Genomic DNA, 72,089 nt, shown 5'->3' on the forward strand with positions numbered 1-72,089 from the left:
AATGTGTTCTAAGAACACTCGCAGTGTCCTGAAATGTTCGCAAATACACAAAATGGGGGTGTTCTGAAGACGTTGTCGAACACTCGCTGTGTCCTGAAATGTTCACAAATATGAATGGGGGTTGTGGCTGGCAAGTTGAATGTGTTCTAAGAACTCTCGCAGTGTCCTGAAATGTTCGCAAATAAACAAAATGGGTGTCCTGAGGACGCTGTCCGTATTGTTCTTTGTCAAGTTGAATGTGTTCTAAAAACACTTGCGGTGTCCTGAAATGTTCGCAAATAAACAAGATGGTGGTGTTCTGAAGACGCTTCTAAGAACACTCGTGGTGTCCTGAAATGTTCGCAAATGAACAAAATGGGGGTGTCCTGAGGACGCTGTCCGTATTGTTCTCTGTCAAGTTGAATGTGTTCTAAGAACACTCGCGGTGTCCTGAAATGTTGGCAAATAAACACAATGGGGGTGTTCTGAGGACGCTGTCCGTATTGTTCTCTGTCACGTTGAATGTGTTCTAAGAACACTTGCGGTGTCCTGAAATGTTCGCAAATAAACAAAATGGGGGTGTCCTGAGGACGCTGTCCTTATTGTTCTTTGTCAAGTTGAATGTGTTCTAAGAACACTCGCGGTGTCCTGAAATGTTCGCAAATAAACAAGATGGTGGTGTTCTGAAGACGCTTCTAAGAACACTTGCGGTGTCCCAGAATGTGCGTAGGTGGTGTCCTGAAGGAGTAGTCCATATTGTTTGCTCGCAAGTTGAATGTGTTCTAAGAACACTCGGGGTGTCCTGAAATGTTCGCAAATAAACAAAATGGGGGTGTCCTGAGGACGCTGTCCGTATTGTTCTCTGTCAAGTTGAATGTGTTCTAAGAACACTCGCGGTCTCCTGAAATGTTCGCAAATAAACAAAATGGGGGTGTTCTGAAGACGTTTCTAAGAACACTTGCGGTGTCCAGGGAATGTTCGTAGGGGGTGTCCTGAGGACGCTGTCCGTATTGTTCTCTGTCAAGTTGAATGTGTTCTAAGAACACTCGCAGTGTCCTGAAATGTTCGCAAATACACAAAATGGGGGTGTTCTGAAGACGTTGTCGAACACTCGCTGTGTCCTGAAATGTTCACAAATATGAATGGGGGTTGTGGCTGGCAAGTTGAATGTGTTCTAAGAACTCTCGCAGTGTCCTGAAATGTTCGCAAATAAACAAAATGGGTGTCCTGAGGACGCTGTCCGTATTGTTCTTTGTCAAGTTGAATGTGTTCTAAGAACACTTGCGGTGTCCTGAAATGTTCGCAAATAAACAAGATGGTGGTGTTCTGAAGACGCTTCTAAGAACACTCGTGGTGTCCTGAAATGTTCGCAAATGAACAAAATGGGGGTGTCCTGAGGACGCTGTCCGTATTGTTCTCTGTCAAGTTGAATGTGTTCTAAGAACACTCGCGGTGTCCTGAAATGATTGCAAATAAGCAAAATGGGGGTGTTCTGAAGACGTTTCTAAGAACACTCGCGGTGTCCTGGAATGTTCGTAGGGGGTGTCCTGAAGGCATAGTCCGTATTGTTCGCTGGCAAGTTGAATGTGTTCTAAGAACACGCGCGGTGTCCTGAAATGTTCGCAAATAAACAAAATGGGGGTGTCCTGAGGACGCTGTCCATATTGTTTGTTGTCAAGTTGAATGTGTTCTAAAAACACTCGCGGCATCCTGAAATGTTTGCAAATACACAAAATGGGGGTGTTCTGAAGACGTTGTCGAACACTCGCTGTGTCCTGAAATGTTCGCAATTATGAATGGGGGGTTGTGGGTGGCAAGTTGAATGTGTTCTAAGAACACTCGCGGTGTCCTGAAATGTTCGCAAAAATAAACAAAATTGGGGTGTTCTGAATACGCTTCTAAGAACACTCGTGGTGTCCGTGGAATGTTCGTAGGGGGTGTCCTGAGGACGCTGTCCGTATTGTTCTCTGTCAAGTTGAATGTGTTCTAAGAACACTCGCGGTGTCCTGAAATGTTTGCAAATAAGCAAAATGGGGGCGTTCTGAAGACGTTTCTAAGAACACTTGCGGTGTGCTGGAATGTTCGTAGGGGGTGTCCTGAAGGCGTAGTCCGTATTGTTCGCTGGCAAGTTGAATGTGTTCTAAGAACACTCGCGGTGTCTTGAAATGTTCGCAAATAAACAAAATGGGGGTGTTCTGAAGACGCTTCTAAGAACACTCGCAGTGTCCTGGGAAAGTTCGTAGGGGGTGTCCTAAGGATGCTGTCCATATTGTTTGTTATCAAGTTGAATGTGTTCTAAGAACACTCGCAGTGTCCTGAAATGTTTGCAAATACACAAAATGGGGGTGTTCTGAAGACGTTGTCGAACACTCGCTGTGTCCTGAAATGTTCGCAATCATGAATGGGGGGTTGTGGCTGGCAAGTTGAATGTGTTCTAAGAACACTTGTGGTGTCCTGAAATGTTGGCAAATAAACAAAATGGGGGTGTTCTGAGGACGCTGTCCGTATTGTTCTCTGTCACGTTGAATGTGTTCTAAGAACACTCGCGGTGTCCTGAAATGTTCGCAAATAAACAAAATGGGGTCGTTCTGCAAACGTTTCTAAGAACACTTGCGGTGTCCAGGGAATGTTCGTAGGGGGTGTCCTGAGGACGCTGCCCGTATTGTTCTCTGTCAAGTTTAATGTGTTCTAAGAACACTCGCGGTGTCCTGAAATGTTCGCAAATAAACAAAATGGGGTTGTTCTGCAAACGTTTCTAAGAACACTCGCGGTGTCCAGGGAATGTTCGTAGGGGGTGTCCTGAGGACTCTGCCCGTATTGTTCGCTGGCAAGTTGAATGTGTTCTAAGAACACTCGCGGTGTCCTGTAATGTTCGCAAATACACAAAATGGGGGTGCTCTGAAGACGTTGTCAAACACTCGCTGTGTCCTGAAATGTTCGCAAATATGAATGGGGGTTGTGGCTGGCAAGTTGAATGTGTTCTAAGAACTCTCGCGGTGTCCTGAAATGTTCGCAAATAAACAAAATGGGGGTGTCCTGAGGACGCTGTCCGTATTGTTCTTTGTCAAGTTGAATGTGTTCTAAGAACACTCGCGGTGTCCTGAAATGTTTGCAAATAAACAAGATGGTGGTGTTCTGAAGACGCTTCTAAGAACACTCGCGGTGTCCTGAAATGTTCGCAAATAAACAAAATGGGGGTGTCCTGAGGACGCTGTCCGTATTGTTCTGTCAAGTTGAATGTGTTCTAAGAACATTCGCAGTGTCCTGAAATGTTTGCAAATAAGCAAAATGGGGGTGTTCTGAAGACGTTTCTAAGAACACTCGCGGTGTCCTGGATTGTTCGTAGGGGGTGTCCTGAAGGCGTAGTCCGTATTGTTCGCTGGCAAGTTGAATGTGTTCTAAGAACACTCGCGGTGCCTTGAAATGTTCGCAAATAAACAAAATGGGGGTGTCCTGAGGACGCTGTCCGTATTGTTCTCTGTCAAGTTGAATGTGTTCTAAGAACACTCGCGGTGTCCTGAAATGTTTGCAAATAAGCAAAATGGGGGTGTTCTGAAGACGTTTCTAAGAACACTCGCGGTGTCCTGGAATGTTCATAGGGGTGTCCTGAAGGCGTAGTCCGTATTGTTCGGTGGCAAGTTGAATGTGTTCTAAGAACACTCGCGGTGTCCTGAAATGTACGCAAATAAACAAAATGGGGGTGTTCTGAAGACACTTCTAAGAACACTCGCAGTGTCCGGGGAATGTTCGTAGGGGGTGTTCTGAGGACGCTGTCTGTATTGTTCTTTGTCAAGTTGAATGTGTTCTAAGAACACTCGCAGTGTCCTGAAATGTTTGCAAATACACAAAATGACGGTGTTCTGAAGACGTTGTCGAACACTCGCTGTGTCCTGAAATGTTCGCAATTATGAATGGGGGGTTGTGGGTGGCAAGTTGAATGTGTTCTAAGAACACTTGCGGTGTCCTGGAATGTTCGTAGGGGGTGTCCTGAAGGCGTAGTCCGTATTGTTCGCTGGCAAGTTGAATGTGTTCTAAGAACACTCGCGGTGTCTTGAAATGTTCGCAAATAAACAAAATGGGGGTGTTCTGAAGACGCTTCTAAGAACACTCGCAGTGTCCTGGAATGTTTGCAAATACACAAAATGGGGGTGTTCTGAAGACGTTGTCGAACACTCGCTGTGTCCTGAAATGTTCGCAATTATGAATGGGGGGTTGTGGCTGGCAAGTTGAATGTGTTCTAAGAACACTTGCGGTGTCCTGAAATGTTGGCAAATAAACAAAATGGGGGTGTTCTGAGGACGCTGTCCGTATTGTTCTCTGTCACGTTGAATGTGTTCTAAGAACACTCGCGGTGTCCTGAAATGTTCGCAAATAAACAAAATGGGGTCGTTCTGCAAACGTTTCTAAGAACACTTGCGGTGTCCAGGGAATGTTCGTAGGGGGTGTCCTGAGGACGCTGCCCGTATTGTTCTCTGTCAAGTTTAATGTGTTCTAAGAACACTCGCGGTGTCCTGAAATGTTCGCAAAAATAAACAAAATTGGGGTGTTCTGAAGACGCTTCTAAGAACACTCGCGGTGTCCGTGGAATGTTCGTAGGGGGTGTCCTGAGGGCACTGTCCGTATTGTTCTCTGTCAAGTTGAATGTGTTCTAAGAACACTCGTGGTGTCCTGAAATGTTTGCAAATACACAAAATGGGGGTGTTCTGAAGACATTGTCGAACGCTCGCTGTGTCCTGAAATGTTCGCAAATATGAATGGGGTTTGTGGCAGGCAAGTTGAATGTGTTCTAAGAACACTCGCGGTGTCCTGAAATGTCCGCAAATAAACAAAATGGGGGTGTTCTGTGGACGCTTTCCGTATTGTTCTCTGTCACGTTGAATGTGTTCTAAGAACACTCGCGGTCTCCTGAAATGTTCGCAAATAAACAAAATGGGGGTGTTCTGAAGACGTTTCTAAGAACACTCGCGGTGTCCAGGGAATGTTCGTAGGGGGTGTCCTGAGGACGCTGTCCGTATTGTTCTCTGTCAAGTTGAATGTTTTCTAAGAACACTCGCGGTGTCCTGAAATGTTTGCAAATACACAAAATGGGGGTGTTCTGAAGACGTTGTCGAACATTCGCTGTGTCCTGAAATGTTCGCAAATATGAATGGGGGTTGTGGCTGGCAAGTTGAATGTGTTCTAAGAACACTCGCGGTGTCCTGAAATGTTGGCAAATAAACAAAATGGGGGTGTTCTGAGGACGCTGTCCGTATTGTTCTCTGTCACGTTGAATGTGTTCTAAGAACACTTGCGGTGTCCTGAAATGTTCGCAAATAAACAAAATGGGGGTGTCCTGAGGACGCTGTCCTTATTGTTCTTTGTCAAGTTGAATGTGTTCTAAGAACACTCGCGGTGTCCTGAAATGTTCGCAAATAAACAAGATGGTGGTGTTCTGAAGACGCTTCTAAGAACACTTGCGGTGTCCCAGAATGTGCGTTGGTGGTGTCCTGAAGGAGTAGTCCATATTGTTTGCTCGCAAGTTGAATGTGTTCTAAGAACACTCGGGGTGTCCTGAAATGTTCGCAAATAAACAAAATGGGGGTGTCCTGAGGACGCTGTCCGTATTGTTCTCTGTCAAGTTGAATGTGTTCTAAGAACACTCGCGGTCTCCTGAAATGTTCGCAAATAAACAAAATGGGGGTGTTCTGAAGACGTTTCTAAGAACACTTGCGGTGTCCAGGGAATGTTCGTAGGGGGTGTCCTGAGGACGCTGTCCGTATTGTTCTCTGTCAAGTTGAATGTGTTCTAAGAACACTCGCAGTGTCCTGAAATGTTCGCAAATACACAAAATGGGGGTGTTCTGAAGACGTTGTCGAACACTCGCTGTGTCCTGAAATGTTCACAAATATGAATGGGGGTTGTGGCTGGCAAGTTGAATGTGTTCTAAGAACTCTCGCAGTGTCCTGAAATGTTCGCAAATAAACAAAATGGGTGTCCTGAGGACGCTGTCCGTATTGTTCTTTGTCAAGTTGAATGTGTTCTAAGAACACTTGCGGTGTCCTGAAATGTTCGCAAATAAACAAGATGGTGGTGTTCTGAAGACGCTTCTAAGAACACTCGTGGTGTCCTGAAATGTTCGCAAATGAACAAAATGGGGGTGTCCTGAGGACGCTGTCCGTATTGTTCTCTGTCAAGTTGAATGTGTTCTAAGAACACTCGCGGTGTCCTGAAATGTTGGCAAATAAACAAAATGGGGGTGTTCTGAGGACGCTGTCCGTATTGTTCTCTGTCACGTTGAATGTGTTCTAAGAACACTTGCGGTGTCCTGAAATGTTCGCAAATAAACAAAATGGGGGTGTCCTGAGGACGCTGTCCTTATTGTTCTTTGTCAAGTTGAATGTGTTCTAAGAACACTCGCGGTGTCCTGAAATGTTCGCAAATAAACAAGATGGTGGTGTTCTGAAGACGCTTCTAAGAACACTTGCGGTGTCCCAGAATGTGCGTAGGTGGTGTCCTGAAGGAGTAGTCCATATTGTTTGCTCGCAAGTTGAATGTGTTCTAAGAACACTCGGGGTGTCCTGAAATGTTCGCAAATAAACAAAATGGGGGTGTCCTGAGGACGCTGTCCGTATTGTTCTCTGTCAAGTTGAATGTGTTCTAAGAACACTCGCGGTCTCCTGAAATGTTCGCAAATAAACAAAATGGGGGTGTTCTGAAGACGTTTCTAAGAACACTTGCGGTGTCCAGGGAATGTTCGTAGGGGGTGTCCTGAGGACGCTGTCCGTATTGTTCTCTGTCAAGTTGAATGTGTTCTAAGAACACTCGCAGTGTCCTGAAATGTTCGCAAATACACAAAATGGGGGTGTTCTGAAGACGTTGTCGAACACTCGCTGTGTCCTGAAATGTTCACAAATATGAATGGGGGTTGTGGCTGGCAAGTTGAATGTGTTCTAAGAACTCTCGCAGTGTCCTGAAATGTTCGCAAATAAACAAAATGGGTGTCCTGAGGACGCTGTCCGTATTGTTCTTTGTCAAGTTGAATGTGTTCTAAGAACACTTGCGGTGTCCTGAAATGTTCGCAAATAAACAAGATGGTGGTGTTCTGAAGACGCTTCTAAGAACACTCGTGGTGTCCTGAAATGTTCGCAAATGAACAAAATGGGGGTGTCCTGAGGACGCTGTCCGTATTGTTCTCTGTCAAGTTGAATGTGTTCTAAGAACACTCGCGGTGTCCTGAAATGATTGCAAATAAGCAAAATGGGGGTGTTCTGAAGACGTTTCTAAGAACACTCGCGGTGTCCTGGAATGTTCGTAGGGGGTGTCCTGAAGGCATAGTCCGTATTGTTCGCTGGCAAGTTGAATGTGTTCTAAGAACACGCGCGGTGTCCTGAAATGTTCGCAAATAAACAAAATGGGGGTGTCCTGAAGACGCTGTCGAACACTCGCTGTGTCCTGAAATGTTCGCAATTATGAATGGGGGGTTGTGGGTGGCAAGTTGAATGTGTTCTAAGAACACTCGCGGCATCCTGAAATGTTTGCAAATACACAAAATGGGGGTGTTCTGAAGACGTTGTCGAACACTCGCTGTGTCCTGAAATGTTCGCAATTATGAATGGGGGGTTGTGGGTGGCAAGTTGAATGTGTTCTAAGAACACTCGCGGTGTCCTGAAATGTTCGCAAAAATAAACAAAATTGGGGTGTTCTGAAGACGCTTCTAAGAACACTCGTGGTGTCCGTGGAATGTTCGTAGGGGGTGTCCTGAGGACGCTGTCCGTATTGTTCTCTGTCAAGTTGAATGTGTTCTAAGAACACTCGCGGTGTCCTGAAATGATTGCAAATAAGCAAAATGGGGGTGTTCTGAAGACGTTTCTAAGAACACTCGCGGTGTCCTGGAATGTTCGTAGGGGGTGTCCTGAAGGCATAGTCCGTATTGTTCGCTGGCAAGTTGAATGTGTTCTAAGAACACGCGCGGTGTCCTGAAATGTTCGCAAATAAACAAAATGGGGGTGTCCTGAGGACGCTGTCCATATTGTTTGTTGTCAAGTTGAATGTGTTCTAAAAACATTTAGCGGCATCCTGAAATGTTTGCAAATACACAAAATGGGGGTGTTCTGAAGACGTTGTCGAACACTCGCTGTGTCCTGAAATGTTCGCAATTATGAATGGGGGGTTGTGGGTGGCAAGTTGAATGTGTTCTAAGAACACTCGCGGTGTCCTGAAATGTTCGCAAAAATAAACAAAATTGGGGTGTTCTGAAGACGCTTCTAAGAACACTCGTGGTGTCCGTGGAATGTTCGTAGGGGGTGTCCTGAGGACGCTGTCCGTATTGTTCTCTGTCAAGTTGAATGTGTTCTAAGAACACTCGCGGTGTCCTGAAATGTTTGCAAATAAGCAAAATGGGGGTGTTCTGAAGACGTTTCTAAGAACACTTGCGGTGTGCTGGAATGTTCGTAGGGGGTGTCCTGAAGGCGTAGTCCGTATTGTTCGCTGGCAAGTTGAATGTGTTCTAAGAACACTCGCGGTGTCTTGAAATGTTCGCAAATAAACAAAATGGGGGTGTTCTGAAGACGCTTCTAAGAACACTCGCAGTGTCCTGGGAAAGTTCGTAGGGGGTGTCCTAAGGATGCTGTCCATATTGTTTGTTATCAAGTTGAATGTGTTCTAAGAACACTCGCAGTGTCCTGAAATGTTTGCAAATACACAAAATGGGGGTGTTCTGAAGACGTTGTCGAACACTCGCTGTGTCCTGAAATGTTCGCAATCATGAATGGGGGGTTGTGGCTGGCAAGTTGAATGTGTTCTAAGAACACTCGCGGTGTCCTGAAATGTTTGCAAATAAGCAAAATGGGGGTGTTCTGAAGACGTTTCTAAGAACACTTGCGGTGTCCTGGAATGTTCGTAGGGGGTGTCCTGAAGGCATAGTCCGTATTGTTCGCTGGCAAGTTGAATGTGTTCTAAGAACACTCGCGGTGTCCTGAAATGTTCGCAAATAAACAAAATGGGGGTGTCCTGAGGACACTGTCCGTATTGTTCTCTGTCAAGTTGAATGTGTTCTAAGAACACTCGCGGTGTTCTGAAATGTTTGCAAATAAGCAAAATGGGGGTGTTCTGAAGACGTTTCTAAGAACACTTGCGGTGTCCTGGAATGTTCGTAGGGGGTGTCCTGAAGGCGTAGTCCGTATTGTTCGCTGGCAAGTTGAATGTGTTCTAAGAACACTCGCGGTGTCTTGAAATGTTCGCAAATAAACAAAATGGGGGTGTTCTGAAGACGCTTCTAAGAACACTCGCAGTGTCCTGGAATGTTTGCAAATACACAAAATGGGGGTGTTCTGAAGACGTTGTCGAACACTCGCTGTGTCCTGAAATGTTCGCAATTATGAATGGGGGGTTGTGGCTGGCAAGTTGAATGTGTTCTAAGAACACTTGCGGTGTCCTGAAATGTTGGCAAATAAACAAAATGGGGGTGTTCTGAGGACGCTGTCCGTATTGTTCTCTGTCACGTTGAATGTGTTCTAAGAACACTCGCGGTGTCCTGAAATGTTCGCAAATAAACAAAATGGGGTCGTTCTGCAAACGTTTCTAAGAACACTTGCGGTGTCCAGGGAATGTTCGTAGGGGGTGTCCTGAGGACGCTGCCCGTATTGTTCTCTGTCAAGTTTAATGTGTTCTAAGAACACTCGCGGTGTCCTGAAATGTTCGCAAATAAACAAAATGGGGTTGTTCTGCAAACGTTTCTAAGAACACTCGCGGTGTCCAGGGAATGTTCGTAGGGGGTGTCCTGAGGACGCTGCCCGTATTGTTCGCTGGCAAGTTGAATGTGTTCTAAGAACACTCGCGGTGTCCTGTAATGTTCGCAAATACACAAAATGGGGGTGCTCTGAAGACGTTGTCGAACACTCGCTGTGTCCTGAAATGTTCGCAAATATGAATGGGGGTTGTGGCTGGCAAGTTGAATGTGTTCTAAGAACTCTTGCGGTGTCCTGAAATGTTCGCAAATAAACAAAATGGGGGTGTCCTGAGGACGCTGTCCGTATTGTTCTTTGTCAAATTGAATGTGTTCTAAGAACACTCGCGGTGTCCTGAAATGTTTGCAAATAAACAAGATGGTGGTGTTCTGAAGATGCTTCTAAGAACACTCGCGGTGTCCTGAAATGTTCGCAAATAAACAAAATGGGGGTGTCCTGAGGACGCTGTCCGTATTGTTCTCTGTCAAGTTGAATGTGTTCTAAGAACATTCGCAGTGTCCTGAAATGTTTGCAAATAAGCAAAATGGGGGTGTTCTGAAGACGTTTCTAAGAACACTCGCGCTGTCCTGGATTGTTCGTAGGGGGTGTCCTGAAGGCGTAGTCCGTATTGTTCGCTGGCAAGTTGAATGTGTTCTAAGAACACTCGCGGTGCCTTGAAATGTTCGCAAATAAACAAAATGGGGGTGTCCTGAGGACGCTGTCCGTATTGTTCTCTGTCAAGTTGAATGTGTTCTAAGAACACTCGCGGTGTCCTGAAATGTTTGCAAATAAGCAAAATGGGGGTGTTCTGAAGACGTTTCTAAGAACACTCGCGGTGTCCAGGAATGTTCATAGGGGTGTCCTGAAGGCGTAGTCCGTATTGTTCGGTGGCAAGTTGAATGTGTTCTAAGAACACTCGCGGTGTCCTGAAATGTTCGCAAATAAACAAAATGGGGGTGTTCTGAAGACACTTCTAAGAACACTCGCAGTGTCCGGGGAATGTTCGTAGGGGGTGTTCTGAGGACGCTGTCTGTATTGTTCTTTGTCAAGATGAATGTGTTCTAAGAACACTCGCAGTGTCCTGAAATGTTTGCAAATACACAAAATGACGGTGTTCTGAAGACGTTGTCGAACACTCGCTGTGTCCTGAAATGTTCGCAATTATGAATGGGGGGTTGTGGGTGGCAAGTTGAATGTGTTCTAAGAACTCTCGCGGTGTCCTGAAATGTTCGCAAATAAACAAAATGGGGGTGTCCTGAGGATGCTGTCCGTATTGTTCTCTGTCAAGTTGAATGTGTTCTAAGAACACTTGCGGTGTCCTGAAATGTTTGCAAATAAGCAAAATGGGGGCGTTCTGAAGACGTTTCTAAGAACACTCGAGGTGTCCTAGAATGTTCATAGGGGGTGTCCTGAAGGCGTAGTCCGTATTGTTCGCTGGCAAGTTGAATGTGTTCTAAGAACACTTGCGGTGTCCTGAAATGTTCGCAAATAAACAAAATGTGGGTGTTCTGAACACGCTTCTAAGAACACTCGCGGTGTCCAGGGAATGTTCATAGGGGGTGTCCTGAGGAAACTGTCCATATTGTTCGTTGTCAAGTTGAATGTGTTCTAAGAACATTTGCGGTGTCCTGAAATGTTTGCAAATACATAAAATGGGGGTGTTCTGAAGACGTTGTCGAACACTCGCTGTGTCCTGAAATGTTTGCAATTATGAATGGGGGGTTGTGGGTGGCAAGTTGAATGTGTTCTAAGAACACTCGCGGTGTCCTGAAATGTTTGCAAATAAACAAAATGGGGGTGTTCTGAGGACGCTGTCCGTATTGTTCTCTGTCACGTTGAATGTGTTCTAAGAACACTCGCGGTGTCCTGAAATGTTCGCAAAAATAAACAAAATTGGGGTGTTCTGAAGACGCTTCTAAGAACACTCGCGGTGTCCGTGGAATGTTCGTAGGGGGTGTCCTGAGGGCACTGTCCGTATTGTTCTCTGTCAAGTTGAATGTGTTCTAAGAACACTCGTGGTGTCCTGAAATGTTTGCAAATACACAAAATGGGGGTGTTCTGAAGACGTTGTCGAACACTCGCTGTGTCCTGAAATGTTCGCAAATATGAATGGGGTTTGTGGCAGGCAAGTTGAATGTGTTCTAAGAACACTCGCGGTGTCCTAAAATGTCTGCAAATAAACAAAATGGGGGTGTTCTGTGGACGCTTTCCGTATTGTTCTCTGTCACGTTGAATGTGTTCTAAGAACACTCGCGGTCTCCTGAAATGTTCGCAAATAAACAAAATGGGGGTGTTCTGAAGACGTTTCTAAGAACACTCGCGGTGTCCAGGGAATGTTCGTAGGGGGTGTCCTGAGGACGCTGTCCGTATTGTTCTCTGTCAAGTTGAATGTTTTCTAAGAACACTCGCGGTGTCCTGAAATGTTTGCAAATACACACAATGGGGGTGTTCTGAAGACGTTGTCGAACATTCGCTGTGTCCTGAAATGTTCGCAAATATGAATGGGGGTTGTGGCTGGCAAGTTGAATGTGTTCTAAGAACACTCGCGGTGTCCTGAAATGTTGGCAAATAAACAAAATGGGGGTGTTCTGAGGACGCTGTCCGTATTGTTCTCTGTCACGTTGAATGTGTTCTAAGAACACTTGCGGTGTCCTGAAATGTTCGCAAATACACAAAATGGGGGTGTTCTGAAGACGTTGTCGAACACTCGCTGTGTCCTGAAATGTTCGCAATTATGAATGGGGGGTTGTGGGTGGCAAGTTGAATGTGTTCTAAGAACACTCGCGGTGTCCTGAAATGTTCGCAAAAATAAACAAAATTGGGGTGTTCTGAAGACGCTTCTAAGAACACTCGTGGTGTCCGTGGAATGTTCGTAGGGGGTGTCCTGAGGACGCTGTCCGTATTGTTCTCTGTCAAGTTGAATGTGTTCTAAGAACACTCGCGGTGTCCTGAAATGATTGCAAATAAGCAAAATGGGGGTGTTCTGAAGACGTTTCTAAGAACACTCGCGGTGTCCTGGAATGTTCGTAGGGGGTGTCCTGAAGGCATAGTCCGTATTGTTCGCTGGCAAGTTGAATGTGTTCTAAGAACACGCGCGGTGTCCTGAAATGTTCGCAAATAAACAAAATGGGGGTGTCCTGAGGACGCTGTCCATATTGTTTGTTGTCAAGTTGAATGTGTTCTAAAAACACTTAGCGGCATCCTGAAATGTTTGCAAATACACAAAATGGGGGTGTTCTGAAGACGTTGTCGAACACTCGCTGTGTCCTGAAATGTTCGCAATTATGAATGGGGGGTTGTGGGTGGCAAGTTGAATGTGTTCTAAGAACACTCGCGGTGTCCTGAAATGTTCGCAAAAATAAACAAAATTGGGGTGTTCTGAAGACGCTTCTAAGAACACTCGTGGTGTCCGTGGAATGTTCGTAGGGGGTGTCCTGAGGACGCTGTCCGTATTGTTCTCTGTCAAGTTGAATGTGTTCTAAGAACACTCGCGGTGTCCTGAAATGTTTGCAAATAAGCAAAATGGGGGTGTTCTGAAGACGTTTCTAAGAACACTTGCGGTGTGCTGGAATGTTCGTAGGGGGTGTCCTGAAGGCGTAGTCCGTATTGTTCGCTGGCAAGTTGAATGTGTTCTAAGAACACTCGCGGTGTCTTGAAATGTTCGCAAATAAACAAAATGGGGGTGTTCTGAAGACGCTTCTAAGAACACTCGCAGTGTCCTGGGAAAGTTCGTAGGGGGTGTCCTAAGGATGCTGTCCATATTGTTTGTTATCAAGTTGAATGTGTTCTAAGAACACTCGCAGTGTCCTGAAATGTTTGCAAATACACAAAATGGGGGTGTTCTGAAGGCGTTGTCGAACACTCGCTGTGTCCTGAAATGTTCGCAATCATGAATGGGGGGTTGTGGCTGGCAAGTTGAATGTGTTCTAAGAACACTCGCGGTGTCCTGAAATGTTTGCAAATAAGCAAAATGGGGGTGTTCTGAAGACGTTTCTAAGAACACTTGCGGTGTCCTGGAATGTTCGTAGGGGGTGTCCTGAAGGCATAGTCCGTATTGTTCGCTGGCAAGTTGAATGTGTTCTAAGAACACTCGCGGTGTCCTGAAATGTTCGCAAATAAACAAAATGGGGGTGTCCTGAGGACACTGTCCGTATTGTTCTCTGTCAAGTTGAATGTGTTCTAAGAACACTCGCGGTGTTCTGAAATGTTTGCAAATAAGCAAAATGGGGGTGTTCTGAAGACGTTTCTAAGAACACTTGCGGTGTCCTGGAATGTTCGTAGGGGGTGTCCTGAAGGCGTAGTCCGTATTGTTCGCTGGCAAGTTGAATGTGTTCTAAGAACACTCGCGGTGTCTTGAAATGTTCGCAAATAAACAAAATGGGGGTGTTCTGAAGACGCTTCTAAGAACACTCGCAGTGTCCTGGAATGTTTGCAAATACACAAAATGGGGGTGTTCTGAAGACGTTGTCGAACACTCGCTGTGTCCTGAAATGTTCGCAATTATGAATGGGGGGTTGTGGCTGGCAAGTTGAATGTGTTCTAAGAACACTTGCGGTGTCCTGAAATGTTGGCAAATAAACAAAATGGGGGTGTTCTGAGGACGCTGTCCGTATTGTTCTCTGTCACGTTGAATGTGTTCTAAGAACACTCGCGGTGTCCTGAAATGTTCGCAAATAAACAAAATGGGGTCGTTCTGCAAACGTTTCTAAGAACACTTGCGGTGTCCAGGGAATGTTCGTAGGGGGTGTCCTGAGGACGCTGCCCGTATTGTTCTCTGTCAAGTTTAATGTGTTCTAAGAACACTCGCGGTGTCCTGAAATGTTCGCAAATAAACAAAATGGGGTTGTTCTGCAAACGTTTCTAAGAACACTCGCGGTGTCCAGGGAATGTTCGTAGGGGGTGTCCTGAGGACGCTGCCCGTATTGTTCGCTGGCAAGTTGAATGTGTTCTAAGAACACTCGCGGTGTCCTGTAATGTTCGCAAATACACAAAATGGGGGTGCTCTGAAGACGTTGTCGAACACTCGCTGTGTCCTGAAATGTTCGCAAATATGAATGGGGGTTGTGGCTGGCAAGTTGAATGTGTTCTAAGAACTCTTGCGGTGTCCTGAAATGTTCGCAAATAAACAAAATGGGGGTGTCCTGAGGACGCTGTCCGTATTGTTCTTTGTCAAATTGAATGTGTTCTAAGAACACTCGCGGTGTCCTGAAATGTTTGCAAATAAACAAGATGGTGGTGTTCTGAAGATGCTTCTAAGAACACTCGCGGTGTCCTGAAATGTTCGCAAATAAACAAAATGGGGGTGTCCTGAGGACGCTGTCCGTATTGTTCTCTGTCAAGTTGAATGTGTTCTAAGAACACTCGCGGTGTCCTGAAATGTTTGCAAATAAGCAAAATGGGGGTGTTCTGAAGACGTTTCTAAGAACACTTGCGGTGTGCTGGAATGTTCGTAGGGGGTGTCCTGAAGGCGTAGTCCGTATTGTTCGCTGGCAAGTTGAATGTGTTCTAAGAACACTCGCGGTGTCTTGAAATGTTCGCAAATAAACAAAATGGGGGTGTTCTGAAGACGCTTCTAAGAACACTCGCAGTGTCCTGGGAAAGTTCGTAGGGGGTGTCCTAAGGATGCTGTCCATATTGTTTGTTATCAAGTTGAATGTGTTCTAAGAACACTCGCAGTGTCCTGAAATGTTTGCAAATACACAAAATGGGGGTGTTCTGAAGACGTTGTCGAACACTCGCTGTGTCCTGAAATGTTCGCAATCATGAATGGGGGGTTGTGGCTGGCAAGTTGAATGTGTTCTAAGAACACTCGCGGTGTCCTGAAATGTTTGCAAATAAGCAAAATGGGGGTGTTCTGAAGACGTTTCTAAGAACACTTGCGGTGTCCTGGAATGTTCGTAGGGGGTGTCCTGAAGGCATAGTCCGTATTGTTCGCTGGCAAGTTGAATGTGTTCTAAGAACACTCGCGGTGTCCTGAAATGTTCGCAAATAAACAAAATGGGGGTGTCCTGAGGACACTGTCCGTATTGTTCTCTGTCAAGTTGAATGTGTTCTAAGAACACTCGCGGTGTTCTGAAATGTTTGCAAATAAGCAAAATGGGGGTGTTCTGAAGACGTTTCTAAGAACACTTGCGGTGTCCTGGAATGTTCGTAGGGGGTGTCCTGAAGGCGTAGTCCGTATTGTTCGCTGGCAAGTTGAATGTGTTCTAAGAACACTCGCGGTGTCTTGAAATGTTCGCAAATAAACAAAATGGGGGTGTTCTGAAGACGCTTCTAAGAACACTCGCAGTGTCCTGGAATGTTTGCAAATACACAAAATGGGGGTGTTCTGAAGACGTTGTCGAACACTCGCTGTGTCCTGAAATGTTCGCAATTATGAATGGGGGGTTGTGGCTGGCAAGTTGAATGTGTTCTAAGAACACTTGCGGTGTCCTGAAATGTTGGCAAATAAACAAAATGGGGGTGTTCTGAGGACGCTGTCCGTATTGTTCTCTGTCACGTTGAATGTGTTCTAAGAACACTCGCGGTGTCCTGAAATGTTCGCAAATAAACAAAATGGGGTCGTTCTGCAAACGTTTCTAAGAACACTTGCGGTGTCCAGGGAATGTTCGTAGGGGGTGTCCTGAGGACGCTGCCCGTATTGTTCTCTGTCAAGTTTAATGTGTTCTAAGAACACTCGCGGTGTCCTGAAATGTTCGCAAATAAACAAAATGGGGTTGTTCTGCAAACGTTTCTAAGAACACTCGCGGTGTCCAGGGAATGTTCGTAGGGGGTGTCCTGAGGACGCTGCCCGTATTGTTCGCTGGCAAGTTGAATGTGTTCTAAGAACACTCGCGGTGTCCTGTAATGTTCGCAAATACACAAAATGGGGGTGCTCTGAAGACGTTGTCGAACACTCGCTGTGTCCTGAAATGTTCGCAAATATGAATGGGGGTTGTGGCTGGCAAGTTGAATGTGTTCTAAGAACTCTTGCGGTGTCCTGAAATGTTCGCAAATAAACAAAATGGGGGTGTCCTGAGGACGCTGTCCGTATTGTTCTTTGTCAAATTGAATGTGTTCTAAGAACACTCGCGGTGTCCTGAAATGTTTGCAAATAAACAAGATGGTGGTGTTCTGAAGATGCTTCTAAGAACACTCGCGGTGTCCTGAAATGTTCGCAAATAAACAAAATGGGGGTGTCCTGAGGACGCTGTCCGTATTGTTCTGTCAAGTTGAATGTGTTCTAAGAACATTCGCAGTGTCCTGAAATGTTTGCAAATAAGCAAAATGGGGGTGTTCTGAAGACGTTTCTAAGAACACTCGCGGTGTCCTGGATTGTTCGTAGGGGGTGTCCTGAAGGCGTAGTCCGTATTGTTCGCTGGCAAGTTGAATGTGTTCTAAGAACACTCGCGGTGCCTTGAAATGTTCGCAAATAAACAAAATGGGGGTGTCCTGAGGACGCTGTCCGTATTGTTCTCTGTCAAGTTGAATGTGTTCTAAGAACACTCGCGGTGTCCTGAAATGTTTGCAAATAAGCAAAATGGGGGTGTTCTGAAGACGTTTCTAAGAACACTCGCGGTGTCCTGGAATGTTCATAGGGGTGTCCTGAAGGCGTAGTCCGTATTGTTCGGTGGCAAGTTGAATGTGTTCTAAGAACACTCGCGGTGTCCTGAAATGTACGCAAATAAACAAAATGGGGGTGTTCTGAAGACACTTCTAAGAACACTCGCAGTGTCCGGGGAATGTTCGTAGGGGGTGTTCTGAGGACGCTGTCTGTATTGTTCTTTGTCAAGTTGAATGTGTTCTAAGAACACTCGCAGTGTCCTGAAATGTTTGCAAATACACAAAATGACGGTGTTCTGAAGACGTTGTCGAACACTCGCTGTGTCCTGAAATGTTCGCAATTATGAATGGGGGGTTGTGGGTGGCAAGTTGAATGTGTTCTAAGAACACTTGCGGTGTCCTGGAATGTTCGTAGGGGGTGTCCTGAAGGCGTAGTCCGTATTGTTCGCTGGCAAGTTGAATGTGTTCTAAGAACACTCGCGGTGTCTTGAAATGTTCGCAAATAAACAAAATGGGGGTGTTCTGAAGACGCTTCTAAGAACACTCGCAGTGTCCTGGAATGTTTGCAAATACACAAAATGGGGGTGTTCTGAAGACGTTGTCGAACACTCGCTGTGTCCTGAAATGTTCGCAATTATGAATGGGGGGTTGTGGCTGGCAAGTTGAATGTGTTCTAAGAACACTTGCGGTGTCCTGAAATGTTGGCAAATAAACAAAATGGGGGTGTTCTGAGGACGCTGTCCGTATTGTTCTCTGTCACGTTGAATGTGTTCTAAGAACACTCGCGGTGTCCTGAAATGTTCGCAAATAAACAAAATGGGGTCGTTCTGCAAACGTTTCTAAGAACACTTGCGGTGTCCAGGGAATGTTCGTAGGGGGTGTCCTGAGGACGCTGCCCGTATTGTTCTCTGTCAAGTTTAATGTGTTCTAAGAACACTCGCGGTGTCCTGAAATGTTCGCAAAAATAAACAAAATTGGGGTGTTCTGAAGACGCTTCTAAGAACACTCGCGGTGTCCGTGGAATGTTCGTAGGGGGTGTCCTGAGGGCACTGTCCGTATTGTTCTCTGTCAAGTTGAATGTGTTCTAAGAACACTCGTGGTGTCCTGAAATGTTTGCAAATACACAAAATGGGGGTGTTCTGAAGACATTGTCGAACGCTCGCTGTGTCCTGAAATGTTCGCAAATATGAATGGGGTTTGTGGCAGGCAAGTTGAATGTGTTCTAAGAACACTCGCGGTGTCCTGAAATGTCCGCAAATAAACAAAATGGGGGTGTTCTGTGGACGCTTTCCGTATTGTTCTCTGTCACGTTGAATGTGTTCTAAGAACACTCGCGGTCTCCTGAAATGTTCGCAAATAAACAAAATGGGGGTGTTCTGAAGACGTTTCTAAGAACACTCGCGGTGTCCAGGGAATGTTCGTAGGGGGTGTCCTGAGGACGCTGTCCGTATTGTTCTCTGTCAAGTTGAATGTTTTCTAAGAACACTCGCGGTGTCCTGAAATGTTTGCAAATACACAAAATGGGGGTGTTCTGAAGACGTTGTCGAACATTCGCTGTGTCCTGAAATGTTCGCAAATATGAATGGGGGTTGTGGCTGGCAAGTTGAATGTGTTCTAAGAACACTCGCGGTGTCCTGAAATGTTGGCAAATAAACAAAATGGGGGTGTTCTGAGGACGCTGTCCGTATTGTTCTCTGTCACGTTGAATGTGTTCTAAGAACACTTGCGGTGTCCTGAAATGTTCGCAAATAAACAAAATGGGGGTGTCCTGAGGACGCTGTCCTTATTGTTCTTTGTCAAGTTGAATGTGTTCTAAGAACACTCGCGGTGTCCTGAAATGTTCGCAAATAAACAAGATGGTGGTGTTCTGAAGACGCTTCTAAGAACACTTGCGGTGTCCCAGAATGTGCGTTGGTGGTGTCCTGAAGGAGTAGTCCATATTGTTTGCTCGCAAGTTGAATGTGTTCTAAGAACACTCGGGGTGTCCTGAAATGTTCGCAAATAAACAAAATGGGGGTGTCCTGAGGACGCTGTCCGTATTGTTCTCTGTCAAGTTGAATGTGTTCTAAGAACACTCGCGGTCTCCTGAAATGTTCGCAAATAAACAAAATGGGGGTGTTCTGAAGACGTTTCTAAGAACACTTGCGGTGTCCAGGGAATGTTCGTAGGGGGTGTCCTGAGGACGCTGTCCGTATTGTTCTCTGTCAAGTTGAATGTGTTCTAAGAACACTCGCAGTGTCCTGAAATGTTCGCAAATACACAAAATGGGGGTGTTCTGAAGACGTTGTCGAACACTCGCTGTGTCCTGAAATGTTCACAAATATGAATGGGGGTTGTGGCTGGCAAGTTGAATGTGTTCTAAGAACTCTCGCAGTGTCCTGAAATGTTCGCAAATAAACAAAATGGGTGTCCTGAGGACGCTGTCCGTATTGTTCTTTGTCAAGTTGAATGTGTTCTAAGAACACTTGCGGTGTCCTGAAATGTTCGCAAATAAACAAGATGGTGGTGTTCTGAAGACGCTTCTAAGAACACTCGTGGTGTCCTGAAATGTTCGCAAATGAACAAAATGGGGGTGTCCTGAGGACGCTGTCCGTATTGTTCTCTGTCAAGTTGAATGTGTTCTAAGAACACTCGCGGTGTCCTGAAATGTTGGCAAATAAACAAAATGGGGGTGTTCTGAGGACGCTGTCCGTATTGTTCTCTGTCACGTTGAATGTGTTCTAAGAACACTTGCGGTGTCCTGAAATGTTCGCAAATAAACAAAATGGGGGTGTCCTGAGGACGCTGTCCTTATTGTTCTTTGTCAAGTTGAATGTGTTCTAAGAACACTCGCGGTGTCCTGAAATGTTCGCAAATAAACAAGATGGTGGTGTTCTGAAGACGCTTCTAAGAACACTTGCGGTGTCCCAGAATGTGCGTAGGTGGTGTCCTGAAGGAGTAGTCCATATTGTTTGCTCGCAAGTTGAATGTGTTCTAAGAACACTCGGGGTGTCCTGAAATGTTCGCAAATAAACAAAATGGGGGTGTCCTGAGGACGCTGTCCGTATTGTTCTCTGTCAAGTTGAATGTGTTCTAAGAACACTCGCGGTCTCCTGAAATGTTCGCAAATAAACAAAATGGGGGTGTTCTGAAGACGTTTCTAAGAACACTTGCGGTGTCCAGGGAATGTTCGTAGGGGGTGTCCTGAGGACGCTGTCCGTATTGTTCTCTGTCAAGTTGAATGTGTTCTAAGAACACTCGCAGTGTCCTGAAATGTTCGCAAATACACAAAATGGGGGTGTTCTGAAGACGTTGTCGAACACTCGCTGTGTCCTGAAATGTTCACAAATATGAATGGGGGTTGTGGCTGGCAAGTTGAATGTGTTCTAAGAACTCTCGCAGTGTCCTGAAATGTTCGCAAATAAACAAAATGGGTGTCCTGAGGACGCTGTCCGTATTGTTCTTTGTCAAGTTGAATGTGTTCTAAGAACACTTGCGGTGTCCTGAAATGTTCGCAAATAAACAAGATGGTGGTGTTCTGAAGACGCTTCTAAGAACACTCGTGGTGTCCTGAAATGTTCGCAAATGAACAAAATGGGGGTGTCCTGAGGACGCTGTCCGTATTGTTCTCTGTCAAGTTGAATGTGTTCTAAGAACACTCGCGGTGTCCTGAAATGATTGCAAATAAGCAAAATGGGGGTGTTCTGAAGACGTTTCTAAGAACACTCGCGGTGTCCTGGAATGTTCGTAGGGGGTGTCCTGAAGGCATAGTCCGTATTGTTCGCTGGCAAGTTGAATGTGTTCTAAGAACACGCGCGGTGTCCTGAAATGTTCGCAAATAAACAAAATGGGGGTGTCCTGAAGACGCTGTCGAACACTCGCTGTGTCCTGAAATGTTCGCAATTATGAATGGGGGGTTGTGGGTGGCAAGTTGAATGTGTTCTAAGAACACTCGCGGCATCCTGAAATGTTTGCAAATACACAAAATGGGGGTGTTCTGAAGACGTTGTCGAACACTCGCTGTGTCCTGAAATGTTCGCAATTATGAATGGGGGGTTGTGGGTGGCAAGTTGAATGTGTTCTAAGAACACTCGCGGTGTCCTGAAATGTTCGCAAAAATAAACAAAATTGGGGTGTTCTGAAGACGCTTCTAAGAACACTCGTGGTGTCCGTGGAATGTTCGTAGGGGGTGTCCTGAGGACGCTGTCCGTATTGTTCTCTGTCAAGTTGAATGTGTTCTAAGAACACTCGCGGTGTCCTGAAATGATTGCAAATAAGCAAAATGGGGGTGTTCTGAAGACGTTTCTAAGAACACTCGCGGTGTCCTGGAATGTTCGTAGGGGGTGTCCTGAAGGCATAGTCCGTATTGTTCGCTGGCAAGTTGAATGTGTTCTAAGAACACGCGCGGTGTCCTGAAATGTTCGCAAATAAACAAAATGGGGGTGTCCTGAGGACGCTGTCCATATTGTTTGTTGTCAAGTTGAATGTGTTCTAAAAACATTTAGCGGCATCCTGAAATGTTTGCAAATACACAAAATGGGGGTGTTCTGAAGACGTTGTCGAACACTCGCTGTGTCCTGAAATGTTCGCAATTATGAATGGGGGGTTGTGGGTGGCAAGTTGAATGTGTTCTAAGAACACTCGCGGTGTCCTGAAATGTTCGCAAAAATAAACAAAATTGGGGTGTTCTGAAGACGCTTCTAAGAACACTTGTGGTGTCCGTGGAATGTTCGTAGGGGGTGTCCTGAGGACGCTGTCCGTATTGTTCTCTGTCAAGTTGAATGTGTTCTAAGAACACTCGCGGTGTCCTGAAATGTTTGCAAATAAGCAAAATGGGGGTGTTCTGAAGACGTTTCTAAGAACACTTGCGGTGTGCTGGAATGTTCGTAGGGGGTGTCCTGAAGGCGTAGTCCGTATTGTTCGCTGGCAAGTTGAATGTGTTCTAAGAACACTCGCGGTGTCTTGAAATGTTCGCAAATAAACAAAATGGGGGTGTTCTGAAGACGCTTCTAAGAACACTCGCAGTGTCCTGGGAAAGTTCGTAGGGGGTGTCCTAAGGATGCTGTCCATATTGTTTGTTATCAAGTTGAATGTGTTCTAAGAACACTCGCAGTGTCCTGAAATGTTTGCAAATACACAAAATGGGGGTGTTCTGAAGACGTTGTCGAACACTCGCTGTGTCCTGAAATGTTCGCAATCATGAATGGGGGGTTGTGGCTGGCAAGTTGAATGTGTTCTAAGAACACTCGCGGTGTCCTGAAATGTTTGCAAATAAGCAAAATGGGGGTGTTCTGAAGACGTTTCTAAGAACACTTGCGGTGTCCTGGAATGTTCGTAGGGGGTGTCCTGAAGGCATAGTCCGTATTGTTCGCTGGCAAGTTGAATGTGTTCTAAGAACACTCGCGGTGTCCTGAAATGTTCGCAAATAAACAAAATGGGGGTGTCCTGAGGACACTGTCCGTATTGTTCTCTGTCAAGTTGAATGTGTTCTAAGAACACTCGCGGTGTTCTGAAATGTTTGCAAATAAGCAAAATGGGGGTGTTCTGAAGACGTTTCTAAGAACACTTGCGGTGTCCTGGAATGTTCGTAGGGGGTGTCCTGAAGGCGTAGTCCGTATTGTTCGCTGGCAAGTTGAATGTGTTCTAAGAACACTCGCGGTGTCTTGAAATGTTCGCAAATAAACAAAATGGGGGTGTTCTGAAGACGCTTCTAAGAACACTCGCAGTGTCCTGGAATGTTTGCAAATACACAAAATGGGGGTGTTCTGAAGACGTTGTCGAACACTCGCTGTGTCCTGAAATGTTCGCAATTATGAATGGGGGGTTGTGGCTGGCAAGTTGAATGTGTTCTAAGAACACTTGCGGTGTCCTGAAATGTTGGCAAATAAACAAAATGGGGGTGTTCTGAGGACGCTGTCCGTATTGTTCTCTGTCACGTTGAATGTGTTCTAAGAACACTCGCGGTGTCCTGAAATGTTCGCAAATAAACAAAATGGGGTCGTTCTGCAAACGTTTCTAAGAACACTTGCGGTGTCCAGGGAATGTTCGTAGGGGGTGTCCTGAGGACGCTGCCCGTATTGTTCTCTGTCAAGTTTAATGTGTTCTAAGAACACTCGCGGTGTCCTGAAATGTTCGCAAATAAACAAAATGGGGTTGTTCTGCAAACGTTTCTAAGAACACTCGCGGTGTCCAGGGAATGTTCGTAGGGGGTGTCCTGAGGACGCTGCCCGTATTGTTCGCTGGCAAGTTGAATGTGTTCTAAGAACACTCGCGGTGTCCTGTAATGTTCGCAAATACACAAAATGGGGGTGCTCTGAAGACGTTGTCGAACACTCGCTGTGTCCTGAAATGTTCGCAAATATGAATGGGGGTTGTGGCTGGCAAGTTGAATGTGTTCTAAGAACTCTTGCGGTGTCCTGAAATGTTCGCAAATAAACAAAATGGGGGTGTCCTGAGGACGCTGTCCGTATTGTTCTTTGTCAAATTGAATGTGTTCTAAGAACACTCGCGGTGTCCTGAAATGTTTGCAAATAAACAAGATGGTGGTGTTCTGAAGATGCTTCTAAGAACACTCGCGGTGTCCTGAAATGTTCGCAAATAAACAAAATGGGGGTGTCCTGAGGACGCTGTCCGTATTGTTCTCTGTCAAGTTGAATGTGTTCTAAGAACATTCGCAGTGTCCTGAAATGTTTGCAAATAAGCAAAATGGGGGTGTTCTGAAGACGTTTCTAAGAACACTCGCGCTGTCCTGGATTGTTCGTAGGGGGTGTCCTGAAGGCGTAGTCCGTATTGTTCGCTGGCAAGTTGAATGTGTTCTAAGAACACTCGCGGTGCCTTGAAATGTTCGCAAATAAACAAAATGGGGGTGTCCTGAGGACGCTGTCCGTATTGTTCTCTTTCAAGTTGAATGTGTTCTAAGAACACTCGCGGTGTCCTGAAATGTTTGCAAATAAGCAAAATGGGGGTGTTCTGAAGACGTTTCTAAGAACACTCGCGGTGTCCAGGAATGTTCATAGGGGTGTCCTGAAGGCGTAGTCCGTATTGTTCGGTGGCAAGTTGAATGTGTTCTAAGAACACTCGCGGTGTCCTGAAATGTTCGCAAATAAACAAAATGGGGGTGTTCTGAAGACACTTCTAAGAACACTCGCAGTGTCCGGGGAATGTTCGTAGGGGGTGTTCTGAGGACGCTGTCTGTATTGTTCTTTGTCAAGATGAATGTGTTCTAAGAACACTCGCAGTGTCCTGAAATGTTTGCAAATACACAAAATGACGGTGTTCTGAAGACGTTGTCGAACACTCGCTGTGTCCTGAAATGTTCGCAATTATGAATGGGGGGTTGTGGGTGGCAAGTTGAATGTGTTCTAAGAACTCTCGCGGTGTCCTGAAATGTTCGCAAATAAACAAAATGGGGGTGTCCTGAGGATGCTGTCCGTATTGTTCTCTGTCAAGTTGAATGTGTTCTAAGAACACTTGCGGTGTCCTGAAATGTTTGCAAATAAGCAAAATGGGGGCGTTCTGAAGACGTTTCTAAGAACACTCGAGGTGTCCTAGAATGTTCATAGGGGGTGTCCTGAAGGCGTAGTCCGTATTGTTCGCTGGCAAGTTGAATGTGTTCTAAGAACACTTGCGGTGTCCTGAAATGTTCGCAAATAAACAAAATGTGGGTGTTCTGAACACGCTTCTAAGAACACTCGCGGTGTCCAGGGAATGTTCATAGGGGGTGTCCTGAGGAAACTGTCCATATTGTTCGTTGTCAAGTTGAATGTGTTCTAAGAACATTTGCGGTGTCCTGAAATGTTTGCAAATACATAAAATGGGGGTGTTCTGAAGACGTTGTCGAACACTCGCTGTGTCCTGAAATGTTTGCAATTATGAATGGGGGGTTGTGGGTGGCAAGTTGAATGTGTTCTAAGAACACTCGCGGTGTCCTGAAATGTTTGCAAATAAACAAAATGGGGGTGTTCTGAGGACGCTGTCCGTATTGTTCTCTGTCACGTTGAATGTGTTCTAAGAACACTCGCGGTGTCCTGAAATGTTCGCAAAAATAAACAAAATTGGGGTGTTCTGAAGACGCTTCTAAGAACACTCGCGGTGTCCGTGGAATGTTCGTAGGGGGTGTCCTGAGGGCACTGTCCGTATTGTTCTCTGTCAAGTTGAATGTGTTCTAAGAACACTCGTGGTGTCCTGAAATGTTTGCAAATACACAAAATGGGGGTGTTCTGAAGACGTTGTCGAACACTCGCTGTGTCCTGAAATGTTCGCAAATATGAATGGGGTTTGTGGCAGGCAAGTTGAATGTGTTCTAAGAACACTCGCGGTGTCCTAAAATGTCTGCAAATAAACAAAATGGGGGTGTTCTGTGGACGCTTTCCGTATTGTTCTCTGTCACGTTGAATGTGTTCTAAGAACACTCGCGGTCTCCTGAAATGTTCGCAAATAAACAAAATGGGGGTGTTCTGAAGACGTTTCTAAGAACACTCGCGGTGTCCAGGGAATGTTCGTAGGGGGTGTCCTGAGGACGCTGTCCGTATTGTTCTCTGTCAAGTTGAATGTTTTCTAAGAACACTCGCGGTGTCCTGAAATGTTTGCAAATACACACAATGGGGGTGTTCTGAAGACGTTGTCGAACATTCGCTGTGTCCTGAAATGTTCGCAAATATGAATGGGGGTTGTGGCTGGCAAGTTGAATGTGTTCTAAGAACACTCGCGGTGTCCTGAAATGTTGGCAAATAAACAAAATGGGGGTGTTCTGAGGACGCTGTCCGTATTGTTCTCTGTCACGTTGAATGTGTTCTAAGAACACTTGCGGTGTCCTGAAATGTTCGCAAATAAACAAAATGGGGGTGTCCTGAGGACGCTGTCCGAATTGTTCTTTGTCAAGTTGAATGTGTTCTAAGAACACTCGCGGTGTCCTGAAATGTTCGCAAATAAACAAGATGGTGGTGTTCTGAAGACGCTTCTAAGAACACTTGCGGTGTCCCAGAATGTTCGTAGGTGGTGTCCTGAAGGAGTAGTCCATATTGTTTGCTCGCAAGTTGAATGTGTTCTAAGAACACTCGGGGTGTCCTGAAATGTTCGCAAATAAACAAAATGGGGGTGTCCTGAGGACGCTGTCCGTATTGTTCTCTGTCAAGTTGAATGTGTTCTAAGAACACTCGCGGTCTCCTGAAATGTTCGCAAATAAACAAAATGGGGGTGTTCTGAAGACGTTTCTAAGAACACTTGCGGTGTCCAGGGAATGTTCGTAGGGGGTGTCCTGAGGACGCTGTCCGTATTGTTCTCTGTCAAGTTGAATGTGTTCTAAGAACACTCGCAGTGTCCTGAAATGTTCGCAAATACACAAAATGGGGGTGTTCTGAAGACGTTGTCGAACACTCGCTGTGTCCTGAAATGTTCACAAATATGAATGGGGGTTGTGGCTGGCAAGTTGAATGTGTTCTAAGAACTCTCGCAGTGTCCTGAAATGTTCGCAAATAAACAAAATGGGTGTCCTGAGGACGCTGTCCGTATTGTTCTTTGTCAAGTTGAATGTGTTCTAAGAACACTTGCGGTGTCCTGAAATGTTCGCAAATAAACAAGATGGTGGTGTTCTGAAGACGCTTCTAAGAACACTCGTGGTGTCCTGAAATGTTCGCAAATGAACAAAATGGGGGTGTCCTGAGGACGCTGTCCGTATTGTTCTCTGTCAAGTTGAATGTGTTCTAAGAACACTCGCGGTGTCCTGAAATGATTGCAAATAAGCAAAATGGGGGTGTTCTGAAGACGTTTCTAAGAACACTCGCGGTGTCCTGGAATGTTCGTAGGGGGTGTCCTGAAGGCATAGTCCGTATTGTTCGCTGGCAAGTTGAATGTGTTCTAAGAACACGCGCGGTGTCCTGAAATGTTCGCAAATAAACAAAATGGGGGTGTCCTGAAGACGCTGTCGAACACTCGCTGTGTCCTGAAATGTTCGCAATTATGAATGGGGGGTTGTGGGTGGCAAGTTGAATGTGTTCTAAGAACACTCGCGGCATCCTGAAATGTTTGCAAATACACAAAATGGGGGTGTTCTGAAGACGTTGTCGAACACTCGCTGTGTCCTGAAATGTTCGCAATTATGAATGGGGGGTTGTGGGTGGCAAGTTGAATGTGTTCTAAGAACACTCGCGGTGTCCTGAAATGTTCGCAAAAATAAACAAAATTGGGGTGTTCTGAAGACGCTTCTAAGAACACTCGTGGTGTCCGTGGAATGTTCGTAGGGGGTGTCCTGAGGACGCTGTCCGTATTGTTCTCTGTCAAGTTGAATGTGTTCTAAGAACACTCGCGGTGTCCTGAAATGATTGCAAATAAGCAAAATGGGGGTGTTCTGAAGACGTTTCTAAGAACACTCGCGGTGTCCTGGAATGTTCGTAGGGGGTGTCCTGAAGGCATAGTCCGTATTGTTCGCTGGCAAGTTGAATGTGTTCTAAGAACACGCGCGGTGTCCTGAAATGTTCGCAAATAAACAAAATGGGGGTGTCCTGAGGACGCTGTCCATATTGTTTGTTGTCAAGTTGAATGTGTTCTAAAAACACTTAGCGGCATCCTGAAATGTTTGCAAATACACAAAATGGGGGTGTTCTGAAGACGTTGTCGAACACTCGCTGTGTCCTGAAATGTTCGCAATTATGAATGGGGGGTTGTGGGTGGCAAGTTGAATGTGTTCTAAGAACACTCGCGGTGTCCTGAAATGTTCGCAAAAATAAACAAAATTGGGGTGTTCTGAAGACGCTTCTAAGAACACTCGTGGTGTCCGTGGAATGTTCGTAGGGGGTGTCCTGAGGACGCTGTCCGTATTGTTCTCTGTCAAGTTGAATGTGTTCTAAGAACACTCGCGGTGTCCTGAAATGTTTGCAAATAAGCAAAATGGGGGTGTTCTGAAGACGTTTCTAAGAACACTTGCGGTGTGCTGGAATGTTCGTAGGGGGTGTCCTGAAGGCGTAGTCCGTATTGTTCGCTGGCAAGTTGAATGTGTTCTAAGAACACTCGCGGTGTCTTGAAATGTTCGCAAATAAACAAAATGGGGGTGTTCTGAAGACGCTTCTAAGAACACTCGCAGTGTCCTGGGAAAGTTCGTAGGGGGTGTCCTAAGGATGCTGTCCATATTGTTTGTTATCAAGTTGAATGTGTTCTAAGAACACTCGCAGTGTCCTGAAATGTTTGCAAATACACAAAATGGGGGTGTTCTGAAGACGTTGTCGAACACTCGCTGTGTCCTGAAATGTTCGCAATCATGAATGGGGGGTTGTGGCTGGCAAGTTGAATGTGTTCTAAGAACACTCGCGGTGTCCTGAAATGTTTGCAAATAAGCAAAATGGGGGTGTTCTGAAGACGTTTCTAAGAACACTTGCGGTGTCCTGGAATGTTCGTAGGGGGTGTCCTGAAGGCATAGTCCGTATTGTTCGCTGGCAAGTTGAATGTGTTCTAAGAACACTCGCGGTGTCCTGAAATGTTCGCAAATAAACAAAATGGGGGTGTCCTGAGGACACTGTCCGTATTGTTCTCTGTCAAGTTGAATGTGTTCTAAGAACACTCGCGGTGTTCTGAAATGTTTGCAAATAAGCAAAATGGGGGTGTTCTGAAGACGTTTCTAAGAACACTTGCGGTGTCCTGGAATGTTCGTAGGGGGTGTCCTGAAGGCGTAGTCCGTATTGTTCGCTGGCAAGTTGAATGTGTTCTAAGAACACTCGCGGTGTCTTGAAATGTTCGCAAATAAACAAAATGGGGGTGTTCTGAAGACGCTTCTAAGAACACTCGCAGTGTCCTGGAATGTTTGCAAATACACAAAATGGGGGTGTTCTGAAGACGTTGTCGAACACTCGCTGTGTCCTGAAATGTTCGCAATTATGAATGGGGGGTTGTGGCTGGCAAGTTGAATGTGTTCTAAGAACACTTGCGGTGTCCTGAAATGTTGGCAAATAAACAAAATGGGGGTGTTCTGAGGACGCTGTCCGTATTGTTCTCTGTCACGTTGAATGTGTTCTAAGAACACTCGCGGTGTCCTGAAATGTTCGCAAATAAACAAAATGGGGTCGTTCTGCAAACGTTTCTAAGAACACTTGCGGTGTCCAGGGAATGTTCGTAGGGGGTGTCCTGAGGACGCTGCCCGTATTGTTCTCTGTCAAGTTTAATGTGTTCTAAGAACACTCGCGGTGTCCTGAAATGTTCGCAAATAAACAAAATGGGGTTGTTCTGCAAACGTTTCTAAGAACACTCGCGGTGTCCAGGGAATGTTCGTAGGGGGTGTCCTGAGGACGCTGCCCGTATTGTTCGCTGGCAAGTTGAATGTGTTCTAAGAACACTCACGGTGTCCTGTAATGTTCGCAAATACACAAAATGGGGGTGCTCTGAAGACGTTGTCGAACACTCGCTGTGTCCTGAAATGTTCGCAAATATGAATGGGGGTTGTGGCTGGCAAGTTGAATGTGTTCTAAGAACTCTTGCGGTGTCCTGAAATGTTCGCAAATAAACAAAATGGGGGTGTCCTGAGGACGCTGTCCGTATTGTTCTTTGTCAAATTGAATGTGTTCTAAGAACACTCGCGGTGTCCTGAAATGTTTGCAAATAAACAAGATGGTGGTGTTCTGAAGATGCTTCTAAGAACACTCGCGGTGTCCTGAAATGTTCGCAAATAAACAAAATGGGGGTGTCCTGAGGACGCTGTCCGTATTGTTCTCTGTCAAGTTGAATGTGTTCTAAGAACATTCGCAGTGTCCTGAAATGTTTGCAAATAAGCAAAATGGGGGTGTTCTGAAGACGTTTCTAAGAACACTCGCGCTGTCCTGGATTGTTCGTAGGGGGTGTCCTGAAGGCGTAGTCCGTATTGTTCGCTGGCAAGTTGAATGTGTTCTAAGAACACTCGCGGTGCCTTGAAATGTTCGCAAATAAACAAAATGGGGGTGTCCTGAGGACGCTGTCCGTATTGTTCTCTGTCAAGTTGAATGTGTTCTAAGAACACTCGCGGTGTCCTGAAATGTTTGCAAATAAGCAAAATGGGGGTGTTCTGAAGACGTTTCTAAGAACACTCGCGGTGTCCAGGGAATGCTCATAGGGGGTGTCCTGAGGAAACTGTCCATATTGTTCGTTGTCAAGTTGAATGTGTTCTAAGAACATTTGCGGTGTCCTGAAATGTTTGCAAATACATAAAATGGGGGTGTTCTGAAGACGTTGTCGAACACTCGCTGTGTCCTGAAATGTTTGCAATTATGAATGGGGGGTTGTGGGTGGCAAGTTGAATGTGTTCTAAGAACACTCGCGGTGTCCTGAAATGTTTGCAAATAAACAAAATGGGGGTGTTCTGAGGACGCTGTCCGTATTGTTCTCTGTCACGTTGAATGTGTTCTAAGAACACTCGCGGTGTCCTGAAATGTTCGCAAAAATAAACAAAATTGGGGTGTTCTGAAGACGCTTCTAAGAACACTCGCGGTGTCCGTGGAATGTTCGTAGGGGGTGTCCTGAGGGCACTGTCCGTATTGTTCTCTGTCAAGTTGAATGTGTTCTAAGAACACTCGTGGTGTCCTGAAATGTTTGCAAATACACAAAATGGGGGTGTTCTGAAGACGTTGTCGAACACTCGCTGTGTCCTGAAATGTTCGCAAATATGAATGGGGTTTGTGGCAGGCAAGTTGAATGTGTTCTAAGAACACTCGCGGTGTCCTAAAATGTCTGCAAATAAACAAAATGGGGGTGTTCTGTGGACGCTTTCCGTATTGTTCTCTGTCACGTTGAATGTGTTCTAAGAACACTCGCGGTCTCCTGAAATGTTCGCAAATAAACAAAATGGGGGTGTTCTGAAGACGTTTCTAAGAACACTCGCGGTGTCCAGGGAATGTTCGTAGGGGGTGTCCTGAGGACGCTGTCCGTATTGTTCTCTGTCAAGTTGAATGTTTTCTAAGAACACTCGCGGTGTCCTGAAATGTTTGCAAATACACACAATGGGGGTGTTCTGAAGACGTTGTCGAACATTCGCTGTGTCCTGAAATGTTCGCAAATATGAATGGGGGTTGTGGCTGGCAAGTTGAATGTGTTCTAAGAACACTCGCGGTGTCCTGAAATGTTGGCAAATAAACAAAATGGGGGTGTTCTGAGGACGCTGTCCGTATTGTTCTCTGTCACGTTGAATGTGTTCTAAGAACACTTGCGGTGTCCTGAAATGTTCGCAAATAAACAAAATGGGGGTGTCCTGAGGACGCTGTCCGAATTGTTCTTTGTCAAGTTGAATGTGTTCTAAGAACACTCGCGGTGTCCTGAAATGTTCGCAAATAAACAAGATGGTGGTGTTCTGAAGACGCTTCTAAGAACACTTGCGGTGTCCCAGAATGTTCGTAGGTGGTGTCCTGAAGGAGTAGTCCATATTGTTTGCTCGCAAGTTGAATGTGTTCTAAGAACACTCGGGGTGTCCTGAAATGTTCGCAAATAAACAAAATGGGGGTGTCCTGAGGACGCTGTCCGTATTGTTCTCTGTCAAGTTGAATGTGTTCTAAGAACACTCGCGGTGTCCTGAAATGTTTGCAAATAAGCAAAATGGGGGTGTTCTGAAGACGTTTCTAAGAACACTCGAGGTGTCCTGGAATGTTCATTGGGGGTGTCCTGAAGGCGTAGTCCGTATTGTTCGCTGGCAAGTTGAATGTGTTCTAAGAACACTCGCGGTGTCCTGAAATGTTCGCAAATAAACAAAATGGGGGTGTTCTGAACACGCTTCTAAGAACACTCGCGGTGTCCAGGGAATGTTCATAGGGGGTGTCCTGAGGAAGCTGTCCGTATTGTTCGTTGTCAAGTTGAATGTGTTCTAAGAACATTTGCGGTGTCCTGAAATGTTTGCAAATACACAAAATGGGGGTGTTCTGAAGATGTTGTCGAACACTCGCTGTGTCCTGAAATGTTCGCAATTATGAATGGGGGGTTGTGGGTGGCAAGTTGAATGCGTTCTAAGAACACTCGCGGTGTCCTGAAATGTTCGCAAATAAACAAAATGGGGGTGTTCTGAGGACGCTGTCCGTATTGTTCTCTGTCACGTTGAATGTGTTCTAAGAACAGTCGCAGTGTCCTGAAATGTTCGCAAAAATAAACAAAATTGGGGTGTTCTGAAGACGCTTCTAAGAACACTCGCGGTGTCCTGGAATGTTCGTAGGGGGTGTCCTGAGGACGCTGTCCATATTGTTCTCTGTCAAGTTGAATGTGTTCTAAGAACACTCGCGGTGTCCTGAAATGTTTGCAAATACACAAAGTGGGGGTGTTCTGAAGACGTTGTCGAACACTCGCTGTGTCCTGAAATGTTCGCAAATATGAATGGGGGTTGTGGCTGGCAAGTTGAATGTGTTCTAAGAACACTTGCGGTGTCCTGAAATGTTCGCAAATAAACAAAATGGGGGTGTTCTGTGGACGCTTTCCGTATTGTTCTCTGTCACGTTGAATGTGTTCTAAGAACACTCGCGGTCTCCTGAAATGTTCGCAAATAAACAAAATGGGGGTGTTCTGAAGACGTTTCTAAGAACACTCGCGGTGTCCAGGGAATGTTCGTAGGGGGTGTCCTGAGGACGCTGTCCGTATTGTTCTCTGTCAAGTTGAATGTTTTCTAAGAACACTCGCGGTGTCCTGAAATGTTTGCAAATACACAAAATGGGGGTGTTCTGAAGACGTTGTCGAACACTCGCTGTGTCCTGAAATGTTCGCAAATATGAATGGGGGTTGTGGCTGGCAAGTTGAATGTGTTCTAAGAACACTCGCGGTGTCCTGAAATGTTGGCAAATAAACAAAATGGGGGTGTTCTGAGGACGCTGTCCGTATTGTTCTCTGTCACGTTGAATGTGTTCTAAGAACACTCGCGGTGTCCTGAAATGTTCGCAAATAAACAAGATGGTGGTGTTCTGAAGACGCTTCTAAGAACACTCGCGGTGTCCTGAAATGTTCGCAAATAAACAAAATGGGGGTGTCCTGAGGACGCTGTCCGTATTGTTCTCTGTCAAGTTGAATGTGTTCTAAGAACACTCGAGGTGTCCTGAAATGTTTGCAAATAAGCAAAATGGGGGTGTTCTGAAGACGTTTCTAAGAACACTCGCGGTGTCCTGGAATGTTAGTAGGGTGTGTCATGAAGGCGTAGTCCGTATTGTTCGCTGGCAAGTTGAATTTGTTCTAAGAACACTTGCGGTGTCCTGAAATGTTCGCAAATAAACAAAATGGGGGTGTCCTGAGGACGCTGTCCATATTGTTCTCTGTCAAGTTGAATGTGTTCTAAGAACTCTTGTGTTGTTCTGAAATGTTCGTAGGGGGTGTCCTGAAGATGCTGTTCGTATTGTTCTCTGTCAAGTTGAATGTGTTCTTAGAACACTCATGGTGTCCTGAAATGTTTGCAAATAAACGAAATGGGGGTGTTCTGAGGACACTGTCCGTATTGTTCGTTGTCAAGTTGAAAGTGTTCTAAGAACACTCATACAGGCCGATTCATGTAATTCCTCTCAAAAGTGTTGCACGCGGCTGGCGCACAGCATGCCCGTACGAATGTCTGCAGCAGCCGCGTGCGATAAAATCAATTTCCGCGCTCAGCGTATTCATGGATTCTCACCTCCAAAAGCAGACGTGGCGTAGAGTGGCGCAGCGACCCTGCTGCAGCGCCAGTTACGCCCCCAAGAACGCCCTTGCGCAAGGAAAAGCCATCAAGATCGCAAAACCATTGCAAAGGGCTGCGCCAACACTGTACCAGTTTACCGGACTGGCAAAAGCGGGGAACGCGTATTACGGGTGTTGAGAACACGCGTGCGCGAGAAGATTCACATGCGATCGGGCCAGGGGGAGCGTGTGCGTGTATTTCAGGGGTGTGTGAGAAGTTCTACACGCGAATGGCCTGGGTGCGTGTATTTCAGGGGTGCGCGGGAAGTTTCACATGCGATTGGGCTGCGTGCGTGTATCTCAGGGGTGCGCGGGAAGTTTCACACGCGATTGGGCTGTGTGCGTGTATTTCAGGGGTGCGCGGGAAGTTTCACACGCGATTGGGCTGTGTGCGTGTATTTCAGGGGTGCGCGGGAAGTTTCACACGCGATTGGGCTGTGTGCGTGTATTACAGGGGTGCGCGGGAAGTTTCACACGCGATTGCCCTGGGCGCGTGTATTACAGGGGTACACGCGATTGCCCTGGGCGCGTGTATTACAGGGGTGCGCGGGAAGTTTCACACGCGATTGCCCTGGGCGCGTGTATTACAGGGGTGCGCAGGAAGTTTAACACGCGATTGCCCTGGGCGCGTGTATTACAGGGGTGCGCAGGAAGTTTCACACGCGATTGGGCTGTGTGCGTGTATTTCAGGGGTGCGCGGGAAGTTTCACACGCGATTGGGCTGCGTGCGTGTATTTCAGAGGTGCGCGGGCAGTTTCACACGCGATTGGGCTGCGTGCGTGTATTTCAGGGGTGCGCGGGAAGTTTCACACGCGATTGGGCTGCGTGCGGGTATTTCAGGGGTGCGCGGGAAGTTTCGCACGCGATTGGGCTGCGTGCGTGTATTACAGGGGTGCGCGGGAAGTTTCACACGCGATTGCCCTCGGCGCGTGTATTACAGGGGTGCGCGGGAAGTTTCACACGCGATTGCCCTGGGCGCATGTATTACAGGGGTGCGTGGGAAGTTACACACTCGATTGGGCTGCGTGCGTGTATTTCAGGGGTGCGCGGGAAGTTTCACACGCGATTGGGCTGCGTGCGTGTATTTCAGGGGTGTGCGGGAAGTTTCACACGCGATTCCATCAGGGTACGTGTATTACAGGGATGCGCGTGGAGCACCACACGCGATTTCATCAGGGTACGTGTATTACAGGGGTGCGCGGGGAGCACCACACTTGAATTGCACGTGTGGGTCCTCCCAGGTGTTCCCTCTACACCCTCCACGGCCCCTGCAGGTGGCTCACACCACAGGGGCCTACCCTGCACATGTCCTGCAGGCACCCCATCCACCATGGCCATGCCCCCCAGCCAACCCACATGTCAACTTGCCATACTGCCCACCAACGCATGTCCCCCTGCACCCCCAGCCACCAGGGGCACCCTCCACCAGGCCCCCACCCATGTCTCCCACCCCCCCACCCCCCAGCACTGCGGGGCACCTGCCGTCAGGCCCACACCCATGTCCAACTCATGTCTCCCACCCCCCCACCCCCCAGCACTGTGGGGCACCTGCCAGCAGGCCCCCACCCATGTCCAACTCATGTCTCCCACCCTCCCCACCCCCCAGCACTGTGGGGCACCTGCCAGCAGGCCCCCACCCATGTCCAACTCATGTTCCCCACCACCCCCACCCCCCAGCACTGTGGGGCACCTGCCAGTAGGCCCCCACCCATGTCCAACTCATGTTCCCCACCCCCCCACCCCCCAGCACTGTGGGGCACCTGCCAGCAGGCCCCCGCCCATGTCCAACTCATGTTCCCCACCCCCCACCCCCCAGCAGTGCAGGGGCACCCTCCACCAGGCCCTCGCCCATTTCCCATCCATGCCCCCCTGCACCTCGGTCCCAATAATCCCCAATCATGTCCGTAATGGCCATCCTCCCCTGCCAAAAGGCCCAACCAACTATCACATCCACCCACATATCAAAGGCAATTACATGTTACACGCCCAATGTAAATAATGCAAATGAACACATGTCTGTCACACACAATGGCTGCAAGTGAATGTTAAAACACCCAACATGACATGCATGAAAGCAATGAGATGATATGACACATTGAAGGATGAAAATAAAAATGTATTGAAAATCAACTTGAATGGAAATGAAATGAGAAAAACCACAAAGCAAAACAACCAAAAGAAGATGAATGTCCATGAAAAAAATCAAAAACACACAGCACAATCAAAATGAATGGTGTCCAAAGTCACAGTCAGAAAAGTAATCCAAGTGTAAATGATAAACAAAAACCTCCATGGCGATGAAAAGAATCAAAAAAATAAAAGAATCCATTGAAGAACTATTTACAAGATAATCCCGGGTCCATGAGCCCAGCCAAATGAAACCTAACTATGACAACTAACAAAAAACTGAACAATATACAAAAATGTGGCGCATTGTCCAATCGCAACCAAATAAAAAAATAAATTAAAGGAAACCTAACACTAACTATATAACTATATACAAAGGCGGCGGGCAAGTCCAGCGGCTCACTCCGTGGTGTTCCGGGCCAGGGCATCATCGAACTCCTGTTCGATGTCCCGGAGGCGGTCCTGTTCCATGGCCCCGAGGGTCCGCAGGGACGACGCCGTCTCCTCCTCCAACCCCCTGCGGATTGCCTCGAGGCACTCGGCCCGCCTCAGGGCCCTCTGCATGGAGTTCTCCGCCCTGACCATTGTGAGCCACGCCTCTTCCGCCCGCCGCCGCTCTGCACCTATATGCTGGCCCAACCGCTGCCACACGGAAGACACTTCCCGTCCTGGGTCCTCCTGCCCTCCGGCCGATGCCTGCCCCTCCGATTTTGATGGCCCCGAGCCATGATGCCTCCCACGTTGACTCCGCTGCTGCCTCTGACGCCACTGCCTCTGCCAGCAAGAGGGCATCCAGGCTGATGGAATCCACCGACGCCGTCGTGCACGTGCCCTGCCTGATGATGCCGGCACATCCTCCATCTGCTGGGGTACAGTTGCTGTGGTGTCCACCCCTGCTGGACCTCTGACTCCCGACTGTGGCAGGGATGGGATCCCCACCGAGCTGGCTGCATTGGTCAGGGCAGGTCCACAAGGGGCCCTGGTGGCATCTGGGCCGGAAGACGGCAAGGAGAACGACTGGCGTATAGTCTCCACAGAGGAGGAGAGGGCCGCCAGATTGGCCGACACATGCAGGAAACCCCCGAACATGGACAATCCCAATTGGGCCACGTCGGCACGGTGCTCTTCGTGATGATGTGCGTGTTCCTCCTGGGAAGCACGTACGTCATCACGAATCACAGTCGTGCACATCGCGACCCCAATCAGGACCTTCTCCATATGGCCAGGGGTCCCCTCGTCCGCAGGTGGAGGGGAGTCAGATGACATGGACATCCCCTCTACCTGCGGACAGGCCCGGGACGGGGCATCCCTGCTGGTGGATGGTGGTGCACCCACAGGCTCAGGGACAGCGACATGCACAGGCCTCTCCACGGTGACCTGTGCTGCCTCCTGCCCCTGCCCCTGGACTGCACCACTTGCACCAGCAGGGATGCCCCCACCAGGCCCCATGTGCGCCTCAGTGGCGGCCTCCTCCGCCTCTGTGGAAACCACCAACCTGGATGGCTCTTCACCGTCTTCCGCCGTAGCAGGCCCCTGTGGGGGCTCACCCACCCCTTCCGCTGCAGCCGTGGGGGCATCCCCGCCGCCTTGCTCCACAGCGCCGTCTCCGCCCTCTTCTTCACTAGCCGCTGCGTAGAGGGAGACATAGAACACAAGCATCAGGGTACTGTACAATGGTCCCCTAGACAGGAAGCAATAGCAGATGAGTGCCACTGTCAAAGTACACTTCCATCATGTCCCTCCACAACACATGTGTCAGTCCAGGCAAAACACACACAGTGACAGTCATGGTGCATGCCATGGACATTTCCATACATGTCCAATGGACTCTCGAAACATACAATGTAATGGAACTCACATGCATCATGGGTCATGCCTATCACATGCACACACTTCACCTCAGTCACATCCATCTGGCCCCGTACACCCCAATCACAGTGGATACAAGGATGACTAGGCTGCATCAGTGAATCTGTAAATTGTCACAGACATGTGTCATGCATCCATGGCACTCACAAGTCACAGACACGCAGGTCAGGCACACAGACATGGATACCATATATGTACCTGGCATCAGCACCCATCCCTCACCTCCACCCATGTCCAGGAACAGAGACTGCCATGATCTCATGTGTACAATCTGCATAGGACTCCCCATGTCGCATTTAAACACATGCAACAACCGTGCGGTTCACACATTACTGGTCGCACATGCATTACAATGATGTCCCTGCACACATACATGCGTACATGGCCTATGTCACACATACAGGCAAGTATCAAACAACCAGCACACTGCAACATGCCCTGTCTCACACAGCAATGCTTGGCCACTTACCGCTCAACTCCAGATGGGTCTCCCTCTCAAGGACCTGGGCGTGGAGCACTGGGTGTACGCGTTCCAGGACCCTCAACTGGATGGAACTCATGCGGCCCCGGCCCCCCTCCATGAGGCGCCGGGCCTTTATGAGGGTCCTGGACCTCAAGTCCTCCCAGCACTTCTTGACCTTCTGGATGGTGCGGGTTGCCACCCCCTCCGCGTTGATGGCAACCACACAGTCGGCCCAGATCCTCTCCCGTCCTTCCTTGTTGGCGCGGGACGATCTGAAGAGGGCATCATACTGCCCCAGGACTTGCTCCACCAGGACACCAACTTCGGTGGCAGTGAAGCTGGTGCCCCTTCTGCCCTTCTGGCCGGGGGTTGCCACTGGTGCCAGATGCTGATGTGCCTGACATGGCAACCCCAGGGGCAGGAGTGGGTGGGCAACTGGGTCCTGGGGCTGGGCTGTGGAGCGATGTTATCCGAGTCGGGAGTCTTCTGTTCCAGCAGGGGTGGACACAGCAACTGGACCCCTGCAGATGGCTGATGTGCAGGCACCAAATGGCAGGGCACGGTGGCAGCAGGCAGGCAGGTGGCTGCTCGGGGTACTGGGGGGCAGTAATTCGGCCTTCTGGGCAGGAGCGTGGTTTCCGTGTGTTTAGCGCGTAAGCACATCAGCACGCGTACGATATTTCATTGGACCAAAGGCCCTTACAGCGTAAGCGCGTCTGTGACGTTTCGCGCACAGGCATTGCCCTGGCAGGGCTTGGAGATCCCGCGTGCCTTTACACTGCTCTGTACGTGCTTTTCGTGCGGTGCGTGTGTTTTCCATCCGTTGGGGTTCACACGCTATTACTTCACAGCGGGTGTTGGCTACGCGTTCTTCTACACGCAAGGCAGACGGTGAGTGGTACCCTGCTCCCCCCAAGGCCCGATCGCGTGAAAAACTTCACGCGCACCCCTGAAATGCCCGCATGCAGCCCAATCGCATGTGGAACTTCTCGCGCACCTCTGAAATACACGCACACATCCCCCAGGCCCGATTGCATGTGGAAACACCCGCGAGCCCCTGAAATACACGTACCCCGCTCCCCCAGGCCCGATTGCGTGTAAAACACCCGCGAGCCCCTGGAATACACATACCCCGCTCCCCCAGGCCAATCGTGTGTGGAACTTCACGCGCACCCCTGAAATACACGCACACGCTCCCCCAGGCCAGATCACGTGTGAAACTTCGTGCGTACCTCTGAAATACCCGCACGCAGCCCAATCGCATGTGAAACTTCACGCGCACCCCTGAAATGCCCGCACGCAGCCCAATCGCGCGTGTGGAACTTCTCGCGCACCTCTGAAATACACGCACACGCTCCCCCAGGCCCAATCGCGTGTGAAAACACCCGCGAGCCCCTGAAATACACGTACCCCGCTCCCCCAGACCCGATCACGTGTAGAAACACCTGCGAGCCCCTGGAATACACGTACCCCGCTCCCCCAGTCCCGATCGCGTGTGAAAACAACCACGAGCCCCTGAAATACACGCGCCCAGGCCAATCGTGTGGGAAACTTCTCGCACACCCCTGAAATATACGCGCCCAGGCCAATCGCGTGTGGGCCTTCTCGCACGTGTAGGACTTTGGCGCACATTTTTTTCCTGCGCAGGGACGCTACCGCCTGCTTTCGTGTGGCGGACATGTATGGGCCTGTGCACGTCTTTGGCCGTGCGCTGTTTTTCCCTATTCGATTCCATGAATACGTGTTGTAGGCGAGCGTGTGGGGGTTCTGCGCACTTGCCTCCTGTACTTCCCCCGTGTCGCCCACATTTTCACGAGTTGTTCCCCAGTCTGCGTGTGACGCCCCGTGTTACGCCTACTTTTGTTATGTGCGCCGCGCTATGTGCGAATTCGCTGTGGCCTTATCTCACGGCGTTCGATGACCTGTGCGCCGGCGTGCGCCAGCGTGCACCGCGCACCTTTTCAGTGCACATCCCACATTTCGCACGTGCACGGACTTCCATGAATTGATGTGCAATGTTTTCTGTGCGATAAGCGCTCTTGCACTGCGATTTTCGCTATTTCTCTGCGAATCGCACGTTTTCGCACGCGTGTGCTGTTTTTTCGGCGCACATTAATTCCATGAATCGGCCTGATAATGTCCGCGGACATTAAAAGTTTCCATAGACCATAGTTGAAATGTTTGACTCTATGGATGTGATATGCTGCGGTGGTTGTTGCCAGGGCATAGAGTCTTGGGTGCAACAACCACCGCAGCATATCACATTCATATTTACTTATAACTTTGGGTGAAAAACAAATGTATAAGGAACAAAGGTATTAGATACTATGGATGTGATATGCTGCTATGGTTCTCCTTATTATTGTATACTTACTGTTTGGTCTAATAACTGGAGTAAATGTATTTCTTGTTAATTTCTGTGATAAAAGACCCTCATATTTATTAGATTACAAATCAGAGTACTGTGCAATTTGCACAGTTTCTGTATTCTGTATTTGTTGCTAAAATCATTGGGTCTGTGGGAGAAAAAAAAATCCATGTTGGATTAAAAAAAACCTTTTCTGTTATTCTACAGTTTATTTGTTTGTTTGTTTTCAGTGTTCACTTGTTGTTTCTGGCTAATGCTTTATACTTTGGCTTGTTGCATTTTATTGGAGCAGTAACATATTTATTTGTTTGGATATTATAAAATTTTGGAGCAGTTAGATACCAATTGGCGTATTCTAATTGTCTATTTTGTTGATATATTTTAGTGGTATTGATTTATCTATTTGGATATTGTTAAATTTTTGGACAGTTAGATACCAATTGGCGTATTCTAACTGTGTATTTTTTGGTCTAATTTAGTGGTATTCATTTATCTGATTAGTTGTTGTGGAATCTTTGAGCAGTTAGATAGCTTTTGGAGTATTCTAACAGTTTATATTTTTTTAACACAAGTTTACTTAGGGTTTAAATACAGTTTAGTTATCAAATTTTGGTTTTAAGAACATCAAATAAGCGTTTGTAAGATTTGCTGGTAATCACCGCTTTAGAGTAATGGTAATGGTACTATCATTACATTCAAACCATCCACATTTCTTTTTTATATATGCAGTGTAGTGCCCTGAATTGGTTGTGGATCCTGCGTGGTAGATTATACCTATTGTTGTGAAGGTTTTCTTACCAAGTGATATTTGACCATGTGCGAATCCAGTCAGCTTGCAGTTGTTTTTGGTACCATCTGCATTGTAACGTAGAAGCATTAGTATTATGTATTTACTATGTGTTTGTATTACTAACGTGGAGCGACTATCTGAATTGCAGGTAGAGCATAATCTACCATGGTTTGCATTTTGTACAAGTCGCTGAAATGGAATGGATTCACAATTTGATATTGATATATATATGAAGCGTTAATTGGGGATTTCTTCTTGTGTCACATTTTTGCAGAGAGTGCATGTATGTTTCCACATGTATGAAATCTGAAAGATTTCATTTATAGGTATGTTTTTGTTTTCCAGTACTTGTAGTAAGTACATTAGAAATTCTTGTGGATCTTCCTGTGAGTTTATAGTGAATTTCACCATTCCAGCACAGTAGTCCAATTGTTGTCTTATTCCATAAACACTATACGTGTTGTCAGGATTGTTTGCTGAATTTCTGTGAAGTACTAACATTTGCAAACACAATGGGTCTGTACTGTGTAAGTAAATGTTGTCAACAATTGGTGGTAATTGAAATAGAATATTCATTGCTACATTTGCGTAGAAATTTACACCAACTGTATTTGAGAATTTAAATGGTCCAGGTAGTTCTGTATCAAACTGCTTTTTTTGGAGTTTGTCTTCCTTCTTTAAAGAAGTACCTGGTTTACTTTCACTAATTGATTCTTTTTTGCTTGTGGTACTTGATGAAGTATTAGTTTCTTTTACTCTCTTTGGAGGATTTGCAGTGACATCCTGTTGCATTTCTGTTTGATTTATTTTTCTTTTATAACGTTTTACTTTTTGTGGAACAGAATATGTGTTTAGGTGGGGGGTGTATAGTGAGCGAAGTCTATTGTATTCTAAAATGCAAGGAATATCAGCGTTTATTTTACTTGCATCAAAGTTGATTAGAAATAGACCGTGAAGTGTACGTAAGCGTGATAGTGCTACTTAGCTCATGCCTTATTTAAAGACTGTGTTACCAATATCTATCATTGCTTTGTCTAGGGTAAGACCTTGTGATTTATGAATCGTGACTGCGTATGCAAGAGTTAGAGAAAATTGTTCTCTGCGTACATACATATCTTTGAAGAGAAGGAATCTAGCTGTTGAGCGTCCTATACTTTTTACTTCTGAAAGTTTGTCGAAGAGTATATTGACAAACTGAATTTTGGCGTCGCGAGGGTATGTTTGAAAGCCAACAACTGTACCCAGTGCTCCATTAACTAGTCCTTGGTCCACGTCAAGGTTACGTTTAAGCATTACTCTGCAATTTAAGGATAATTTTAATATCTTTTCTAAGCCTGCTGTGTTTGAGATCGATTTTTCTAAACTATTTAGTCTTGTTGTGTCTTGGTCACACATGGGTAGTGTCATACCAGGCACATCTAGTTTGTCTGTGGCGCTAATTTCCATGATTGGTTGCATTTCTTTACTTAGCATGATTTCATTGAATTTGAAACACCTTGCAAGAGTTGGCATTAAGGCCACACAAATGACATTTTTGTGGGCTAATTGTTCCATAACATCTGTAGCACACGCATTATTGCCATAAAGGGCATTAATGTGCAGGGCTTTCAATATTGCTTCTGCTTTTTTAGGAAGTATACCAACTCTGATACTTTTTAAAATGTTGGGATAAGTGAGATCTGCAGATTGCCACATGTTTTCTGTTAATTCTCTGTATTCGAAATGTTGCCAAAAGTTGACATTTCCAATGCTGCCAACAGTTTTACGGCAGAGTTTGTGTCCTAATGTTTTAAAAATAGGCTCACCTTTTACTGGTGTTAATTGAAGCAGATCTCCAAAAACAATAATCTGTTTTCCTGCAAAGAGCTCTTCATAGTCTGTTTTGAGTACTTCTTGTAATATGAGGTGAATCAAAGCTAACATCAGGTTGTAGGCCATGCTCACTTCATCTATTAGTAGCATTTTCATTTGTTTCAATACTCTGCGTAATTCCATTGCAGCTTCTGCAGAAAGTTTGTAATAGTCTAATTTGATCTGGTGTTCTGCTGGTAATAGTAGTAATAGGTGTAATGTAAAACCACCTATGTTGTAGGCAGCTAAACCTGTGGGGGCAGTGACAACAGCTGACAGTTTGTTGTTTGTCAATTGTTGAAGGAACTTACTGATGATTTTGATTAGGAATGTTTTGCCAGAACCAGCTTCACCACTGACGTACAGTACTATAGGTTTATAATTATGGCAGGAACATTCTTTATTTTCATGTTTTACACCATGTGCAATTTGTTTTGTTACTTCTTGAAAAATGCTACGTTGCTCGTTGTTTAGTTTTGATTGTAGTATAGTTAAGTCTTCTTTATCTTCATACTGACACATTATTATTGCTTGAAATGGGTGTACTGTTTGAATTACGATGCTCTCATATAAATTAAGTTGTTGTAGAGGTTTTGGTACTGGGTATAATTCCAAATTATTTGTGATAGAACGTGAAGGAGTTTGGTTGTTGTCAAGTTTTGTAGTGCAATAACTGCAAAGTATTAAGGGCTCAGTTATTTCATATTTGTTTTCTGCTACAAGGTAGAGAGCTAATTCAAACCATTTAGAATCTTCATTGTCTTCTATTTTGTATGATAGGTCCACAGTTTTTGTGTTACTTTTATAAAAAATTCTACGGCAACATACACATACATGGTTTGGTACTTCAGCTGATGTACTTTTAAATTTTAGTATTTCTTTTTTGTATGTGTTTAGCAAAAGGTTGCCATGTGTAGAATTGTTGCTTAATTGGTTTAAAGCTATTTCATTCTGTAAATGGCTTTCACTTCCAAAATATTTTTTCTGGCTATAGTGAATTTCTTCAAGTAAGTCTTTTGCTGTACCATGTAGAAGGATGTTATTTAACTTTGCTAGTGCTAAAGCAGGACATTTAGCATAGTACAGTTTATATACTAGATTTCTTATAGTTGAATGATGTGTTGATATCCTTTTGATATCATGGAAAGTGGTTTTACAAGTAGGTCCTGTAATGCAGGCCAATGAATGTCCTTGTAGTCCTGTGTACTTGCGCACTGGACAGGTATCTATATTTTGCAGTAATTTAATTTTGATTTTGTCTTTGCTTTTTACATATTTATTGAGGAATTGGCGTAAATATTTGAAACATTGTTTGGGAATGTTACACATTGACGTGCATGGCCATTTGTACACTAAACGTTCTGATTCATTTGAATGGAGGGGTAATTCTAAGTTTTCAGGGCATATTTTTGTAAGGAGTACTTCTTGTTCCATTATGGTATTATTCACTTTTTCATAACCTCAACCACTGCTATTTATGGCAATTGTATTTGTTTGCTTTTGTTTGTACGCTTCTTCATTAAAATATGGTTCTGTGCTTGTAGTGTGATTCCATTAACCTCCGCAGATACTTAAGAAGTTCTTTCTGTTGTCATTTCGCTTATTGAGAAGTCTTTTTTGTAATTTAGTTATTAGTTTTGTTAGTTGTTTCATTTTGTTTAACAGTAAAATAAAAACATTTCTTTTGAGAAGAATTGCACTGTCCATCAATGCTTCTAAGATTAATTTCCTACGATAGGTTTTAAGCTTTGAACCTGATTTCTCTCCTGTTTTTATAAGATTTTGAAGGACTTTGTGACGGTATATTTTGGCTAAAATACTTTTCTTGGTATGCTTACTTTGCACTATATTAAAATTTGAAAAAGTAGTTTTATCTGTACTGATAGCTGATTTTCTGTTAATTGTTTTTTGGTTTGTTTTACATTTTGATAGAGGAAGCAAAGTTGTTGTACTTGAAAGTTCTTGTGTTTCACTAAATGATTGTATTAGCTGTTTTGTTTCAACTTTTTTTACAAATTCTGCTGGAGATGGATGCTTATGTTGGACACCTTTATTTTCATTTGCTCTACTTTTGCGTTGCTTTCTACTGACTTGACTTTTGGTAGGCATTCTTTAGGGTCTGTTGAAAAAAATAAAGAAGATATGGGTTGGGGTGTTCTGGAATGTATGTGTGCTGTGTGCATGAGTGTTTGAGTAAGATGATAAAGATGTATGTAATGGTGTGTGATTGTGCATTGGGAACTAAAACTAGTAGGGATAGGTATTCTTGAATTTATGTGTTACTAAACTGGGGTTCAGATGACAAAAAAAAGTCAGCTAGTGGTGTGGAAAAGTACAAATAGTAAATCTAATGTATACAATTAAAACAGTTGTTTGTTCTATAATATGAAAATTGTAGTGGTTCAGTTGGGTAATTTGTGTGTCCAAAAATAGAAATTTGTGGGCCATTTAAGACATGGAAGTTTTTTGACAAAATGGTACAAAATCTCTACTTTTAGAAACCAAAATAGCTTGTATTAATGTTATAGTATATTTGATTAATAATACAAATATTATGGTGATATTTTACTTACTTTTTTTTTTAAAATTAACAGGTAACTTCTTAGTTTCTCTTTCTTCTTCGAATTTGGCTGCTTCTTTTCAGGAAACTGGTCTTCACTGCAATTGTAAAAGCTTCAAATTAGTAACTTTGTTTGTATATAGCACTGTTTTTAATTTAGATATTGTTTTTTTTAATTGAAATCCTCAGTGCCTTCTGTAAAACCATTAAACTAATTTATTTACATAAGATACATTGCATCAGTTCAGTACATATGATATGTTCTTAATGAACAAATTGTATTGAATGACTAACTGTAGCAAAAAAAAATATCTTTACTATGTCTTGTGAAATTTATAATATATTAGTGAATACCACTATTTCTGTAAGTAAACTGTTCTAGGTAATAGCGCCTCAATGTCATGTCTAATTTAAAGTAATTAAGTAAATAAATAAATAAAAACAAAAAATATGAAATTATATAAGTATTTTTATAAAGGTTTAAACATAGATTGTGTTTGCATGCAATTTTGTCTGAATATATGTAGTCTATATATTTCATTTAAAAAATGTTAGTTTAACATGATTTGAGTGTGTGTGTATAAAGAAAGTAAATAGTAGAAAGGTTTATAAATGATAGTTGATTTTAGGAAATTGAAAAAAGTACAGTAAATTCATTTTACAGATTTTACAAGGTAAAAGTCTGTTTGAAAATGTGTTCATCTACTATACAGAAAATATGCATACCTGAAGTTTGTGTTCATGCATATGGATATGCATGGAGCTGCAAGTAGAAATCTTGAAGACTTGTACAGTATTTCTGGTAGATGGTGCTTGCCAATGATATGACACTTGTACTCAGAGAGATTCAGAGTACATTTGCAGTGCTGATCTATGATGATGCAGTTAGATGTAGAGGTCTTGAATGTGATTGGTGCATGGTCATGTGATTTTTGAGGTACATCCAATGAGGGAATGGAAGCAGAGTGTAGTGGAAATGGTAGAAGGGCTGTTCATGTTACGATATATGCGCGCGGACATGGCGCTAGTTTGCGGACATCGGGAGTTACATCCGGGGATTTTTGGGTTCAGAAGTCATGCAAATTAGAATAAGCACTGAAAGGGATTGGTCAGGAAAGTTTCGTGGGTGTCTTGTGCCAGGAGAGATTTTCTCAGATACTCTTTTTGCCGAGAGAACAAAAGATAGCTATGGCTGTGTGTTTCAGAAAACAGATTGTTTGGATTTTAGGAGATTCGTGGATACATTGGTTGAAGGTGCATGCAGAAAGCTGTGGAGTAGCTGTAGATCTTGGATTCCCACATGTGGAAGTCCACTGGCATGGAGTACGTGGAATGAAGTGGTTGGACTTGCTACCTCTCTGTGCTACTTTGGAGACAGAGCAACATCCAGACATAATTGTAATTCATTGTGGAGGGAACAGTTTAGGACATGTGACTGGAATTTATTTGCAATTTTCTATGAAAGAAGGACTTAGGAAGGTTATCGACATGTTTCCTAATTCTCAAGTGATATTTTCACGGATTGCGCAGAGACAAATGTGGCTTTGTTCTTCTTCATTTGGTCCACAAATGGAAAAAGCAAGGCGCAATGTTGATAAGGCTGTTTGTGCCTTTCTAAGAGATTTTGGCATGTCTTCTTTTCACAATGAAAATATTATGTTTTGTAGTACATACATTTTTCGCAGAGATGGAGTCCATCTTACTTATGCTGGCAATCAGATTTTTCTGAGAAATGTACAAAATGCATTGCGACCTTTTTTGGAATTACAACAACGATTTTGAAGTAGATGTTAAGCATTTACAATTTTTGACTTACAAAGACCACCCAAAGGCTCTTTTCAGAGCCACCACTTCTTTCCAGAGAAAATTACAATGTTTGTGATGGAGTAGCAACCCAATTTTTTTAATGTTCGCGAACTGTCCGCGGACTTCTAAAAAATACAAAGAGCCCTGCTTCATTTATTTTCACTTCTATTTTTTAACTGGGAAAGGCGGCTCTGAAAAGAGCCTTATTTTTTTTGATTTTTCTAATTTTGTATTTTTTTTGGTTTTTCAGACACGACACACTTGGAGAGGAGGGTAAAGGAGGGTAAAGGGGGGGACACCAACCACAGGGATAAGAAAGGGCGAGCTGAGAGAGGAAGATGTATAGTGGGTTTTATTTGGGTAGTAAGCAGGTCTTCTCGTGCTCTGAGACGATAGTCTCAAAAGCACTCCGAAGTCGCTCCCCCCTGCAGAGTACTGTATCACAGTACATACATACAACTGTGACCCTCGAAAGGTAAGGGTCATCAGCATTCTGTATGGCCTGTGAGGCAGGTTGAGGAAGACGCTGTCCCACAGAGGTGGTCCTTGTGGTGACAGGATCAGAAACAGAGGATGAAGTAGAGGAAATCAACCTGCTACGTTCTTCGCAAGGTACAACCCTGCGAATAGCCCCAGAGTGAAATGACCTCAGGTGTCGCTTCATAGTAGTGGTCCCAAAGCTGTACTTACCGTGCTTCCCGTGACTGAGTATCATTTTGCACTCATTGCAGGTAACACGGTTCGCACGAGCCTTAGGAACATTTCCATGAATGGTAAATAACAGCCACACCCAAGACTCATGCCTAGTGCGGGCAGTAGGGTTTTCCTCTACCTCATTCTCATCATCCTCTTCTTCCTCCTCTGCATCCTCACTCCTGTTCCCCTCTTCAGGCCCTTGGGGAGGTGGTGTGGTGGGGTGGTGCTGAAGCAGGTGCAGCACCAAGTGGCAGTTCAGCAGCCAAGGATGCCATCTCGATGATGGTGTAGTCTGCAGGTGGCAGCAAAAATAACTGTGTTCTGAAGAATAGCCAGAAACACAATGGGAATAAACTCTTGGGCGTGGTCTTTTATAGGGGTGCTTGTGCGCAGTTCGTGGACATGCGCACTGTCCGCGGACAGATCGAACACAAAAAAAGGATCGGAAAGTTTCAAAAGGTAAATAGAAACTCAAGATTGCTATGTGGGACTTGTGCCATGGTGAGATTTTATTGAAAAATATTATGGATTAACTGAAAATGTACTTTTAAATTGTTCGGGGACACGAACACTGTCCGCAATTTAGGACACACGATGAGCGTGGGCGCGGTCATATGATCCATTCACGAAATAGTCCGCGAAGGAAGCGCCTGTCCGCAGGACACCAAGTGCATGGAGATGGGTTAGCGCATGCGCATTGATGTCCTACGGACACTGTTTGGGTTCTGAAGTAATTAAAAGTGCGTCACACGTGAAACAAACATTTCAGGACACCGCGTGTGTTCTTAGAACAGTTTAAACTTGGTAGCGAACAGTAAGGACAGATATAGTGTTCTTCAGGACACGTGTAATTTAGTTTATGTACGAACATTTCAGGACACCAATTGTGTTCTTAGAACAGTTTCAATTGGGTAGCGAACACTACGAACAGGTATAGTGTTCTTCAGGACACCTCCATTTTCGTTTACGTACGAACATTTCAGGACACCAATTGCGTTCTTAGAACAGTTTGAACATGCTAGCGAACAGTACCGGACAAGTATAGTGTTCTTTAGGACACTTTAATTTTCGTTTGTTTACGAACAATTCAGGACACCTCGTGTGTTCTTAGTACAGTTTCATTTTGCTAGCGAACACTACGAACAGTTGTACTGTTGTTCAGGACACATCATTTTCGTTTATTTACGAACATTTCAGGACACCAATTGTGTTCTTAGGACAGTTTTAAGTTGATAGCGAACATTACGGACAGATAGAGTGTTCTTTAGAACACTTTAATTTGTGTTTCTTTACGAACATTTCAGGACACCACGTGTGTTTTTAGAACAGTTTCAACTTGCTAGCGAACAGTACGAACAGGTGTGGTGTTCTTCAGGAAACCTCCATTTTCGTTTATGTACGAACATTTCAGAACACTCGCACTGTCCGCGGACACTTTTATTGTTTTTTAAAAAAAAACGGAAACTATTCACAATACAATATAAAAATTAAACTTTATTTAACATATATTAATAATTTATTACAGAGAAGGTGAGGCAGAAACAGAAACAAAAACAGGAGAATTTGGGGTTTCAACATGATTGGTATTAGGTGAAGAAGGGATGGAAATCTCATCAAAACGTTTTGGATTATGGAGAGGGTTTGGGGATAATTGACTGGGATATGGTGAGGAGGGACATGTACATGTGGGGCAATGGTACGAGGTTTTTGGTTTGAAATGATTTTCTACAAAAGTTTTTAAATTATTAAAATTAGCCAACAATACATCCATTTTTTCTTCTATATTGTGAAGACTGTTATCCATAACAGGGTTTTCTGAAGTTTTTTCTATTTTGGTATGCTCTGTACAAAAAAATAATATATATGTTAAATGTATATAAAAAAAATAATAAATCAATGATTTATATTATAAAGTGTTTACCATTAGTTTCACTATCTTGTGACATTTCTTGATGTGGGAAATTGTCCTCTAGCCATTCCAGAGTATTAGACATTTCTGTGAGAAAAAAAAAAGATAATATATTTTTTAATCTAATACAGAAAGTTTATAAATATATGAGTAAAATGAAGTACACTTACTATTTCTGGTAAGATAAGTCCTATGTATTCAGTGGGTCTGTTCTTGTTCTCAGTTCTGTTGTGTCTGTGAGGTAATTATGTTGGAAGCCAATTTATCTTCTTGTGGTATATTACATTTCAGAACATATTGTATTTAAATGAATGGTTAGTGTGTTACATATATGGGTTACATTTCTTATGTATTACTATATATAATGTGTTTGTGTGCTGCTTTTTGAATTTGTTAAATGTTCCTATATTATGATATAACAATCAAACATACCCCACCACCCCCCTCCCACAGTTTGTAGGTAGTGGTACCGTTCTCCGAACATGTCCGCGAACATTAAATAAGTTTGCGGACATCAAGTTCATAAGAAGAGATCTAGTCAGTTCCATATGACATGTATATAAAGTCAAAGTCATTATTGTTAAGTTGTGCTACTAAAAAACTATGAAATTCAGTGAAAAAACTTTGTTAAAGGGACGTTATGGTTAAGTTGCGCTACTAAAAACCTATGAAATTCAGTGAAAAAAACGTTGTTAAAGGGACGTTATGGTTAAGTTGCGCTACTAAAAACCTATGAAATTCAGTGAAAAAACTTTGTTAAAGGGACGTTATGGTTCCAAGTAAAACCGAAAAACCCTTGAAATTCGCCAGTTATGGTAAGCTAAGCAACCATAACTCGCGCCACCACCGTGCACTGCTAAGACTAACACCCAGGAAGTCAAAGATGACATCACAAATGTCATTGATGACATCACTGATGACATCACATGTGTATGTACTTCTCATGAAATATGTGTAGAAGGGATTATTATTATTTTGCGAAAAAAGTGTCAAGAATCATTGCAAGAAATATACCCTAATAAGTGCATTGAACGATGCATTGATATAAATAGCATCCTATTATGGGGTTCTATCTAGTATACTAAGCTACTCATACAGAAACATAACATTGTGTGCAGAGTACAAGATGAAGGTATGATATTTGCAATGTTAATATGTTGAATAATGAAATGATAATTGTTTTCTTAATAGATTTTTGTGTACTGTGAAATATGTAATAAGTAGCTAATAAAACCCATGTATTACATAAGCATTACTATATACAAAACACAAAGACACAAGAACACATACCAATATGGGTATATACAGGGAAAGTGAAGGTAGCAAAAAAGCACAAGTAGCAGCAGAAACAATTCATAACTTAACTGATTACTTTCATGCAAATAAATGATTGCTCTGTTTCAAAACTGCTATTTACCCTATGTATATGTATCACTTGATGTGATTGGACCCTAAGGAAAGTAGTGTGAGTACAATGTATACAAATATGACCATATACAGGGAAAGTACAGCCATAAAAAAAACAACAGAACTATCAGAAAGTGCTCATAAGTCGAGTGATTATCTTTATGCACAAAAAGGATTGCTGTCTTTCAAGCTTGTGTTTTCCCATAAGTATATGTTTCATATGATGTGACTGTACTCTAAGGGAATTACTGTAAGAACCTACTAGAAGGATAAGTCTACAAATAAAATAACATTCTTAGTTTCTGACTGTTACTGAAGAAAACCATGTGGCCTAGATATGTCAGCAAAAGAAAAAATAGTGAGCCAGACATATGATGTCATCAGTGATGTCATCAATGACATTTGTGATGTCATCTTTGATGTCCTGGGTGTTAGTCTTAGCAGTGCACGGTGGTGGCGCGAGTTATGGTTGCTTAGCTTACCATAACTGGCGAATTTCAAGGGTTTTTCGGTTTTACTTGGAACCATAACGTCCCTTTGACAAAGTTTTTTCACTGAATATATATATATATATATATTAAAAAAATTGATTCTGGAAATGAATGCTTGCATGAGAATAGTGAGATTCAAGTGTTCATGAATAGAAAACAGTCTAGTGATTTCCATGGTATAAAGCTGGAGACAACCATTGTTTAAATTTGAGTTATTTCTTTAAATACATTTGAGTTTTGACCCATCACAGTTTTTTGCCCAGAATTGTGGGGTGGGGTTGTACATCTGGAATAATAAACTGTTTATGTTGCATTAGCTGAACATATAAATGAATACAAACACACATATTTCTACAGCTCCCACCACTTCCTGGCCCCCAATGCTCTCCAGTTTACTGGGGGGTGTTTTCTGCAATGTGAGCACAGCCTATGATGGACTCCTATGCCATTCGCTTATTACCTAGCCCCCATTGGAGTGCCATGATATTGAGGTTTCCATTCCATTGGTTGATTCTCAAATGCTCTTTCATCTGAGACATAGCTTTCCTGTCATCCAACAGGCCTGGAATGATGGTGTTGTACGTTCCTGTGGGCTCCAATCCACATGGTCAGGGAAGAAGGGAGGGACACATCTCCCACACATCTGTGTCATCAGCTATATGCATTTGCATTAAGGCAGCCTTGTATAACCGTTTACCCTCCTTGTGAAATGTATACCAGAGTAAGCATCTAAGATGATGGCGAGGAGTGGAATAATCAGTACTCAAGACATGAACTGAACGTGTATGCTTTCTGCAACTGTGTGGCACCCCTACCCCTCAGCATCCAGGGGCACCCTCCACCAGGCCCCCACTCATGTCTCCCTGCACCCCCACCCCCCAGCATCCAGGGGCACCCTCCACCAGGCCCCCACTCATGTCTCCCAGCACCCCCACCCACCAGCATCCAGGGGCACCCTCCGACAGGCCCTCGCTAAGGGCCTTTCCTCGAATTACACGCTGACGTGCAGAATTTTCACGTGCCAAATCACTCCGTATCAAGCTGGCCACGCGTAAGCACATGGAAGACCACGCTCCTGCCCAAAAGGCTGAATTACTGCCGCCCAGAGCCCCGAGCAGCCTCCCACGAGCCATCTGCTGCTGCCTGCCTGCCTGCTGCCACCGTGCCCTGCCATTTGGTGCCTGCACATCAGCCATCTGCAGGGGTCCAGTTGCTGTGTCCACCCCTGCTGGAACAGAAGACTCCCGACTGGGAGACCATCACTCCACAGCCCCGCCCCAGGACCCAGTTGCCCACCCACGCCTGCCTCGGGGATCGCCATGTCAGGGCAAACACCATCCGAGACCACTGGCGACCCCCAGTCAGAGGGGCAGAGGGCCACCAGCTTCAGTCAGAAGGAAGTTGGTGTCCTGGTGGAGCTTGTCCTGGGGCATTATGATGCCCTCTTCGGATCATCACGCGCCGACAAGGAAGGACGGGACAGGATCTGGACGGACATCGTGACTGCCATCAACGCGGAGGGGGTGGCAGTCCGACTATTCCATCATGTCAAGAAGCGCTGGGAGGACTTCAGGTCCAGGACCCTCAACAAGGCCCCGCGCCGCTTGAAAGCAGCGGATGCTAAGGGGCGCCGGGGCCACTTTTCGGAAGATCAGATGAGGGTCCTGGAACGCATATCCCCAGCGCTCCACGTCCAGGTCCTTGAGAGGCAGACCCGTCTGGAGTCGAGCGGTAAGGGGCCAAGCATTGCTGTGTGGGACAGGGCATGTTGCAGTGTGCTGGTTGTCTGATACTTGCCTGTATGTGTGACATAGTCCATGTACGCGTGTGTGTGTGCAGGGACATCATGGTCATGCATGTGAGACCAGTAATGTGTGAAGCACACAGTTGGTGTATGTGTTTAAATGCAACACGGGGAGCCCTATGCGGAATGGACACATGAGAGCATGCCAGTCTCTGTTCCTGGACATGGGTGGGGGTGAGGGATGGGTGCTGATGCCATGTACATGTCTGTGACTTGTAAATGCCATGGATGCATGACACATGTCTGTGACAATGTTCAGAATCACTGATGCAGCCTAGTTATCCTTGCATCCAATGTGTCTGGGGTGTACGAGTCCAGATGGATGAAAGTACAGTGAAGTGTGTGCATGTGATAGGCATGACCCATGATGCATGTGAGTTCAAAAACAACATTGTATGTTTCAAGAGTCCCTTGGACATGTTTTCTAATGTCCATAGCATGCGCCATGCCTGTTACTGCATGTGTTTTGCCTGCACTGACCCATGTGTTGTGGAGGGACATGATGGAAGTGATCTTTGACAGTGCCACTCATCTGCTATTGCTTCCTGTCTAGGGGACCATTGTACAGTACCCTGATGCTTGTGTTCTATGTCTCCCTCTACACAGCGCAAAGTGAAGAAGAGGGCAGAGATGGCGCTGTGGAGCAAAGCGGCGGGGATGCCCCCATGGCTGCAGCGGAAGGGGTGGGTGAGCCCCCACAGGGGCTTGCAATGGCGGAAGACGGGGTGGAGCCATCCAGGTTGGTGGATTCCACAGAGGAGGAGGAGGCCGCTACTGAGCCGCACATGGGGCCTGGTGGGGGCATCCCTGCTGGTGCAAGTGGTGCAGTCCAGGGGCAGGGGCAGGAGGCAGCACAGGTCGCTGTGGAGGTGTCTGTGCATGTCACTGTCCCTGACACTGTGACTGCACCACCATGCACCAGCAGGGATGCCCCATCCCAGGCCCGCCCGCAGGCAGGGGGGATGTCCATGTCATCTGACTCCCCTCTACCTGCGGCCGAGGGGACCCCTGGCCGTATGGAGAAGGTCCTGATTGGTGTCGCGTTGCGCACGGGTGTCATTCGTGATGAGGTGCGTGCTTCCCGGGGGGAGCATGCACGTCATCACAAAGAGCACCGTGCCAACGTGGCCCAGTTGGGAGCGGCCATGGTCGGGGGTTTCGTACATGTGTCGGGCACTCTGGTGACCCTCTCCTCCTCTGTGGAGGCTATGCGCCAGTCGTTATCCATGCCGTCTTCTGGCCCAGATGCCGCCAGGGCCCCCTGTGGACCTGCCCCGACCAACGCAGCCAACTCGGTGGGGATCCCATCCCTGCCACAGTCAGGAGTCGGAGGTCCAGCAGGGGTGGACTCACCAGCAACTGGACCCCAGCAGACGGAGGATGTGACGGCCTGGATGCCATTTGGGGAAGGTATTTTGAGTGATGCCATGTATGGTCAGGTGTGATCATGCACAAAGATTTTCTCTCCTGAGTGGGACTCGTTACTGAGTGGCAGCCAATGGTGATGTGCCTAAGTTGCTGGGCATCAGGTAATTCATGGTTAGAATGGTGGCTTAGGCAGGGTGGTATAGCCGATGTTTGGTCTGCCAATGGTCCAGTGACCTCATATTGTGCGGCAAGGTGGTCTCTTGGCTGGCTCAATCGGGACAGCTGCATATGCGATGATGTGGCCATTGAGACCACAATGGGGGGCGGGTGGGGCAGATTGTAGGTTGATTATATTACATGTGTGTGCACAGAAGCCACTTGTATTAGAACTCCCTAACTCTGGCGCTGGTGCTATGGGGACCAGCAGTTTGCTGGATGTGGTCTATTTGAAGATCTATGAAAAATCAGACGCTTGTCCAGTTGAGAACGGGGCATGGCCTCTCTGTGATGGTAAGGGCATCATCAGAGGGTAGCATGAATATCTGGTAAACAGTGGCAACTATGGGAATGTGGCTCTTTCACCTGGGCATGGCAACATGCCTACTTCTGTTATCCATGATACTTATGTGTTGACTGCAAGTATGTGGGTTGTGGATGATGCATTCGTTTTTGTCTTCATCATATATGTGGTAGACCATGTCCACATGTCCATGTAGTTGCACAGTATGTTCGTACTTTTGATATGTAATCCTGACCATAATTTGGTTATTTCAGGAGAAAGCATCTACACCTGGCTGTATAAAGGCCCCATTGTGTGTGGGTGTATTACTTCCATTTTATTGTGGCTTTGTATAAATTGTGTGTCTGTTTGCACCTAAAACTTGGTTTACTGGGTTATTCCCTGCCAGAGTAGGAGTGTGGTGAGTGCTGCAGTTCTCATGGAACAAGGTTTCCTGCTTTGAACTTCCACAGATGATTTTTGTATGTCATAGTCATGATATGATAGGTTATTTATAAGGTGCTTAATACCCAGAGGTTTCTAAGTGCGACCCCGGGATCGAACCTGTGGTGCTCCATGTCATCTTGCTTCCAAGGTGAGGATGTTGGCCCCTGAGCTATGCTCTTGTTGAAGCCATCATTTTGCAGCAGCATTGTCCATGTATGGTGATTTGTGAACAATTGGTCTCTTTTGCTGGTGTAGTGCAGTGGAGGGTTTCTTTTGAACATGTTGAAAATTAAGTCAGGTATTTGCTTGAGTTTGTGTTTACCCCTTTATAGCTATTTTGCTTTAATTTTTATGAGGAAAATGTTCAGATTTCTACTTAGTTGACGAAGACGATTTTTGCATATTCAAAGTCACACATGACATATTTTGTATTCATCTATTGGGCTCAGTGCTCAGTGCCCCTATGCATCTCCTGTTCTTAAATTTTTGTTCATATCTCCAGTAAAGAAATCACCAGACACATTGACAAGTCATTTGAATTTATGCTTCTGAAAGGCATAATCTACCTTTCCTGCAGACACTCTTGACTTTGAACACCACATTCTTTCCATCTCAAAAGAGGCCATAATTTCGGGTGATGATACTCCCAAACAAATCCCCCCAGGAAATCATCTTGGACCTTGACCTGGTATGGTTCAGGCAACTTCTTGAACTTCAAACCCACGTGGCAGAACAAGGGCTAGACAACCAGTTCTTCACATTCCCATAGTTGAAGATATTAAACTAGACATCAGGGCCATGGTCAGATCATGTACCGCTGAATTCTACCAGTAGTTATTTATGCAACACACACAAACATTACCAAGAAACTGGAAAATCCCCTCACTTTCCCAGTTGAGATATTTAAGCAAAACATACCCCAACACCATCACAAATGTCCTAAAATCATGTGCGAACTCTGTATTCTCCATCCTTTCGCATATCCTGAACTATTTAGAAATGACTGTCTCTCTAGCCCTATAAAAAGTTGCAGCTCTTAAACAGCACAAAGGTAAAGCTACCAACAGAGCAGACCAAAACTGGTATATTGATTAGATCTGTCAGATGAAACAACAAGGCCTAGACCCAGATTGAAAATAGAGGGACCTTTGACTTAAAATGGATCACGTTAACTGGAAGATACATAGATGTTTCTACAAACCACCATGTCTAAGGGCAGAGGAGAATTACTAGTAGTGGATCACAGAATCTGAAGATTCACCCAAAGATCTTACTAGAATTTAACAGGAAATATAACATCTGCTCGAAAAGACCATGGGCCTGATAACAAGTACGGCAGTGCAGGTAAAAACGTCAGTAATGCAGTGGTAATTCCGCTACTGCTGCATCGCTGCTGAATTACTCCCTTGCCATACTACACGTTTGAGTCCCCTGGATTTACCACAGATTTACAAGTTTGAGCTTAAGGTGGAGAATTTAACTCCAGCAAGAAGCTGAAGGTAAATCCTCCACCTGACCACTAAAAATCAGCAAAATCAGTAGAATTGCTGCCAAAGGAATTACTGCCAGCAGTTATTTGGTCAAAGTCCCCATGGGGTTCTATGGACTCCGAAAATGGAGATTAACACTACCGTACCAACAATTTTAATCCTGTGGTAAATCCAGGGGACCAAGTGGTGGTAACAATAATTGAGTTTGCCAGTAATTCAGTGGATTTATAGCTGACTCGCAACAAACTCGCAATGTGCCTGAATTTCACCCCCAGCTGCATGCAGTTTGGGAGCAAAGCCCAGGCAGAGCAGCACAGCAAGAACCCAAGGAAGGCTCAATTTCCTCCTAAAACCGGTTCCAAAGCCCTCAGAAGTGTCCTCATATCGGCCATACTGCCCATGGTGAACAGCCACTTTGCAACCTGCACTAGCTACTGGCCCCCTGCAATATTCAGCTTTTTCGGTTGGACCCTGTGCTTTCTTTTTTCTCTTCATCCCAATATCTGAGCCCCTGCTCATTCTCATAAAACCAAGACTGCTGTGGCACCCATTCAACCCTACCAACTATTCCTTGCTCCACCATATGGTAACGGGCTGCCTGCAACCTCACAAGCTTGCTCCTTATTGTCCCCCTCCTGTGTCCTGCTGCAACACCCCCTGAAATCCAAATCCCTGCTCCTTCAACCTGCTGCCTTCTTCCTGCATAATCTGCTCACCCCCTTCAGCAGCCAAACCATCAGGACTACGCTCAAGAGATGAAAGGGCAAGTTCTCTGATGATGAACTAAAGGTAAAGTGTAAAGTGTAGTTAAGTGTAGGAGACACAATACTGCACTGGGGCCAGTTGTGCCAAGAACCCAATATGCCAGCGCATCAAGCTGTGGCAGTCCATCAGGCATGAATCATGTGAAAACCACCCTACACAGCTTGGCCAATGCCTGGAAGCTCTGGCAAGCACTTATGAGACACCTGCAGAAGCTCATTTCTGAAAGCTGCAGGAATACCCTCAACACAGCAGCCCCTAACCCCATGGCAGGAGATGTGGTCATAGGAGTAGCAGCCCATGATAGTCATCAGGCCTTGACAGAGTTGGAGGAGCAGGCGAGTTAACAAAATGCAAGCAAGACAATGAACAAGGATGTGAGCTGACATCTGTCCAAGTGAGCAATGCCATGTATCTGTGCTTCAAATGTGCACATGCGCTAAAATCCTTTCACACTAACACATGTGCCAGCACCCAGTGAACTGTGATGGAGCCCTGTGACTCTGTGCCAATTCCTTCCTGTCTTTCTGCACATACCTTAAAGACATTGTGCAATATGTCCTGTGCAGAGAGACATGTGATTCAGTGTCAGTGGAGATACCAGATCCCACACCAAGATCCAGAGATAATCATCTCCATCAGTGCAGAAAATATAGTGTTGTGTGCTTTAAATGGAACAAAAGAAGAGTCAGTTAACTCAACTAAGAAAGCGCCAAGCCCCGGACATCAGTACAGTGCTCCATGTAAGTGTAACATGGAATCACCAGCTATTGTCACATGCCAACGAAATGTGACTGCATGTCTGTCACTTTCACCATAGTGTAGAGGTAGAATTGTGCAGGTAGCAGGCTGCATGCAAGGAACTTGTGTACTATTCAAGGGTGTATTCCTCATGCCAGAACTCTTCAGTCCCCATTTGAGTGTGCATGCACACATAGTAGACAATGGTTATATGCAATGTTTGGTTGTCAGTGTATCTAAATCGCGACAGTACTCACTCCTTGTGTGCAGTAGTACACAGTCACTGTTGTGTATGAACCAACCCTCCCCTGAAAGGAGGTAGTGAGCAGGTGCAAGTGAATGTAGGCCACCTGGCCTAAGCCCCATCCACTTTCTTATCCCTGCCTCTTCCTTTATGCTCTTAACTCTTCTGACAGGGGCATCTGAAGTGAAGGGCAGATGAAGAAAGGGCAATTCCTGTTTGGACCTAATTCGGCCAGGAGGACCCAGGGACCAAACCCTTGCTAAAACAACAGGTAACACACACTGACATGTGTTTTCCCCCTCTGTCCCCACAGGGCATCCCCACCATCACCAGGCAACGCCAACGTCATCGCCCCGTCTCTACGAAACCTCAGACACATCAGTCTCAAAGGCCATCGGCTCCCGCTCACAGTCCACAGTATGGAATTTGATGCTCGCCAATGTCCGCTCAGCTATCAACCAAGCAGAAAACACTGATAACCTCATCACTACACACAACCTTGATGCCATCTTCATCACTGAAACCTAGCTGGCACCCACCTCCACCCACATCCCAGATATCCTTGTCCCCATGGCTACAGCATCCAACACAGAGACCGCCCAAACAAGAAGGCGGAGGCCTTGTAGTCATTCACAAGACCTCATGGCCCTGCACCAGATTTGACGTCGAGAACATTGGCTCCTTCAAAGTCCTCTCTCCTGTCACTTCCTACTCTCCCCGATGGACACAGTCACCTTTGATCTCATCTATAGACCACCCAAACCCAACGCTGTCTTCATCAGAGATGTTACTAACCTGGACACCACCATGTCCCACATGCATACCAACACGATCTTCATAGGCGATTTCAACATCCCAGGCAACAAGGCCACCAAACCGATGAAGGGAGCCCTCCTCTTCCTTCTCAACACCCTCAGCCTCACACAGCACACAAAAGACCCAATGCAAGAGAAAGGTAACACCCTCAACCTTATCATCACCGCACTGCCTTCCCTCCACTACAGCTCTCCTCTCCCGTTTGACTGGTCTGACACCTTGCTTTGCCTTTCAACATCCTGCACACCACCCCAGTTAAGCACTCCCAGCAGAAACACATCAGACAAACTGCCAGGTCCTTTAAGAACTTCCCAGAGGAAGCCCTCACAGAAGACCTTGCCAAACTCCACCAACCCTAGACCGAACACCCCCAAATAAATAGCGATTCTATTGGAAGCACTCAACACCACCCTCTCAGCCTCCATCAACTGACACGTGCCTCTGAATCAATGCACCCACAAACCAAAACCATTAGCACCCTGGTACACGCAAGAACACAACCCTAGCAAGAGTCATCAGGAAACAAGAGAAGACCTGGCACTGCTCCAGGACCAGATCTGACCTGGCGCTCCTCAAGGAATCCGAGTAACCCACCGACAACTAATCAACACAGCGAAGGCCTCCTACTATCAGAACACCATAGAAGAAGCTGACAACTAAACCAGAGCCTTTGTCAAAGCGGTCAAGCACTGCGTCAAACCGCTACCTGACTCCGCCATACCACATTCCATCGAAAAATGCATTGCCATCAACACCTTCTTCATGGACAAAAACTGCAAGATTCGCCCGCACATAGACACCAACTCTGCATCCACAGACCCACCTCACATCCCTCCTCGCGAAATCTCCACACCCTGAACAACATTCAAGAAACTCTCTGCAGAGGAGCTCCTTGAAACCCTGGCTGCCCTCAAAGCTGCACCATATACAGATAACATCTTCCCAGCATTCATCCTCAAGTCCCTCCCCACAGATGCACTTTTTCCCTACCTGGAGATCATCAACAACTCCCTAACTCAAGGCACCTTCCCATCAAACGTAAAGACACAGCAAATCCTCCATCTACTAAAGAAGCCCACTCTGGATCGTGACAACCTAGGTAACTATCACCCCCTCACCCATCTTCTCTTCCTTGGTAAGATCAGCTAGAAAGCAGTAGCCACGCAACTGCATCATCTGTAAAGCAGTCACCCTCAAGTCAACCAGCTATCTCACAGAGAAACTCAGTGGACAGCGCACCACCAGAAGCCAGGACATGTACAGACTTAAAATCCACCACTGCAAAAAGGAAAGGGCCAGAAAACAAGCCTTCACTGCCTATACCCCAAGACTATGGAACCTCCTCCATGTCAGCATCAGACTTGCCCCCAGAAAATAACTCAGTACCCACCTCTTCAAGGATTCTCTCCTCCTCAACACCTAAGCCATCAGATCATCCCCTGCGACACCTGACTTGCTAGACACTGTACACCCCTCTCCTTCCCACCACCAGTACAGCTGTACCCATCCTCTGTGTCCCTCTGTATCCTACCCCCCACTGTATATCTGTTCTGTTGTTACCTCTGAAAAGGGCTCTGTTATGCATCGGTAAATATGATGATGATAATAATAATAATAATAATAATAATAATAATAATAATAATAATAATAATAATCTCCATCAAAACTGACCACAACAATTGATCCCTGTAAGAACCATAGATCCCACTAATTGTAGAATTGACACCCTAGCGATTAGAGGGATAGGAATGGGATAGGGAAGAAAAAAGGTTGCGCATCAGTCATTAGTTAGCATGCCTCATTAGACACAGGGGAGGAGACACAAAATAAACATCATTGTCTTAATTAGCCACAGTAGTATTGTCAACAACATTTATGCTAGTAATTGATCATTTTCCAAACGTATCGATAAAGGGGTCTATGGTTGCCATTTAACATGTGAAATTGTGACGCTCCTTCATGCTTAAACTAATATGTGTTTCACTATTTGTGCTCCATCCTGAGAACTCAAATGCCAGACCAAAGACATAAAAGGGGGAATGCATGGCGGTCAGTGTGTCATCATGACAATCAATCAAGAAATTAAATCACACTATGCTGCTTGTTAGATTGTATCCTGTCTGACAGATAGCATGGCCATGCCAACATATGCCCAGGCGGGTGGGCCTATGACCATGATATCAAAAAGGTAGATACTGATGGCAATTATGTCACCAGAAGATAGAAATGTGCACATGAGGTAAGAATTTCCATGGGACATTTGCTCAGCATTGTGTGACAGGAAGATCCCTTCTATATTCTTCTGTGTCTGCTATACAACACTTTCATGTGCACTACAACTGTTCAGCTTTGAGAAGAGGTGTGACAACACTTTACTGACCACATTAGTGCAGTCATGTATTCCTAATGGGCACACTAGACTGAGATCACAATTCATACGGATCAATCTTACTACCATTTCAAAGCACTGAGGGAAACAGTAATAGTGCTGATAGAAAGAGAATCAAATATGTTATGACAAGTATTGTTTTCACATTTAACATTCCATACTAACAGTGTACATATACTGACTGGGGATAAATATGACCCTAAGGATGAGAACAATTGGAAGAAGGTGAGTGAACACCCAGTCAAGGAGTTAAGACAGCCTGGACCATGAACCCAGGAAGGAACACCTTCTCCGCCACCAGGTATTCCACCACCTGCCAAAACCAGCACATCCCTGACCACTACCTAACCTATTGATCCTCAGGGCTACATTGATCCTATCACCACCATCCGTGCCAGCAACATAGTCCATGCAGCCACATCAGCTCTACAGCAGCTGAGGGTAGGGACCATCTGCCAGATGTTGCATGTGATCAAGGGCTGCATCCCACCTGACGAGCATTCTCCTTACCTGCCAGGAAGGGGACTGTAAGTACTCTGGGAAACCCTGATTCTGTCTCTACACAGACATTTGAAGCCTCAGCCCCTGGCTGCCTTCTCTACTCCTCGCTCCTGCCCTCATAGCTAAAAGTGACCTAGTGACCATCATGTAGTCACTATCAGCCCTACATGCAGACCAGGCATGAGTAGAAGAAAATAAAAGGTAACTGAGAGATACTTGTTTTACCATGGGGTTACACGTGCCCCAGGCCATGAGGCAGTGCTGAAGGAGTTCAGTTGGCCCAACATGTTAAGGAAGAAGTTGTTGGAGGAGACACAGGAGGGACAACAAAATGCAGCTGCTGCTTAGGCAGACAATGCTGTGTCTGCTGCTTAAGACGCGGGTTGGGATGGAACACAGATGGCCCAGGAGCTACACTTCAGACACAGTTATCCATATGTACATGCCTATGGTGTCTTATATGTTGCATTTCATGTCAATGCCCTTTCCAACCTCTCCCCTATAGGACTGGTGGTAGCAGCTAACTAGCAGCACACACAGTTGCACGCAACTTTGTCTGGGTAGCTGGGCTGGCAGTGGCAGACCATTGCCACATTTAGGAATTTGTGGGATGGTTTGGGAGTACCACTTCTGCCTCCACAGTCCCCTCAACCACCACCTCATCCACACAGCAGTCCACAATCAAGCCGGCCCAGCATTGTTCCCATCGAAATCTGGTTGACTCACCTGTTGCCCCCACCAAGGAGAGCAGGGTTCAGTGGCCGCAATTTGTTTTCTTTGTGGCCTTTTTGGAGCTAGAACTTGTATATTGCTGGATTTCCTTTGTCCTGCCTTCACAGCCAATTTCATTGGAACCTGCCCTCAGAACTTTTGATTTAATAAAAAAAAAATGTTTATTAAAGATTTATGGTTCAGTTTTACAAACCTTTATCTTTCCATCCAGAAATCACAACAACATAAAGAGAAAACCCAGATAAGTCGGCTCATACATTCCAGTGACCTCCCAACTTTTATCGTGATAAGGCAACCATGTCATCAAATAACAGCAACAAAAAATATTAAGGGAGTATCCCCTCCCCCTCTCTTTTCCCACTTTAAAACTTGCCATTCATCGTCCCCCCTAAGCTTTCTTTTAGAAACTGGATAATCGCATATGTCAATGGACATGATTTTCCCGCTGTAATGCAAGACCAGGTAGCTTCAGCATCTCCCATACATCTACCCTCAATGAGTTTGCCAATGTACCTCTTGCCCATCTCTTCTAATTCCAGGCTAAACAAAACAATGGGCCTCATTACAAGGTTGGTGCTCCGGTAATAACAATACTGGTAATGCAATACCGGCTTCCATTACTGGACCGGTGTATTACAACCCTGGATACCTGTGCTACCGGCATTGACAGGGACCAATTGTGGCCGTGCGCCACCATGCACGCGGGCACGCAGCCGCCGTGCCAGGAATGTTGGCATGCCGCTAGGAAGACGACATTACGAGTTGCACGGAAATGCACATTCCTGCATCCAAATGCTGGTAAGAAGGCCCACCATGATGCCGGCAAAACCAGCATTGCGGATCACCCGTTAATAGTAAACTGCTGAGTTCCCAACTGCCACAGATGCACACAATCAACATAGGTGGAGGCAATAGGGCCTGGCCATGCACAAAAGGAGCACACCCACACACCACACCCTTTCCAATACCAAAATGATTCCACTTGCAGTTGCGATACTGGAGCTGGAGGACATGCCTGCACTGCTACTCCTTGAGTACAGAGGAGACGCAGGAGGAGAAGGAGGGTGAGACTGCCCCAAAATCCCACCAGTGCAGGCAGTGGTTCCCCGCAGGCAGCCACCAATCCCTCGCATAAGGGCCAGTCCATTCAACTTAACCCCAGCACAGATCCACACCATGTACCTCCTGGACAGGGACACCATCACCACCATAGTGGATCTAATACACAAAGACTTGGTCAGCCTGATCAACATCCACACCGCCATCCCCTCTCTGCTGAAGATGGCATCTGTGCTCCACTTCCTAACCACAGGCACCTTCCAGCACACAGTGGGGCAGCTGCATGGCATCTCGCAACCATGTTTCTCCGGTGTGCTAAACCAAGTGCTGGATGGACTCCTAAAGCATGCAAGGGCCCATATATCCCTACCACAGACAGAACAGCAGGTGAATGACACCAAAATAGCATTTTATGCACTGGCAGGCATGCCCAATGTCATTGGTGCCCTCAACTGCACCCACGTGGAGTTGGTAGTCCTGCGTGCCGTGGAGGTGGTGTATAGCAATTGGAAGCTATACCACTCCATCAATGTGCAGATGGTGTGTGATGCCACCAAGATGATAACACATTGCTGTGCCAGATTCCCAGGATCCACGCATGATGCAATGGTGCTGTGGAACTCCTCTCTACCCCGCTGTATGGAACGAGATGCTGCACGACGTGTCTGGCTGCTGGGTGAGTCTGCCCTCTGGGCTATGGGAGTGCATTGTGGGGGGGTAGATGCATATGCAACCTGTCTGCCCTCTGGGCCATGGGAGTGCATTTGTGGGGGGTGCATGCACATGCAACATCTCTGCCCTCTGGGCCATCTGAGTGCATTGTGGCGGGGCACATGCATATGCAACCTGTCTGCCCTCTGGGCCATGGAAGTGAATTGTGTGGTGGGGTACATGCATATGCAACCTGTCTGCCCTCTGGGCCATGGGAGTGTCCTTAATGGGGTGTCTGGACACTGTCCATGCTGGCAAACACTGTTCCCATAATTATACAAATAAGATGCATGACACAGAAAATGTAGGCCGACTTATTCAGCCCATACACCAATGTGTAAATGTCAGACTCACAATCAGCACACACCCCTGAATCTGTACACTGAACAGCACCTGACCGTACCCACAGCACCACAATGCACCATCATGCAGTCATGGATGGATGACATCGCAGGTCATGCTTCCATGAGCGTGCAGTATGAATTCCCCCTCAGGGAAATCCCTTGGCACTGCCCCTCCACGACAGTAACACTGCATAACACCATGACAACATGTGCAGATGAATACAAATGTGAAAACACGTTACAAGGATGCCTCAAATTGGAGCCATTAAGTATTGAACAACACCTACATGGGTGCGAATGGTGCAGGAATCACCCACAGCACATGAGTACCAGCATGCAAATCGATACCCTGCAACATCCAAGGAACACATCGCTACACTAGGGGACCCTACCAACAATCATATTGTGCCATTGTGACTGTTGTGAAGACGACGAGGGACATGTGCATGGCGTCAACAATTATCCAAAAGCATGATAGAATAAACAAGCTGTATCACATTGGCTATTAGCCTAATGCATCAAACATTGCCCTACTTGCATTTGGTCTCATCCTCTGCCACACAACCCTCACATGTGAGTACATTATGGACCTTGTCACTCTATCTGGGTGGCTGGTGATTCCAATGTCAAGGTCCCTAAGTCATGTACGTCACCCAAGACCAGCACCATGGAGTGCCAAGTTGTGTACAGGGCAGATATTTGCGCAGATGTGAAGTCAATATCTGCCATTCACGATATACTACAAATTAGCATGAACGATGTACAGGCTGAGCACAATTGGAATAGAAGAAATACCCTTACACATACTTTGTTGTGCTCCCATGTAGGTGATGCTGGCTATCCCCTGAAGCTGTGTCTCCTCACCCCTGTCAGGAATCCACAGAACAGACACGAAGAGGACTACAATCGTGCCGATACACGCACAAGTGTGGTCATAAAGCAGACCTTTGGCCTGTTGAAGGCACGGATTCGCTGCCTCAGCAGGTCGGGTGGCGCACTCATTTAGGGTCCTGAGAAGGTGAGCAAGATCATCATGGTATGTGCCATGCTGCACAACATGTGCATCCGGTGGAACATTGCTCTGACACGTGACATGGACCAGCCACCACCAGGTGAAGAAGAAGATGAGGAAGGAGTAGATGTTGCACATTGCCCAGGCTGCGATGCACATGAGGGACGTGCTGTGCACCAATCATTGATAAACCATAGTTTCTGATGCAGTGGGATGCAGAGGGGGATATGGATGTGGGACCCTGAGCACTGTGACAGGTGGAATATGGGCACTGGGTTTGGGGATGAATTTGCACTGTGCACTGTCATGCAATAAATTGACACACTCTGAAGAAGCAATGTCCAGTCATGTGATATTTTTCACAACGGGTGTACTGAACAGAAGTTATTTACAACATGAATGAACCCTCTACCGCCCACACACCCCCACACAGCCCCTCCCACCTCCCCCATACCCCATCCCTCAACACCCCCACACCTCCCCTACAGCCTCTCCCTTCCCTTCCTCCCCCCTCCCCCAACACTCCCACACACCTCCTCCAGCCTTCCCCCTCCTCCCAAAATCCCACACACCCCCTTCAGCCTCCCCCTCCCGCCTCCCCCCTAACACCACCACACACACCCTCTAGCCTCCCCCCTCCCCCCTCAACACCTCCAAACATCAAGTGCACAACATGTGTCGAGATGCACTGCCAGTCAACACCTGCAGGGTACCCCTGCTACTGCCACCCCCTCTTCGGAGGAGTGGGTTGCATGTCAGTGCGCCGTATGCTGCGCAGGGACCTGCGCATAGGGCTGGTCTCCATTGAGCTGACAAGCGTGGCAGTCAATGAAGTTGATGGCTGTGGCTCGGTTGCTGCTGGACGCCGCTGCTCCATGGTGTTGGCCATTCTCGCAAGAATCTGGGCCACAGTAGCAAAGGCCTCATGGACCCGCTTGGAATTTCTGTTAACGGCCTTGATGATGGCCGCAGTGTTCTGCCTCATCGCACGTCGTATTGCCTCTCCATCAGCAATATTTTGCTTTACAAGTTTGTGCATTTCCTGTTGGCGGCCCTCCATCCTTGATAAAAGTCCCTCGATGTCCCATATTGCGGTGGTGGTGGATGGTTGATTGGCTGGTGTTGATGTAGGCAATACTGGGATGTCCTCTGATGGAGCCCACTTTTCATGTCTGCCCTCGCCTTTGGGCTCGTGGTGAGGGGTGCCCTGTGGGGTGTCCTGCGGGCTGGGCATTTGTACAACATCCCCCGACAAGATGCTTCCTACATGGGTGTACTCTTCATGCCCCTCGTCCTCATTGGCACTATGTGGTGCGGATGCAGCTGCCTCCCAAACAGAACTAGTGACTGCCGACTGTGTGCCTTCATGCTCTGTCTCCACAGATGTGGGCTCATCCTGTGAGACGTGTGTCTCCAGGGGTGCAGGGGTAGGTGTTTGCTGGTCATGTCTTAGTGGCTGTGCAGCTGGTTGGGCACTGGCGTGTGCCTTGTGAGCCCCTTGGCTCATCCCTGTGGCCATGGACGTAAATGGCCTGGACCCATTTTCCTGACCCCTGGACCTCCTGGCAGGCTGTGGCGCTACATGTTCCTCATCGCTGTCTGCATCGGTGCCTGTGGGGGACAGAGAGGGAGGGCATCAGTGATGGAGATACTTGCATCATGCATACATTGTTGTTTGTGCAGTTTGGGCCTTGTGGTTCATTGCATGCCTGTTGGCGTGGTGGACAGGGTGCTTGCAAGATTGTGGGAGAGGATAGTATTGGTATCCCTCAGGTGTAGTTATGTTTTCCATGGTGTCTGCTGTGAGGCCAAAAGGTGTGTTGTGGCTTGCGTGCTGTGTGAAATGTGATTATTTTTTGTGTATTGGGTGTGTATTGGGTATAGGAGCGGCCTGCAGCATGCATTTTGACTTGACAGTGGTGGGTCAAGCTTCTCAATTGGGATGTGTGTATGTGTGCATGTGTGTATGATGGGCCATGTATTTGTTCTCATCAGGTTTGCATTTCTTGGCCTACGTTTTACTTTGGATGTCAGGTGTTTGTGGGGACTTGTGTGGTGCGCAAATGGTCACTCACCTTCATCAGCCGATGATGGGACTCCATACTCCGCTCCACCAACACCTTCAATGGCCTCCATGTCAATGGTTTAGCTGCAAGTCTCTTCCCACCTCAACAGCTTTATGAGCGAGTTTGGACGGCCGCTTGTTGCCAGCCCCTAGCTGCAGTTGGCCGATAGAATGTTTTGGATTCCTAGGCGCAGGTCATCTCACCGCTTCCTGCAGTCCTTTACTGACCGTGCGGTGGTTCCAAATGCACTCACTTTTCTGGCAGTCTCCTCCCATATTCTTTTCTTCAGTAGCTGTGCAGGACAGCACAGATCTGCACTGAAGACCACATCCGCCTGCTCTCCTAATGTATCAGCAAGCATATCTGGCTCTTTGTCGCTGAAACGCGGTTTTTGCATACATGCTGTGCCTTTCTTGGCTACTTTCGCCACTGTGCACCAGTAGGGGTTATGAAGTTGGCTGCTCAGGTCCTGTCTGCAGATGATTGCAATGGATTGTGTTTTTTAAGATGGCCGTCGGTGTGTTTCCTGTTCCAGTGCGATGACGTTACTTCTGGTACCGGTATTGGCGGTACTGGTAATGACGGTACTGTATTTATGGTACTGTTATTAGCTATACCGTTATTTAGGGTGCCAATGATGCCGGGAGAGGTTTTAATGGATTCCTTGATGCCGCTATCGGGGGGGTGGATTTTACCGGTTAGGTGGTGCATCCATTACCGGCATGCCGGTACACGCGTACACGTGGATTCGTGATCTCCCATTAATTATGGGGGCAGTCCAACACGAACACTTTCATACCAGCATGCCGGTAATGATGGACTTTTACCACCTGACTCGTAATGAGGCCCAGTGTGTTTTAGTGTTTCAAGATTTTCCTGTGAGTTGCAGAATCTACATTTGGAGTTCGGGACTTGTCCATATAATTTCAAGATTTGTCTTGTCGGTAAGATCTTCCAAAAAATCTCACAAATTGTGTTCTATACCATTCAGATGGAAAATGTTTCAGGTATTTGGGCAGGGAGTCATACGCTTTCATTATGCTCTTCAGATGACTTTGACAAAGGTATGATCCCATTGCCCTCATAGTCCCAATCCAATCATCTTCTTTCTTAAGTTTTTTGAAATTCCACGGATTTGATAGAAGGGTGTCCAAACAAGTACCCAAGGAGTCCACCAGGGGTAGACATATTTTCTCCCATTGGTCTCGGAGCTTGTTATATTTTAAATGTGTTTTCAGTGTTAGAATTAGGGTCAGTTGCAGAATTAGGGCTTTGGCTCCAACATACAGTTTCTAAACAGAGATAGCGACTTCCAGACCGAGCTGGCATAGATCAATGTCATCCCAAGTTTATATCTAATCACTGCTATTGGGACATTTTGGGGTAGTCTCAATATCTTCCTCCAAACAAAAGCCTCTAGTTTTCGCCAAATTTTCCATGGAGTAAAAGTGCAAGCCTCTGCTCCATACGTCAAGCATGCCACTACCTTTGTTTTGTAAAAGGACAATATTGGTAGGATGGAAAATCTACAATATTTCCTATAAATCAATCGGCCCTGAGCCGTTAGCACTTTTACTTTTATTTTCAAATCTTGCTGGCGCAGAATATCTGCCCAACTAGAGTTTATACGTAAACCAAGGTATACTGCTGAAGTGACCTGGGAAAGAACCTGGTTGTCTAAGTACCATTTAAAGGTTTTCTTCTGTCTACCCTAAGACTAGAATGCTAGTTTTGGCGACATTTGTTTCTAGGCCATTCCTTTTCATATATTGTTGTAGTTCTGTTGTTAAAGCTCTGTGTAGACCTCCATTTGCTCCATGAAGAATAAATCATCTGCGTATACAATGCGTGATCTTTTTTGGCCATTGATCTGTGGAGGACAAGTATTATGTTTAGCCTGGCCCTCATTGGTCCTTGGATCTGCCAAGAAGAAGTTAAATAAAGTGGGAGCTAGAGGGAAACCCTGTTTTGTTCCTCAGTACATGGGCATTTCTTTTGTTAAGGTTCCCTGGTCATTCCCTGGTCATTCAATCTAATTTGAACTCTAGTAGAGGAGTATAGAGCTTTCATAGGTCCCGATATCTCCCTAGGGCAGTCCCCACTCTCCATGTTTGCTCATAATAACTTCCTGTCTATCATGTTGAATGCTTTTCTCAGATCTATAAAAGTGATATATATTTTTGATTGAGTTGTTAAAGCACTCCCTTTCAGGATATTTATCAGAAATAGATTTAGCTTCGTCTCGACTCTCGGGATAAGCCCTGATTGTTGTGGGTCTAAGCCATTAGTCTCTTTAATCCACTTCCTCAGAGGTTTTAGTAGCAGAGCCGTGAAGAGTTTCCCTAACACATCCAAAACGGAGATAGGCTGTTAGTTTGAAGGACCCTTTTTAAAGATGGGGATAACAATAGCCAATCTCCAAGAGTCCGGGATGATCACTGATCTCATGACCTGAGTGAAGAGGTCTAAAATGAACAGCAACCAAGCCTCTCTGTGATTCTTTATCATTGAATTTGTCAGTCCATCCGGACCTGGAGCATTTGATGCATTGGCTTACTTTATTAAGATCTCTAAATCAAGCCTGGTAGGTTTGCATCATTCCTGAGTTCGTTCAGAAAGCAAGGTTCCATCCCATAAAGTTCTTTATAGAAGTTACACCAAGCCTCCCCTGTCGATTTGAGGTGGTTAGGGTATTTAACCGTTGGCCCATCTGTTTAATGTCTTTCTTTGCTAAGCCCTCTCATAGCTTCTGTGTCTTTTTGAATACGCTCTACTTTGTAGCTGCGCATCCAGTTTCTATTTCTAGATCTTCTCTTTTTTAATAACATGAAGCAGGCTTTTGTTTCAAACTTCCTTATCAATTTAAAATCTCTATAAAGCAGTTTTTTCTCCTACCTGATCTTTCCGTCACCAACATGGTTAGGAGGAGGGTGCAAACAT

Source organism: Ambystoma mexicanum, chromosome 4p (genome assembly GCF_040938575.1).
Source record: "Ambystoma mexicanum isolate Mex_15411 chromosome 4p, UKY_AmexF1_1, whole genome shotgun sequence".
Lineage (NCBI taxonomy): Eukaryota > Metazoa > Chordata > Amphibia > Caudata > Ambystomatidae > Ambystoma > Ambystoma mexicanum.